Consider the following 72089-nt stretch of genomic DNA (forward strand, 5'->3'; position numbering starts at 1 on the left):
AGAAAAATATACAATGTGAAGGAAAGTCCTTGTCCTCTAATATTCACTAAAATTCCATTTCCATACTTTACATTTTCTTTTGTTAACTGTTCTACAAGTGAGGTATTTTGGGGTGGGGGGTGGGGGGTTGCTGGCTCATTTGTTAATTTATTTTGCTTTCATTCTTTTTCCCCACTAAAAACTTTTGTTTGTTTTTCTATTACAGTTGTCCCACTTTTTTCCCTATTGCTTCCCCACACCCAGCCCAGGCCTTCTCCCACAGTCAGTCCCACCCAGTTGTCCGTGTCCATGGGTCTTTTATACATGTTCTTTTACTAGACTCTTCCCCTTCTTATTCTCTTCTCTCCCTCCCCCCTCCCCCCTTCTCACTGTTAGTTTACTCCTTGTTTACATACCTCTGGTTCAATTTTGCTCATTAGTTTGTGTTGTTCATTAGTCTCCTGTAATAGGTGATAGCATAGGTATTTTTCTTTCGTTGCCTGGTTAATTTCGCTAAGCATAATTCTCTCTAGTTCCATCCATGTTGTTGCAAATGGTAGGAGTTCCTTCTTTCTTTCTGCTGCATAGTATTCCATTGTGTAAATGTAGCAGTTTTTTGATCCACTCATCTACAGATGGGCACTTAGGTTGTTTCCAGCACTTGGCTATTATAAACAGTGCTGCCATGAACATAGGGGTGCATAGGTTCTTTTGAATTGGTGTTTTAGGATTTTTCAGATATAATCCTAGCAATGGAATTGCTGATTCAAAAGGCAGTACCATTTTTAGTTTTTTGAGGAAATTCCATATTGTTTTCTATAGTGGCTGCACCAGTCTGCATACCCACCAGCAGTGCACCAGGGTTCCCTTTTCTCTGCATCCTCACCAGCATTTGTTGTTTGTTGATTTGCTGATGATGGCTATTCTGACTGGTGTGATGTGGTATCTCATTGTGGTTTTTATTTGCATCTCTCTGGTGGCTAGTGATGTTGAGCATTCTTTCATATGTTTATGGACCCTCTGTATGTTCTCTTTGGAGAAGTGTTTATTCAGGTTCTTTGCCCATTTTTTAATTGGGTTGTTTGTCTTCTTGGTGTTGAATAGTATAAGTTCTTTATATATTTTGGAGATCAATCCCTTGTCTGAGGTATCATTGGGAAATATATTTTCCCATATGGTTGGTTCCCTTTTCATCTTGCTGATGTTTTCTTTAGCTGAGCAGAAACTCTTTAGTCGGATGTAGTCCCATTTGTTTATTCTTTCCTTTATTTCCCTTGCCTTAGGAGATACATCGGTGAAAATGTTGCTATGTGGGATATCTGAAATTTTCCTGCCTATGTTTTCCTCTAGGACTTTACGGTGCCATGGCTTACATTTAAGTCTTTGATCCATTTTGAGTTTATTCTGGTGTATGGTTTAATGGTGGTCTAGTTTTATTTTTTTGCATGTGCCTGTCCAGTTTTCCCAACACCATTTTTTGAAGAGGCTCTTTTCACTTTATTTTAGGTTCCTTCCCCCTTTGTCAAATATTAGTTGACCATATAGACCCGGGTTTATTTCTGGGCTCTCTATTCTGTTCCATTGATCTATATGCCAGTACCAGATTGTTCTGATTACCATGGCCTTGTAGTATAGTTTGATATCAGGTATTGTGATTCCTCCTACTGAGTTCTTCTTCTTCAAGATTGCTGTGGATATTCAGGTACTTTTTTAGTTTCATATAAATTTTTGAAGTATTTGTTCTAGGTCTGTGAAACATGTCATTGGTATTTTAATAGGGATTGCATTGAATCTATAAATTGCTTTGGGTAGTATGGAGATTTTAATGATGTTGATTCTTCCCATCTATGAACATGGTATATGCTTCCATTTATTTGTATCTTCCTTAATTTCTTTCTTCAGTGTTGTGTAGTTTTCTGAGTACAGGTCTTTTACCTCCTTCATTAAGTTTATTCCTAAGTACTTTATTTTTCTTGTTGCTATAGTAAATGGGATTTTTTCTAGTTTCTATCTCTAATATTTTATTGTTGGTGTACAGAAATGTCTTCGATTTCTGAATATTGACTTTGTACAATGCTATTTTGCCAAATTCACTTATTAGGTCAAGTAGCTTCTTCATGGAGTCTATAGCATTTTTAATGTATACTATCATGTCATCTGCAAATAATGACAGTTTTACTTCCTCTTTTGCAATTTGGATGCCTTTTATTTCTCTTTCTTCTCTGATTGTTATGGCTAGAACTTCCAACACTATGTTGAATAGGAGTGGAGAGAGTGGACATCCTTGTCTTGTTCCTGACCTCAGGGGGAATGTTCTAAGCTTTTATCCCATTGAGAATGATGTTGGCTTCAGGTTTCTCGTATATGGCCTTTATCATGTTGAGGTGTGCTCCCTGTATTCCCATTTTGCTGAGAGTTTTCATCATAAATGGGTGTTGTACTATATCAAATGCTTTTTCTGCATCTATTGATATGATCATGTGGTTTTTGTCTTTCATTTTGCTTATGTGGTGTATTACATTTATTGATTTGCAAAAATTAAACCATCCTTGCATCCTTGGGATGAATCCCACTTGATCCTGGTGTATGGTCTTTCTAATGTGTTGCTGGATCCGGTTTGCCAATATTTTGTTGAGGATTTTAGCATCAATGTTCATTAGTGATATTGGCCTATAGTATTCTTTCTTTGTTGTGTCTTGATCTGGCTTTGGAATTAGGGTTATACTGACTTCATAGTAAGAGTTTGGGAGTCCTCCCTCTTCTTGGATTTTTTGGAATAGTCTGAGAATGATAGGAGTTAGTTCTTTCCTAAGTTTTGTAAAATTCACCTGTGAAGCTATCCAGTCCAGGGCTTTTGTGTGCCGGAAGTTTTTTTTATTACTGCTTCAATTTCACTAGTTGTTATTGGTCTGTTCAGGCTTTCTGCTTCTTCTTGATTCAGTTTTGGAAGATTATATGTTTCCAGAAATTAGTCCATTTCATCTAAGTTGTCAAATTTCTTGTGACACAGTTGTTTGTAATAATTTCTTACAAATCCTTCTTTATTTCTGTGGTATCAGTTGTGATTTCTCCTCTTTCCTTTCTGATTTTATTTATTTGGGTTCTTTTTTTTTTTTCTTTCTTGATGAGCCTGATTAAAGGCTTGTCAATTTTATCTTCTCAAAGAACCAGCTCCTACTTTTGTTGATCTTTTGAATTGCTTGTTTAGTCTCTATGTCATTTAATTCTGCTCTGATCTTGATGATTTCCTTCCTGCTGCTAAGTTGGGGCTTTGTTTGTTGTTGTTGTTCTAGTTCTTGTAGCTGTAGGGTTAGACTTTTTATTAGAGATTATACTATCCTTTTTAGGTAGGCCTGTATTGCTCTGAACTTTCCTCTCAGTACTGCTTTCGTTGTATCCTATAGGTTTTTGGTTGTTGAATGTTCATTATCATTTGCTTCCAGATACTTTTTGATTTCTTCCTTGATGTTATTGTTAACCCATTCATTATTTAAAAGCATGTTATTCATTCTCCATGAGTTTGAATGTTTTTGAGTTTTTTCCTTGAGTTTGGTTTCCAGTGTTAAGCCATTGTGATCTGAGAAGATGCTTGATATAATTTCAATTTTCTTGAATTTGTTGAGGCTTGTTTGTGTCCTATCATGTGGTCTATCTTTGAAAATGTTCTATGTGCACTTGAAAAGAATGTACATTTTGCTTCTTAAGGGTGAAAAGTTTTATATATATCAGTTAAATCAATTTGATCTAGAGTGTTGTTCAATGCCTGTATATCCTTGATGTTTCTTCGCTTCAAAGATCTGTCCATTGTTGACATTGGGGTGTTAAAGTCCCCTACTATGAGTGTGTTGCTGTCTATATCCTACCTGAAGTCTTTCAAAATTTTTCTTACATATTTGGGTGCTCCTAGGTTGGATGCATATATGTTTACAAGGGTTATATCTTCTTGATGGATTTTTCCCTTAAGTATTATGAAATGTCCTTCTTTGTCTCTTTTTATGGCCTATGCTGGTTTTTATGACCCTGGCTGGTTTGGCTCAGTGGATTGAGCATCGACCTGTGAGCTAAGTGTCGCTGGTTCGATCTTCCAGTCAGGGCACATCAGAGAAGGAAAACTCTGACTCCAAAAAACCTCTGCTGCCTTGCGGCATACCTCTTCAGGGGAAAGGCTGAGGGAGTAAACCCCGACAGAAAATCCGGAGCCGGAGTCCCTAAGGCGGTTTGACGTTGTAGTCAACACCGGCAACTCCTGCGGCGCACCTGAAGCCAAGCTGTATTGATTCCGTCTTTCCCTTGGATCCTTCAGCTGCGAAGAGAGGGGGGGGTCTGCTGCATGGGCAACAGCAGACCCTCCATATCACCCTGCCCAGGCTCTGTAGCTTCATCGCAAGATGTCGATTCAACACGGGAGGAGACAGATACCATGTCACTCCCGAGTCGGACTGCACAGCCATTCTCGGCGGTGCAGATAGACTCTTAAGAAGCTACGCCATCGTCTCTCGAGGCTCTGTAGCTTCAGCTTCACTGGAGAGTGCAGATAGACTCTTAAGAAGCTACACCATCGTCTCTCAAGACGGACGGCTGCCGATTATGGCCTTTGCTGTGAAATATGTTTTGTCCGATATAAATATTGCTACCCCAGCTTTTTTTTTATGTCCATTTTCTTGAAACACTTTTTTTCATCTCTTCACTTTCAGTCTGTGTAGATCTTTTGTTCTAAGGTGGGTCTCTTGTAGACAGCATATATGTGGGTCATGCATTCTAATCCATTCAGCTACTCTATGTCTTTTGATTGGTGCATTTAATCCACTTACATTTAAGATTTTTATCGATAGGTACTTATTCATTGTCATTTCCCCCCTTTGTACTCATGTTCCTCTCTGTCTCTCTCTGTTTCTTCATCTTCTTAAAGCAGCCACTTTAGCATCTCTTGCAATGCTGGTTTGGTGGAGATGTATTCTTTTAGCCTTCTTTTGTCTTGGAAACTCCTTATTTCACCTTCCATTTTGAATGAGAGCCTTGCTGGGTAGAGTATTCTTGGTTGTAGGCCTTTGTTTTTCATTGCTTGGAATATTTTTTGCCATTCCCTTCTGGCTTGTAGTGTTTCTGCTGAGAAATCTGATGTTAGCCTTATTGGAGCTCCCTTGTATGTTATTAGTTGTTTCTCTCTTGCTGCTTTTAGGATTCTCTCTTTGTGTTTGAATGTTGCCATGTTAATTATAAAGTGTCTTGAAGTGGGCTTGTTGGGGTTCATCCTCATTGAGACCCTCTGTGCTTCCTGGACTTGTGTGACTCTTTCTCTCATCAAGTTAGGGAAGTTTTCTGTCATTAGTTTTTCAAACAGGTTTTCTATCTCTTGCTCTTCTTCTCCTTCTGGAATTCCTATGATACGGATATTATTATGTTTCATGTTGTCCTGCAGCTGTCTTAAAGCCTCTTTATTCTTGTTCAGTCTTTTTTCATTTCGTTGCACTGTCTGGGACTGCAGCGAGGGTGTCTTCATTCACACCAGATCCGATGGCAAGCTCTACAACCTGGCCCGTCTACGAGCCAAGACCAAAGTCAAAGAGGTGCTCATCCGTGAGATGCTCTTCGCCGACGACGCAGCCTTGACATCACACTCCGAAGAGGGACTCCAGCAGCTAGTCACTTGCCTTTCCCACGCATGCAAGGAGTTCGGACTAGCCATCAGCCTGACGAAGACGAACGTTATGGCTCAAGGCACGGGGACTCCCCCATGCATCACCATCGACGGATACACCCTGGAGGTTGTCAACGACTTCACTTACCTCGGGTCCACCATCTCGAGTTCTCTGTCAGTTGACTTGGAGGTCAACCGGAGAATCGCCAGGGCAGCCACAGTTATGGCCAAACTGAACCGGCAAGCGTGGAACAATTCCAGCCTCACTGAGAAAACCAGACTGCGCATCTACCAAGCCTGCGTACTCACCACTCTCCTCTATGGCAGCGAGACATGGACCACCTACGCAAGGCACAAAAGGAAACTCAACAGCTTCCACATGAGGTGCCTGCAACGCGTCCCACATGTCGCCTGGCAGGATAAGGTCCCCAACACCGAGGTGCTGAAGCGAGCCAACATGAGCAGTTTGTATGCAGTTCTTAGTGAGAGACGCCTCAGGTGGCTCGGCCATGTCAAAAGAATGGATGCAGGCCGTATTCCCAAAGACCTCCTCTACGGCGAGCTAGCAGAAGGCCAGAGGATGACAGGGCGCCCAAAACTGCGGTTCAAAGACATCTGCAAAAAGGACATGACACAATGCTCCATCAATCTCAACACATGGGAAGTTCAAGCAGACGACCGCCTAGCCTGGAGGCTCGCGGTCAGGCAAGGTACGTCACGCGCAGAGGCTGCACGCAATGAGGAGGTGGTCCAGAAAAGATCGAGGCGGAAGCAGCGTCAACAGCAGCAACAACGGCCATCTGCCTTCACCTGTAACAAGTGTGGCAGGGATTGTCACTCCCGAGTCGGACTGCACAGCCATTCTCGGCGGTGCAGATAGACTCTCAAGAAGCTACGCCATCGTCTCTCGAGACGGACGGCTGCCGACGACGACAACTGTCTGGGAATTTTTTTCTACATTGTCCTCCAACTCACTGATCTGATCTTCTGCTTCCTCTAGCCTGTTTTTAATTCCTTCTACTGTCTTCTTCAATTCAGAAATTGTATTTTTCATTTCCTCCTGGCTCTTATTGATAGCTTCTATGTCCTTTCTCATGCTGGTGTAATTCCCAGTAAGTTCCCTGTAGTTTCCCTGGAGTTCTTTGTAGTTTTCTTTGAGCTCGCTGATCTCATTGAGCTTCCCTATAATCCATTTTTTGAATCCCATGTCTAATAGTTTGCTTCTCTCTATTTCATTTAGCACTCTTTCTGGGGGTTCTTCCTTTCCTTTTGATGAGGGATTGTTTCTCTGTCTCCCCATTTTTGTGACTCTTTTTGTTTGTTGCTGTTTCTTAGATTGATCTGCACTTCCTGGCTCTGTCCCTGGTGGTGTCAGATCGTGTACCAGTCTGGGCCTAGGCAGCCTGTTGGAGACTACCAGAGATATACTGCCTTTGTCTGTCTCCTTTAGTTTTTAATCTATTCAATCTGTGATCAGCCATCAGGTTTAAGGACCAAGGGTGGGGTAAATTAATTCCTGTAGGCAGGGCTTTTGCTTCCCCTCAAGCTGATGCCACCTGGAGGGGAATGGTCTGCCTGCAGTATGGGAATGAGTCAGCCTTTGGACTTGTTCAGCTGTTCCCTCAGTTCTCCCCTCAAAACCACCGCCCCAAATTCTCCCCAAGCATCTCCAGTCCTCTCTGCCCTCTCTCTGTTTGAGCCCAGGTTAAGTGGGTGCCAAAATATTTTTGTACGTAATCTGCTTAAGAGCTCTTTTTCTCCAGCTGTTTCTCTCAGGTCAGCAAGAAAATCTGTGGCTTCTCACTTTTCACAGCTGGATACTATTTTACTTTCTGCTCTGTTCCTGTAGGCTGGGAAGCCCAGCTGGGGATTTAGACCCTGCCCTTCTCAGGGGGAGCTCCCAGCTGCTGAGCTGTTTCTCAGTCCCTTCAGCTGCCACAAGTGGAAGCCCAGCCAGCCTATTCACATCTCTGCACTTCCTACTGGTCATGTTGTGATGAAGCGGCCTATTCTTTCTCTCCGTGGTTATAAGACTTCTCTCCAGCTAGTGTTCAGTTGGTTTATACCAGATGATTTCTCAACCATTAAGTTGTAAGTCCAGACCAGTCCTGGGAGGAGGTTAGTGTAGCTTCCACTTACTCTTCCACCATTTTGGATCCCCTCTGTCCTCTCTCTTTTTAAAAGCAATGAAAATCTGTCCAGGCAGAGCCTTAAATTTCCCTTGTGATTCTGTTCTCTTTACTTGTCCTCTGCTCAGAAGGAGAGGATACAGTGCAGGATTAAGAGGCCCTACTCAGACTCACTCCCTCTGAGCTCCAGCACCAGGATAGCAGCTTGAAAGACACCAAGCCAGCAAGTTGAGACTCCATCAACCTGGATAACACTGTTTTCGTGTCCTGTTTTTAAATCTAAATTATTTGAATTGAAATATACATTATATGTATTATATGCACATGTAATATCTATATCTATATAGATATAATAGGTATATAAATATCTAATTCCTCTTAAAATTGTTTCTAGATAATAATATTTTCATTTACATAACTCTTTACTGTAAGTAAAGTGGTTAAGTAGTGACTCTGGGACTTGCCCTCATATAGATTTTACTGCCACTTCTCAGTACAGTATTCCCTCACTTATTGTGGGTATTACATTCCAGACCCCTCTGTGAAGTAGGAAACTTACATTTATTCTACAGCCTTATACCTAGGTAACGTTAACAACATACATATACAGTACCGCAAAATCCCGTGATATAGCGAAAAATCTGCCCTAAATACTTAAATATAATATTTTTTAAAATCCCGCGGTACAGTGAGGACGCAATAAGTGAAATGCGATACAGCAAGGGACTACTATATTGCTCCTCAAAGGTGAGGCTATTAGTCCCATTTACAAATGAGCAGACTAAGGCTCAGAGAGATTAACAAATTGCCTAACATCACAAGACTAATCAGAGTCAGAACTAGCATCCAAGTTCATCCATGCTTTTTCCAATACAATGCATGCATGAAGGTAATTAATTAGCAATATTGATAAGAGCTGATAAACACAGAAACTCACTAACTGATGACAGACAAAGGAATGAAATGATGTATCAACTCAGTAGGATAGTATGCTGTCATTAAAATTATGACTTTAGACTTCTAGCCAAGATGGAGGCCTAGACTGACATGCTTCATTTCCCTCCACAACTAAGAAGGACTACATCTACCGCAAAACCAAAAATAACCAGAAGTTCCAGAAAATAAAGCTACCTGGAAGTCCAACATATAAAGTTATAAACAAGTGGTGTTTAGCAGGCCAGGGTGGAGAGGTCAAACTGTGCTGGTGACAGCAGTGGGACGGTGGTAAGCACAGAACCTGTATTTAAAATGAAGCAAGAAACACCTGGGGAGCACCCCCAGCTGCAAACCAGACCTTTCAGCTCATGATTCCAACACCAGGGAAGGCAGACCCCCATTGCCTTGGACTGTGAAGGCCGGAGTGGGTGGGGACAGAGGAAAAAGCTCCCTGTCTGTCAGCAGAGAGTAAATGGCAAGAATCCATCTTGGGCCCCCGCCCCCACACAAAATGCCACAGTGTGGTGAGAAGGGTTGCCCGGTAGTGACAAGTGCACGGGGCTCCGCCCCCTATCGTGTAGGAGGTGTGACAGCCCCACCCAGGAAGCAAAGGTAAACACAAAACTGTCAGGATGGCAGAGATCATGATAGATATCCCAGTGACGCAGCTGACCACACAGCAAATATCTAATCTAACAAAGCAGCAGATAGGAACTCTTTCTGAGGCACAGTTCAGAGCTTTGGTTATATGAATGCTTACAGACCTAACAGCAGATCTTAAACAAGACGGGAAGGAATGAAGGCTAGTCCTGCTGAAATCAACAAGAACATATATGAAACTAGTGGTGAGGGAAAGAAAACCAGGGATCAAATCAACAAATGGGAACATAGGGAAGGAACAGTCAACCAGTGCAGAAAGAGAAAACAAAAAGTGAGGAAAATGAGGAGAGGCTCAGAAACATATGGGACAGTTATAAGTGGGCCAACATCCGAATCATAGGGTTGTCAAAAGGTGAAGAACTAGAAATAGAAAAATTATGTGAAAAAATAATGAAGCAGAACTTCCCTAACTTGGGGAAGGAAATAGACTTACAGGTCCAGGAAGCACAGATTTAAAAAAAAAAAAAAAACTGGACCTAGGGAGACCACCACCAAGACACAGTATAATCAAAATGTCAAAAATTAAGGATAAAGAGAATCTTAAAAGTAGCAAGAGAGAAGAAGACAATTACATACAAAGGGGTCCCGATAAGACTCTCAGCTGATTTCTCAAAAGAAACTGTGCAGGCAAGAAGGGACTGACAAGAAATATTCGAAGTAATTAAAAGCAAGAACTTACAACCACAATTACTCTATCCAGCGAAGCTGTCACTCAGAATAGAAAGGCAGAGAAAGTGCTTCCAGGACAAAGTAAAACTGAAGGAGTTCATCAGATCCAAACTTTGTTATATGAAATGTTAAAGGGACTTGTTTAGGAGAAAGAGGATCAAAACTATGAACATTAAAATGAAAACTGTATCACAACAACCAATGACAGAAGCTAGGGAATCGAAACAAAGGCAAACTAAGTAGTCAACGAGATGGAAAAAAGAATTATAGGTATGGGGAACTTTATGGGGGGAAGTCAGCAGGGAGGAGGAAGGGGTAAAAGGAGAGGGATGGTACAGGAATTAAGAAGCATAGTAGGAGGGAGTGGAGTAGATAGGAAGATGTTGAGGAGAACTATATGCACAACCAATGGGCATGGACTAAGTGGGGGGACAACTGGAGGGAGGGGTGTCACTGGGTGGAGGGAAACAAAGGGAAAAAAATTGGGACAACTTTAACAGCATGATCAATAAAGCATATTAAATAAATAAATAAATAAAATAAAATTTGACTTTAGACAGTAATATTGAAGGTGAGAGCTACAGTGCATTGAATGCTCACTTTGTGACAGGAAGAGCAACAGTCCCTTTAGGTGAACCATCTGATTTTGAGTTCACAACTCCATGAGTCAGGTGTCATCAATGTCTGCATATTGCACAGGAAAACTGAAGATAAAATAAATTAAGTCACTTGCTCAAGAGAATTCAGCCAAAAAGAACAAGCTTATCCTGCTCTAAACTGGATTCCCTCAACCTCAGCACTATTATTAACATTTTGGGCTGAATTCTGTGTTGTAAGGGAATGTCCTGTGATTTGTAAGATATTTAGCAGCATCTCTGACTTTTATCACCAGTTGTGAAAATGAAAAATGTCTCCAACTTGTCAAATGTCTCCTGAGGGGCAAAATCATTCCAGGTTGAGAGCCATACTCTAAGGCATAGACCTAACCACTATGCTATATACCTCCTTCCAACACCACCAGCCTTCCTACAGAAATGTGGTTTCCTACAGAAACATTTTTTTTTCATACATAGTCATAGACAGAATTCCCCAAGAAACACGTTCTGAGTCCCTGAGACTTGACTGCAGAAGGTTTAGGTGGGAAGAGGGGGAGAAAGGGCAGTATTCCTGAGAGCCTTACCTGAAGAGGAAGCAAGAAAAGCAGACCTGGGCAGAGGGACAGTTGAACTGCTCGTTCATTATTGAGACAGGCCTCTGTCCATTTTACAGGGAGCTCTGGAGCTGGCATGGCCCTTTACAGTTGTCCTGATTGAGACAACAGGGCCTGGTACTTTCCACTTCCCAGAGACCAGTCACTGGATGTTGGTTACCACTAAGGGGGTGCGTCCTAAAGCAATGTGGTTCTCCCCGAGACAAGACTGAGGACAATTCTGAGAAAAGGACTCACTGAGAGCACGACAGCCACCAACACTAGAATACCTGGGGACCGAGTGCCTTATCTCTCACTATTAAACATATATATATTTATATATAAAGTTATAATGAAACAATCAAAATATTATTTCATTGTAACTCAAAATACATAAGAATATGAACCAAGACTGGAAAGTAATAAGCAAATGAAAATAGTAATATGATAAATAATATTTTTTCTCTTTTTTCAAAGTTGAATGCAAGGATGTTGCTATCAGACTGCTCTTACCATTTAAAAGTGCTGAGATCTAAGAATAAGTCATAGCTTTAAAACACCATATATTATATATTCATGTGGCTATGTTTCCCAAGCCAGTTTATGTGTCCTAAAATACACGGAGCTTCTAAGCACTCTTATATGTACTAACTTATTAAATCTTCTCAATAACCCTAAGGTAAATACCTTTATTAACTACATTTTATAGAGAAGAAAATTGAATTTGCATAAGGTTATGTCACTCAATATCTACATGACTAGTAAATGATGGATCTGGAACTTGAACCCAGGTACTATGGTGCTCAAATCCTGGCTGTTACCAACCATGCTTTATCATTTGCTACATAACTTCATTTCACCAGTACCCCTGAAGTCCCCTCACAATGGCAGTAATTTGTCTTCTCAGATTTTATTTCTTCTTAAAAAAAAAAATATATATATATATATATGTATATATATATATATATACATATATATATAACTTAAAACAGTAGAGTAATAAAGCTGTCAATATTAAGACTATGCTAAGGGATAAAAAATTGCCTTCAATTTTTCTATTTTAAATCTTTTGAGATTTAAATGTTTTTAAAATGCCAATAGAGATTGTAAGAGTAAATTATGCTATTTTCCTTTAAAGAATCAAGTCTCTCTTCTGCTTTCAACATAAAACAGGAAGCTTTATAAATATCTATTTGAAGAATGATTCTCTTAAGAGTCAAGGCTTTACCCTCTACAGAGATCTAGAAGGACTAGACTGTTGCTGGGACTCAAGAGGGAATTGCCTTCAAGCCAATTACTAAAAAGCATTTCTCATCCTCTGGGGCCTTATGGAAATTTCAACTCACGTTCATTTGCGTTCTGAAAGGTAATTATTTCACCAAACATCTGAGTGAATTTTTATATGCCATAATCAAGATGTTTTTAAAAATAAATTTCCAACCTCAAAAAATGGTCTTTTTTTTTCCTAGAATAGTTGTGGGCTTTACAACAGACAAGCCCTTGAGAACCTTTCTCCCACAGGAAAGCATGGTATCCATGCTCAGTGAACAAGGCCTTCAAAAAGGTCCACAGATCGGTAATCTCGATTGACACTTTATTGAAAATGGAATGCATTTTTAAAATATGAAAAATAAATCACATCTATCCAAATCATTGAAGAGGCATATTTACACAAATTATGACCACACTTAAGTCCACCAATGTGATAGTAAAGCATTTGGTACATGGTAATACTTGTTTTTCAGAAGTTGGCATTTGAATATTCTGAAGCTAAGCATAAAGCTGCCAGTGGAACATAATAATCATTTTATCTTTCTTCTCAAAGTAAATACGGTGATCTGGAAGGACCACCTATTATTAAAATCTGCTTCCTCGCTCTGCAGCTGATCACAAGAAGGTCAGCTTCGGAGCAGGTCTCTCTAGCTCTTATGCATATGCTTCTAATGACCCAGAATCGTTCTGCTTCCTTCACTGGACAAAAATGCCCTTTCGAAGAAAAACCTGTTGGATCCTATACTCCATTTGGCAGATGTCCTGCCAAAAAAGTTGCAGATCACTTTGTCACCCAATGTTATATAAATCTAGATTGGCTGTACAACATGTAGATTTAAAAAATCACCCTTGAAATTATGTCCAAATTTTAGAAAGTAGTTCTTAAAAACCCACCCAACAATTACACAATTAATATATCTTAGACTGCTTTTGGTAAATTGGTTTATTTCTCTTGAATCACTGATGGATTTAGTAACAAGCTCTATAATTTTCAAATTGAAATTTTATTCTGCTAAGGTCATTTTATTGGTAGAACAAAAATAAATTTTGTTTGACCTTTAGCGAAAAAAAAGAGAGAGAAGAATGAATGCTAACAGGCCCATCCTCATCCTACAAAGCCCTATGTTTTGTGGGATTGTTCTAGTCTCACTCAAATCTTAGACCCTTCTTCAAAATCTGCCATTGAACATGACATTGTAAAACACTTGGAGACAAACAAAAAAGAAAACGAGTGATGTGTCTGAATTCCCACACTGGCAATAAACTTGTAGTGTCAGATTTAAAGTGAGCAATCTTTAAGATAAATAGGTAAAAGAGGGAAGAAAAAAATTAGGAGAAAAAAAAAAAGGCCTTGGAATTTCAGCCAGACTTCCTAACTGTATTTACTCACATATGAGGGTAACTCTTTTAAGCAACAAGTTGGGTTTTTCTACCTCCAGGTGAAAAACTGTCAAGTGAAATTATAAAGTTGGTTTGATTTCTCTATGAGATAATTCCAGCTTCTTCTATGAGGACAATGTTTCTTTTGAAAGGGCCCTTTATAGCCATTTACTCTATGACCTCAGCACTCCCTGTAGGGCCTACGCAGACCCCTGATTTCCGCTAAGAAAGTACTGTATGCCTAAGGAGCTTCGTCATGCTGTGATGCCTGTCCCAGTAATAGCTGTGTTGAGGGAATGACAGGAACATAAAAGAAGCACAGTGTGAGGCCAGAGACACCACCTCCTAGGTGCTGGGAAGTGACACATTTTTTCCTTCCCTTTCATTCATTTGTCCCAACAAATAGTTATTGAGCTTGATGCCAACTTAAGTTCAAGGACAAAAGTTCAGTTTCCAGATGTGACAATACTTTCAATTTTCCAACTTTTTGCATTTTATGCTTATTAAAGGGTGGGTCTCCTGTTGGACTTGCCCTTTTCTTCTTCTTTTACTTGGGCTGAAATACTTTTACCTTTTTTCATGATGGTGATATGTTAGGTCTTGTAATACCTTAGGTGGTCTATAACCTTTTTTTTTTTTTTTTACAGGTAGAATAGAACCACTGCCACATTAAATGATTTGCATTTGTATTTTGTTTTGAACTTTGCTGAGCATACTTGTTTCTTTGTTCTGGAAGAATTCTTTAACCGTAATAATTTCAAAGTGTCAAAACACAGAAACCATCCTCTCCTTTCTGATTTCTGAGGTTTCACAGTTAATGCTAAAAGACCTTCAGACTAGAGAGCCACTAACAGGGTCAACTCAACATAAATATCACAGCAGACCAAGGCTGTGGAAAGACAGAACAAGGAACCATGATTCTGGTGGCCCCACTAAGAACCACAGACGTTGTGGAAAACATTTCACCAGCCAGTACTTAGCCTGTATATAAGCTAACAATCTACAAGCATCTTAATTTTTAAAGTACTTGGTATAAATTCTACCTGTGTTATAGCACATGAATTTGAAAGAAAATTCCTTCTATCTGGAGAAAAAAGCTGTGGTTTAATAGGGGTTACATAATCTACGTATATTAAACCTATAGCATAATGGGCATTATTTAAAAAAGTATAGCAGTGGTTCCAAAGCTGAACCAAACTTGCCTTAACTCTTTAGATCTGACTCTGTATGTTGCCAATCACATTTACATGTGCATATACTAAATGATTTTTAAATCTTTGCAGCATATGTTCACAACCACAACTTAAACAACCACTGGGAGTGGGAGTCCACTCAAGTTCTGCTTGCCATTTGCTCAAGTTTTCGTTTTCCCCTGCAACTTTTTGGATTAGAATTAGGACCTCAAAATTTTATCATTTAAATATTGCACTAAAAGGTAATTTGGCCACAATACTCCTTTCTAGATGGAGGGAAAATAAAAATATCTCTAGCCCAAAGTCTGTTTTCATTTCTTGACTACAATAACTTAGCATTGGCCTAATACTGACTAGTCCAGTTTGGATGCTAGGAAAGTACTGATCAAAATTTTGTGGAAAAGACCATGGAAAACAGAGACCCATGAATAAATTCATGCAGATAGGAAGTGATTTTCAGCCCCTGGAGGGTTTTGTATCATCTACGGCTTAAAGTAGCATCAGCCCTTGTGGATTTTGACCATCCTTTTGATTTAACACAGAAGAGGGTTTGTTTTACCTTTAAAAGCACATTCTCCCACCCCCAACCCCTCGTGAACAAGTAGCTGCTAAAACAAGACTGGGGTTGTTTTCCTACTGAAAACCCAGTGTTTATCCAGTCCTTTCTTTTTCAATTTCTGAGTTTAGTTAACATAACAACAAAACATATAACCCTCCAATTTCTCACAGAGCAACAAAAAGCAAAACAACTGGTTTCTCTGATCAACATTATTTTCAGTGAGAAAACAAAAAGTTATGACTCTTAGTCCTTTGGAAGTTACAAACTGTATTTTTATACTCTATGATTCTAGAGTATGCATCTAGAATAAAGTAAGAAAATGTGGTTCAAGTAAAGTGTACAAAGTCCTTGGATAAGGATAATCTCTACTGTGGACAGAACACAAAAATGTTGTCTCAAACAAGTTGAATGATTCCCTTTTCCCTCACTATGTTTTTGAAATGAAACACTTAATGCAGAAACCAAAGAAATCTTATTAAACCCTTCACAGATGACATAAGTGAGGTTTTTTTTCTACAGTAGACCCAGCCCTACCACACATTCAAGATCACTCTGCCATCAGTTGGGTTATGTCTTAAATATTTGAATTAGACATCATTACTACTGATTTCCTTTTAGAAAAACAATTAATTTTCATAATTACACAATTCTGAACATTTAGCTTCTTTAAACTTCTATTCTACAAAACATATATGTCTAAGGAAAAAAAAACCTCAAAAAAAAGTTATATCACAGAGTTTAATTTCAACCACCTGGTATGACAATGGAAGTGTCAGACATTCTAAAAATGCCCTACAAACAATGAATTAATGAATTCTTAGTGTTTTCCCTTACACTGCCCTTCTTTCCTTTCCAACATTAGAATTGACTAGGGAATAGGTTTTTGAAAATAAAGTTCCTTTTTGGAAAATGACCTACATTCAGAAATGTCTTAGAACAAGTATTTAAAAAAACTAATAAATAATCATAAATCAAAATACATTAAAATAAAATCACAGTACATCATCGCTCCTAGAAGGTCCACCATAGTGGAATATCCTTTCAAAGGTTCATAAATAAAGAAGCCTTCCGGATCTGAAATCGTTTCCTGAATTGTGATGAAGAAGAGTATGCAGAAAACTAAAAGGATCCCCAAGTTATCAGTCGGGTGATGTCCAAACTACTCGATCTGGTGCGGGGCAGAGAGATTTGTTTCCGATTCAAGTGAAGACAATACAAAGGTCTCGTCCCACTTCCTCAAGTCCTCAAAACCTGGAAAGAAAGGGCACGAAATGAAGTAGGTGGCTCAGATTCCTCCAAGACCCAGGTCTCTTCGGGCCAGTCAGGCGGACAACGCGTGCTCGTTAAGACACCGGGGTCGCTTCCTCAAGTCCCGGACAGGGACAGAGTCATTGGTGTCGCTGGGGTGCACGCCACTGAGCGCGTGCGGGCCAGGGTGGGCGGGGTGGATGTGAGCGAGGCCTCCCCGCCCGGCCCGCGCCCCCCACCCTCCCCCGCTGTGCCCAGCCTCTCCTGGCTCCAGCTTGTTTCTCCTCCTTTCACCTATCCAGAAACTTGTTCTAACTTCTCATTTTTTCACCCTAGAGTCAAACCGGTGAACACGCTTCCTACTCCTAACAGCCCCGAGCCCCAATCCTCGTATAGCCCTCGGTAGCCGGCGTGGCCGGGACCCTACCTTGTCACCTTGTCCTGCCCGGGTGCTGCCCTCTTCAGGCAGAGTTGGAGGTGCTGCGGAGAAGTCGGTGGCCGTGCGGCTGCGAGAGCGGTTGTTGGTGAGGATGCGGTAGTTGATGCGGATGCAGGTGCGGGTGCAGGTGCGGGTGCGGGTGTGAGTGCGGATACGGGTGGAGCGGCTGGGGCTTGGGTTGGGGCTGCGCCTGGGACTGGGACTGGGGCTGGGGCTGGGGCTGGGGCTGGGGCTGAAGCTGTGGCTGCGGGGGCTGCTGTTGGACCAGGTGCTGCTGCTTCTGCCTTGTGGACTTGACCGCCAGGATGGCCTGACGGTTCTTGTACTGCACCATCTGCAGCGTGATCTCGGCGTTCCAGCCCTGGTCCTGCGGGCACCGAAAGTCGATCTCCTTGCCCTCGGCCATCACCACAGTGAAGTACATATACTTGCCCTTGCGCTCTACGCAGTCCACGGTCTTCATGTTGGAAAAGTGCAATTCCTTGAGCTTGACCGGCGGCTCGAGGCTGGCCACGGCCGGGCCTCCGGGTTGGGACTGCTCGGCTGGCCCCTGCCCAGGCTGTTGCTGTGGCTGGTGGTGCTGGTGCTGAAGCTGCTTGGGAGGAATGAGCAAGAGCCCCTCCTCAGTGAGAATGCAGCACTTTTTCTTCCAGAGCTGCAGCAAACCATCGCTTCGCTTCTCCAACACACCCTCTTTCAGCGCTTTGCAGCCGCTGCTCTCCAACATCTTCCCGGCATAGAGGGGGACGCCACTCGGCTCGGCCTCTCCACTTCCAGGCGCCCGGGCTGGGGGCAGCAGCAGCAGACGCGCTCCGTCCTCGCTCCAGCGGTTTCCGCGGCCCGCCGCCCGGAGCGCGCAGAGGAGGCTAACACGCAGGAAGCAGAGCGGCTGCGGCTCGGGGTCCGGGCAGAGGGGCAGCCGCGTCCTGATGCGCCACAAGGTCCCGGAGCTGCGAGCCGCCGGGTCTTTGCCGTCCTCTTGCGAGCGCTCACTGAAGGGCACTGGCCGGGCCCCCCCGCGACGCTTTTGAATGGGCCATCTCCCCCACCCCCGAGTGACACCCAGCGGAAAAGGCGGCTCTTGGCACCCGCACCGCGGGGAAAAGCCCAACTCTGAAAGGCGCTCCGCTGCCGGCGCACGCCTCATTAACTTGGGGCCTCTCCGAAGCCGGCTGCGTCCACGCCCCCGCGTCCCTTGCTCCGCCTCTCACCGCCCACTTGCTTCCGTGCTCCTACCCGGGGATGACTGCGGAGACCTGAGCCCTGGAAACTCTTCTCCTCCGCCAGGGCTGTAGCCTAGGTTGCCCTAGCTGCCCAGCGACCAATGCCGACGCCCAGAGGGCGCTGAGAGGCTATTCCCACCGCCCTGCCGCCTCCCGGCCGGCTGGCACTCGGCTAACAGCCTCAGAAAATGAAGATGGGGCCGCGAGGTGGGTACAGCTACCAGACGGTGCCCGGAACGCCAGCCTTCCTCTCACCCTCGGGAACCATCCCTAGGGATCCGCGCTGCGCTCCGGAATCCTGTAGAGCTAGTGCCCTGGCCTGGGCAAGCAAGGAGACTGGGGCTGAGACTGTCGAGCCGTGGAGTCCCGCGGAAGCGTGCCCTCCACCGATGCTCTGTAAACATCTCAGTGCACAGAGGCCGAGAGGACACGGTGTCTTTACACTCACATTCGCTCACGGTCCTAAACTGGGTCTTATTGGAACAGAGAGGGCGATTGTTAAAGCAATAGCGATGCCGTCTGTCCCGTTTGGAAGGGGTAGAGGAAGGTGAGCCACTTCAGATGGCATCTCGCCTTCCTTCTCTGGACCCGGAGCGGAGGCACTAGCCTATCTTCACATAGGCTCTCCAGCTTCCTTCTTGAGCCGTCTGTAGAGTCTGCAACATCTCACAACAGCAACTCCACTCTATAAATTCGAGGAGTGTCTTGTGCTGAGAGAATCCACAGTCAAGGCAGTTTACTTAGCCCTTCAAAGGGCGGAATGGGCTCCGTGGGTCCCTCTCTAAAAATGCCTACTGGGCCAGATCTCTGTTTTGTAATCGTATTTATCTGTGACCTGGGGAAGGTAACGCTGTACTTGACCTAGCTGTCTCCTACTCCCACATTCAAACAATTTCTATAGAAATTCTGAGAAACAAAGCAGAATAAAGAACATAACCTGAAACCAAACCTCCTAGTGGGGAAATGCATCCGTTAAGTAAACAGAGGACTCCAACTATGTACTGGCTTTGAGGATATGAAGAAGAATCACACGAAGAAGAAATAAACCAGGGGTGGACAAGTCAGAACTGGACAAGGTAAGAAGAAAGGCTGCTTGCTGCCTGTGCCAAGGAGGAAGAATCCCTTCCTAGCTTAGCTCATCTGCTAGTTTCTTACCGCTAGAACAAAGAACTCAAGAGTGAGAGATAAGCTTGGAGAGATGAGCAAGAGTCAAATCCTTTGTGATAAGAAATTTGAACTGAATCCCAAGGTAATTGAGAATAAAGGATAATTTTAAAACAGGAGGATCCTGAATCTTAATCTAAGAAACAATGTCTTAGCAAATGGGACAATTCCAGTACAATCCTGAGTCCCACTGAATTGCAGTTGGTGGATTCTCAAAACCTTCACATTGTTAATGGATTAGCAGTCTTTTAAAGAAAAAGGCAATTATTAAAGTTACATAAGGATTTTTAGTAAGATTATGTGAAAAAAAGATAAACAATTCTGTATACTGATAACAAACACTACACCTCACATCTCAGTTCTTCCCTTGCCTTTGTAGGACAAGTGAGCATTCCAGAGAATTTCTGCATGACCAGCTGTTCATCTTTTTAACAGAATGCCATTCAACTCATTTGGAAAGGATACTTCCTTTAAGTGTGTAATTCAGAGTTCCCGAGGGCAGGTGTATTTGGGAAAGTCATTTCATATGGAAAAATGATACAATGCAAACTTGATTGCATAGAAAATAAGATGTAATCTGGAAGACCAAGCCATTTTCTTAGGAGAAACTCAATATATTTGGTGTTATCTAACCTACAGTTTATCAAGATGCAACAAATGCATTCTATATAAATTACTTCAGAATGTCTGGACAAGCACAATTTTCAAAAGCACTTATTTTTAAGTAGAGACTTTAAAACTCACAATTTCCAGTTGTGTATTTCATGCCTTAGTGACTCTGTGACCAGCTCAGACATACCATGTGTTCTCTCTGATCACAGTGCATTGATTATTGGAAATCTCAGGTTATAGGAATCTTATAAATCGATGACAGCTTTGATCATAACTTATTTCAACAGTCGCCATCGACTCTCAAAAATGGTCATATTGGAAATGAAATAAATTCACAAAAAAATGAATTATAGGAAATAACTATTTCCAAAGAAACACTACAAGTTCAGTTGCAGATATAATGAAAACTCTATGAAACTCACTTAAAAGTTACTAAAATTTAGAAAGCCAGCTAACAAAATAATTGCTTTGGCAAACAAATTTGAAATGGCTAATTCAATTTATATATTACATCTGGCTGCACCAAGTTGCCTATCTGTACCAGATGTGGCATTTGACACAATTGTTCATTTTCTCTTCTTGGATACAATTCTTCACTTAACTTCAAGGACAGTCATTACTCTTTGTTTTCCTTCTTCTTCCCTGTTCTCTGTCTCAGTCTCCTCTACATGGTCCTCTTCTTTTTCCCAGTCTTTTAGAGTACCTGAGAGTTCAGTCGTTTGTTTTCTATCTGTACTCACTCCCTTATTGATTTCATCTAGTCTCATCATTTTCAATAACACCTGTAGCCAAAGACTCCCAAATTAATATCCAACTGCTTGTTGCCAAAGAACAAAACAAAGACTACCAAAGTTAAAAATAATAATAATAATACTAACACTCCAGGCAAGAAATCACATACTAGTGAGGACATTCACTGAGTAGTTCATTAGAGAAAAAGTCTGAGGTGATTTCAGGTTGTAGAAAGCAGGGTTCATAGAGTGTTTGCTAATTTAAAAAAAAAAAATTGAAAAATAGTGCTCCAGATTAGATGGGAGTCCATAGGTTTATATACAATGGGTTAAATTTTTTCTGGATGGAATTGGTTCGGTAAGAGTATAGAGACACTTAAAGTTCGTGGGGGTTTTTTTTTGTTTGTTTGTTTTTTAACAGATTTAGCTGGTTAGAATGGTTGTGTTGAAAGCAGCCTTCAATCTTGTTTGCTATATTCCAGGCCAGTATTACTATAAATTAAAATTTTCCTTTTATCCTTCTGTACAGTACTATTTGGATGTCTAATAGATAACACAGATATACATGCTCCCAAGCTTATCTCCTCACTCTGATCTCTACTTGTAGACCCCTTCTCGGGTGATGGCAATACCATCCTTACTGCCCTTAAAACAAGCCAGGAATTCCTTACCCAGAGCCCTGAGCTTTAGATGAGTTGAAATGATGTGACTACCTGGAGCTCACTCACTCAGGATTCCAAATACCCTGCCTAAATGGCTTCGATTGTTCCAGAGTATGCACATTATGTCACTAGTGCGTGCACTGGTATGGAAGGAGGGGGAATTTTGAACGTGCAGACTAGGATGTCCACACAATATGCAGGAGGCCTGCTGCCATACACTTCAGAGCCAGGGATGGGAAGAGAAGGTAGGTTCGGGACATGAACTGCGGATCAGCTCCGCTTGCAAATAATCTTCTGGCACTGGAATTTAAGAATCTAAAATTCAAACCTGGCCCTCCAGGTACTTATGAAGGTATATTTGCCAAGATAGGGCTATTGAATGTATTTTCATTTAACAAACTTTTAAATATTTAACCACTGGTGTATCTCCATTGTGTTCTTGCCCCAGAGTTGCAATTGTTTAGAAGCATGCTTGCCTTACAGTTCTTTCACTCATTTCTCTTGATACTCAACCCACAAATTGCCAGAAAATCCCATCAGTTAAATCTGAAAAAACTACATCTATATTTCACCTATTTTCTTCTTTACCACCCTGATCCAAATCACTATTCTCTCTCTCCTGAATTACTGCAATGAGCTCCTAACTTGTCTCTGTCGTCTTATAATCTATTTTTAACCTAGCAGTCAGGGTCATCCTAATCACTTTCTTTGAGTCTTTGCTCAAATGTCTCAATGAAGCCTAACCCAACCACTCTAAGAATTTCAACCACCAATTCCCCTTCACTTCCTCCATAGCATGTATTACCTCTGAACTACTGCGTTATTATGCCTTTTATTTCTGTTCCCCTTACTATAGAACGTAATCTCTTCAAAAGGGCAAAGGTCATTGTTTTGATGTATCCCAATCACCTAGTACAATTCTTGCTAAATAGTAGGGACTCAAGTATGTAGAATATTTAAATACAAGCAGAAGCCCTGAAATAAAATCAATGCCCTTAAATGTTTTTGAGGTTTTCCATAATGCATCCTACTTTAAATTTTTTTCAAACTATAAGACTTCATGAGAAAACTTCCAAAACTTGCCATACCCATGTTTGGTATAATTTTTAAATGGATTAGATAATTATTACACATGGTAAGCCTCTCTCTGATTTTAAATGCTACTTATTCTATAGTTGCTATCTAAAATGTCTTACAAACCTTTCCTTTTCATAGCCACATGCAATTAATATTGTAATAATTTCTGCTTTACTTTTTAAAAATGTTATTATGCTATTACTGTTGTCCCAATTTTTCTCCCTTTGCCCCCCTCCACCCAGCACTCCCCACTCCCTCAGGCAATCCCCACACCACTGTTCACATCTATGGGTCATGTGTGTAAGTTCTTTGGCTACTCCATTTCCTATACTGTTCTTTACATCCCCATGGCTGTATCATCCTGTTGGTTTCTAGTAAGAGTAACCAAAGGATGACAAACAGTAATGGAACTGAATTGGTAGCAATTTCTCTTAATTAGCAGTTAAATGGCCAAACAGTTGCTTAAAAATCCATTAATACTGGCTTAAAGATATTTAATAGAACTTGAAGTCTTTAAGAAGTGCTTACTTCCATTTATAACTTGATTACAAGATCAAAAAAAATTTATAACTTCCCAATTTGCAATACACAGTAAAAATTCATGAGATAGTTCAAGACTTTCAAAAAAGTTAAAAGCCCAATCTACAAAAATATCAATTACCATTGGTGTATAAATGTCCACATTTACTACTACTCATTTTTTCATTTGTAAATGAAATCCATCATAAAGATTCTAATTTCCCAAATGCCAAGCTGAAAAAATTAAATATTGACTCTCTTTAAATGAATACTAAACTACCCAGACTTAGGTTTATTGGCTTACCCGCCTTCCTTTTTGCCTTAAAAGTTGATGAACTGATGCCTCCTAGTGACCAATTTGTATAATACAGCTTAAAGCAAGTCGGAAAAGTAGTTTAATGCTCGTGTTTTTAAAACTATTACAATCTGTTTGTAAATCAAGCACTGTCGATTAGCTGTCTCTATCTTTCTAGTCTGCCAATAGCCTAATTCGGGTTCTCATTATTCTCACCTATGCCCTTGTAACAGCCCAACCACTTGAATCCACACTACCCTATGTGTTGTGTTGCTACCAGTTCCATTATGAGAACATTCCAAGTCCTTACTCTAGCATGGAAGCACTGGCTCTCTCCCACAGAATAAGTCCTACTTGCCTTTTACAATTTACTCTCCTTCCACTCAACCCTAAGTGAGCCTGTCACTACTTGTGCTCTTTGCTTTCCCAAATTCTCTGTAACCTTTTGTTCTTCAAAGGCCAGTTCAAATGCCACCTGTTAAGATTCCATTTGCCTGAGTTAATTCCTTCCTATTCATATTTCACTACTTCCAATCTGATTAGTGGGTAACACCTTGGATAAGTGTTCCCATTGTTGTGCCTACTCACATAGTGGATCATGATGGAGATTGCCAATTAAATGCTGATTGACAGCACTTCAAGTGAAGGAGACTAAATGTTAGTTTTGGCTGGAAATATATTGCTGTTATTTAAAACAGGGCAGGCAGGCAGGCAGAACAGACATTTTATTGAAGATGATCAACAGGTAACAGCTCAGGGACATTGGGTGATGCATTACTTGTTAGGGTAATATTAGCTGTGAAGTGACAAAAATGAACGGATGGAAATGGAACAGGCTCTCTTCGTCCTAAGTTCAGCACAGAGATGATACTACCTTTGAGCCTTTGAGCAAGGAGAAAGGTAGTCCAATGAAGGAGACTAAAAACCAATAGTACATCACAAAACTACGATTACTCAAAAATATTGATACCGACTTTTGAGTCTTCAGGGATGGCAGTAGAGCGGCACTAGATATTCCAGTGACAGTGGAAGCACTGAACTTAAGATTTAAGTTTGCTCTGGGCAGTGCCCTAGCTGAAGAGCACGCGAGCCTCTGCCCTCCATTTAGAGCACTCAAAGCACCTAATATTCTTTCCTAAGTCCTCTTCTACTCAAACTAGGTAAATGCTCCTAATGTTTGCAACTCAAGTATATGACTGATAGCCACTTGGGCAAACATCTCCATTTAAGGGACTAGATTTCAAGGGCCACTCCTTCCTTTGCAGCGCTCTATTACTACAGATGGTATTGTCTGAGAAAAGACTATTCAATTTGGTCATTATTTGTAAAAAAAAAAAAAAAAAAAAAAAAAAGTCAGTAAATAAGCAAAGCCCTTTTCTGGACGCTACAGGAAGAAAAGTAGAAGCAATGAGTACAGGTAATTCTTCCCAAAAGTTCAAGGACAAGAAAACAGATGGTATTATAAACTTGCTTGGGTGCTGTAAACAAGTTTACTGTAGAAGAGGAACCCAGGCTTGTAGGCGAAGGATTGAAGGGTGACGATTGTGTCACAGGTGATAGTACAATTGACGGAGGACTGAAAGAGTGAGAGATGCAAGTGTTCTGTGGGATAGCCAGGCCCAGAAAGAAACAGGGACATTTTATTGAAGATAGAACCCAGAAAATCTTTTTATGCCAAGCTTCCACACTGCCACTAAACCAATCAGAAAAAGCAAATCCCCATGTTAAAGGGAACAACAAAATCAGTGTTAACTATTAGCATCCCATAATAGGTGAGAAACTGAAATATATTTTTTCTAATGAGATTCCATTTACACCATTGCTTAGGTCACTGTCCCAACTTCATTTGTGTAACGTTCTAGTAAATGTCATGTAAGACTAAAGTGAAAGCCTCGGGTGAAGACTAGGAGTCCACTCAGAACATAACCCTTGGGCTGTATTTCTCAATTCTCTAAGGCCCATTTACTTATTTCTGAAATGCAGTTATTCATCTCATGTGTTTGAGGATTTCCTTGATCAAACAATCCTTTTATAAACACGAAGCTCTTCTGTATATGTGAACAATGTGGCTTTCATTCCAACCTCCCTTCTCCGATTCTTAAAGAGCTTTGGCTCGAGGTCCAGGTCTTCATTTACAGCCTTTCAGGTGCTGTTAGCACCAATCACAGGGTCGTCTTTAAAGGTAGCTGGATGCTAGGAGTCTCTTACCACTTTCCACCCAACCTGCTGCCTAGAACCTGGACATGATACAGCATTACAGACAACAGAACAACTTGAAGGATGGAAGCCTTATGCCAAGGACAGCAAAACAAAGGATGGATGTATTTTTTTCTGATAATAGATAACTGGTCTACAATATTTGATATGCTGAAATCTCTATCGTAAAGTACATATTTAATCACTACCTGTGCACAGGAAGCAGGTGCAGGGGTCTCTCAGAGCAGATAGGAGTCCAGGTAGAGGCCACATATCACTACCAACACAAATCAACTTGTGGACTTATTCATCTTCTACCCTTACAGAGGAAATAATTACCTTCCTTAAACAAGTATGAAGATTAAATAAAGGGTTATTTCTACTGTCTTAAATGATTAAATATACATGTCGGTGTTTCAAAAATCAACTTACGTTATAAAAGCAAACATCCTGCCTAGTTATATGTACAGTGTAGCAGTAAAGTTTGTCTCTGAGCCCCTCACCCTACCATAGAAATCTGTACTTAAATGGTCATACTTTGTGAGGTTCCTCTACTATTCAAACTTGACATTTTTATGACTCACATTTGTACAAATTCAAGTAAGATTCCAATATGATAGTGACTTCTCCTCCATAAATAGGCATACAATAAATTTAACCTTTCTTGAGATTTCTGGTCATTTTGGAAAACTATTGCAGCTTTTGCTGTTATCAACACTACTGTAGCCAACAGTACTCCCCTCGCCCCCCCCAAAAATTTGTGGCCAATAGGTTTCAGTTTACTTTTCCAAAATCTTATTCCTCCAGCAAGATGTGGTCTCCTCCCATGAAATCTCAGTGGGTTGTGGCTGACTAACCAGTGGAGTACAGAAGTGATGACTTTTCAGGATAGGTCACAAAAAAAGGATATACCTTCACCCAACTCTTGGAAACCAGCTGTCCTGTGAGGTAATGTCTAGGTAGGTTTCTCACATCCCAGGTGAAGTTTCATCTAGCATCAACTACCTGTTTATGAAGAGCCTTCAGGTGAGTACGTTTGCTCTCCTTGCTGATGATAAGCAGAAATGAAGGATCCAAGCAGTCAGTAAAATCAGTATCACCAATGCTTTGTTTTGGTAGTGCTTTTGTTATGCAGTACTAGGTAACTTCAACAACTATTAGTAAACTGTTCACATTCTAACAGTCCCATTGAGTTTATGAACAATATTCAGTCCAGCTGTTTTATCGATTTCCTCAATATAAGCAACTCAGTATGTAGGATCTTGGAGTTATCTTGGTTGACTTATGAGATTGAATTAATGAGAATCAATTATTTAACTTGTTGCATGGCCCCACAGTTATTATGGCTAGTACACTGGAAGGAGTCCAGATAAATCCTAAGTAATCTACACATACAAAAATTTGCTATCCACCTACCAGAACTGAAGAACCAAAAAAGTAATTCAATGAAAAGGTGACTATTTTGAACTAAGATCTGTTGCAGGGAGAGAAGAGGCAGCCAAACAGAGCTGAAACAGTGCAACTGTAGGTTAGATGGGCTGAGTTGTTGCTGTCCAAGTTGCTCGTAAGGTTCCAGGTCCACTCACTCACCAACGCCAACTGAACAGGTTAAGAACAGATCCAGCCTCTAGTTTTGAAACACATACTATATGTATTGACTGGCCTGATCTAAGCCTAAAATCACATCTGATCTCAACGCAGACACCTCTCCTTGTCCACCCCGAAATGGTCCATCCACAACATCCAGGGCTCCAGGCAGGTATTAGGGATGTACAGGGTAGGCTGACAAATTATGACTTCATTTAGTTTTATCCTAAATCATTTTGGATTCAGCAATGGCAAAATAAATCAGCATATGAAAAACATGTATTTTTTTAAAAGTAATGAGATTCTTAAACTGACTTTAAGGGCATCAAATTATTTTCTTCAATTTTTTAATTTTTTACAATATCAAACACCTTCAAAATGTTTGTTATGCAATTTTAATCTCAGTGCTATTTTGTACATCAAGTACGGCATCTCTTAGCCAGGCACAATTTTACCTTTAAAACAACAAAATACCCTGGCCTTCCCCCAACTAATTCCAAAATTAACCGCCAACATCAATTTAAAAGATGATCCCAACCACAAATTCTAGATTTATGTTAGAAAGCACACTTACTAAATGCGCACTACGCATATATCATGTTCTCAGTACTCTCGAAGTACTAGTACATTCTCAGCGCAACCAAATCTTTCACAGCTTATCACATTGACCCTGAATAAACAAAGTAGTAGATGGGCTCTAAAGGCTATTTAATCATTCCACCGCCCAAGGTATGAACTATTTTATTCCCACATTCATTAAATATGAAGTCACTCAATCCAAGAACTTGCCTTTTTATCTAAGTTAGAGGTTAATAACTGCATTTTTAAACCTGTTTACAAGAATCACCACTATATAGCTAAAAATTAATCTCGTTAATTCCATTTAATTTTCAGCTATTAGAGACTTAAGTGCTGTAAGTAGCAAATTATCTAAATTATGCATACTTGCAAAAAAACAAAACCCAGTTTACAATCACCAATACACAATGTTTAGGGTTTTTTTAAAAACTTATAAAGAATGTGTGCTTCCTCTAAGCTATCCATTTATTCTGTATTTAAAACAATGTGGTTAAAAGAAATGGTCATTGGGAATAATCACTTCTTCACTATTACATTTTGTATAATTATCAATCTTTCAAGGCCCTATTTAATATACATTGAGCCATAATATGTAATTAAACTGGGGGTTGTCTGTGGGGTTTCTGCCAAGCCAATTTGGAGGCAGCAAAGACTTAATTTAAGCAGTTTACAAACCACTGGATCAGAGCGTCCTGGTTCACTATGAGACACTTAAGGACAATGGATGCTATGACCAAGGGAAATCTTGACAAGATGTGTTCTATGATGGTTAAGGTGAGACATGCCCATCTGCACCATATTTTGCATTCAGTAACCCCACTAACATTATCAGGGGCACCCTGTTTCCATTTAGCATGATCCCAATATAACTAATTTGGGAACTACTATTGATTATTTGCATAAGGGTTTGCATACTACAACAGGTGGCAAAATTACTCAAAACCTATGATGTAGAGGCCCCAAAACCGAACAGTGTCCCTTGATCTTCCTTATTGTGTAATTCTTTGACTATACTCTGAATTTTAAACTGGATCAAAATTGTGAAAAGTAAATAAATGAAAATAAAATAACATCTGGCTTGAGTTCAACAGTCAAAAATAACCCAGAAAATGAACTCAAATTCTAAGCCAAGCCCTGAAACCGAACATCCAAAGAATATCTGAATAATGTTTCTGCATGGTACATGGTTTTTACAAACATAATTCTAAGTTTTGTATTTTTACTGGGAATGGCCTAAACTCAGATAAACCCATAAATTCAGTCTTACAAGCAGCAGTAATATAAAGTTAATTCAATTACTTTAGAGGAGACTTACATACCAATCAATGTCATTAACCTATCCACAAAATGATGAAAATATTTCTATTCAAGCTAATGTCTCCTTTTCAATGTACTTGTTATTACATGAGCTAAAAAAGGAAATAGAATTAGAAGTTCATTTTTCTTAAGTACTTACTACTCTAAGCCAATTCCATAAAATTAAATACTTTAGATAAAAGAATTCTGAGAAATTCCATAAATTTAACTTTCATAAAACTATAAACTGAAATTTTAAGTCTCAAAAATGTCTATAGTTAATTCAGTAAAATCTATATAACTGTGTAAATTCCTTCCCTTCTAGTCTTTCAATAATAACAGGTTTTGGGAGGTTGCTCATAATCTGAAATTATGCCAATTTACAGGCCACCATGGCCTAAACACAGAATAGCCAACCTAAAGATCTCTCTCTACTCTCTTACAAAAAAAGCAGTCATTATTATTAAAAAAAAAAAAAACAAAAACAAAAAACCACCCAAAACATCACCAGTACATTTTATAAAATTAAATGTAAATTTTATTAAGGATTTCCAATTACATAGTTCAAATTTCTTGAATGGAGTAGAACCATTTTGGAACTGGAGAGATGGCAGAGATGAATACCGATATCCCTTGAAATCCCAACTTTATTAAGAGAACAATTCCCCTGCAAACCACATCACCTTTATATAACAAGACGAAATAGTATTACTCCCCCCACTTTGGCAATAGCTATTTCCTAAAGGAATTAAAATTAAAATACTGGTTTTGCTACTGTTAAGTTCATTAAAAATGGGACCCTATCTTTAGATCAACATTTTTTTTTTCAGCTGTGTTCAAATGAGGTATGGGTATAAAAAAAAAAATTAGCACAGACTGTCTAATCAAGTCAACCAATCATTTTGAAAATGAAGAAAAACATAAGGTGTTTTCATGGCATTTTCTCCTATAAACTATTGCAATTGGTTAAGGATTTCCAGTAGTTAATTAAAATCTCAGGAGTAAAACTGATAATACTATACAAATAACAAAATGTATTCACATTCCAAAATGGAAGCTCTATTACTTCTAAAAATGAATGTAATGTTATTTTATTATGAGCAGAAACTCTAAACTGTTCTCCAATTACAATCTAATTAGTCCATCCTCACTGTCAAAACTTTTAAGTTCACCACCAAAAATTAACAGTAATTAGCCTGAGGTATTTTAAATGTGGCCCTACAATCTCAAGTTTAATGGCATTCCCCGCCCCACCAGTCTTATTTCTATTTTAGTACCATGATCTCTACAATATGGTCATAATTAAAATACCTAAAAACAATCCTTGGGCCTTAGTTGGCTATCCATCCACTTCTATTAAAATAGGAGCCACACAAAGAGCATTGCCTGACCAGATCCCAGAATAAAGCATTTAACTTTTGTTTCCTGGTTTATTTATGAAACTGTAGTAGAATATAAGGCTGAATATCATATTTGTGGTGCAAATAGGTCCAAATTTTTAAGCTTGTAATTAGGTTGAGAAACATTTCGTATAATTTAACTTAATATACCTAACACGTGAGGTAGTTAAGTAAACAGTACTACCCATTTTAATACATAGGAAGCAGAAGCATGGGTAAATAATATGCTCATACTTTAAATAATAAGAATTGGAATTAATCAGAGGTTTGGGGCCCTGTCTTGTAAAACTTTTTTTAAAAAAGAAAAATTACATCATTTGTCTGTTTCTTACACTTTCTTACATGCAGTACACCTCCTCCGAAGTTGGCACCCTTTTCTTCAATATCATGGTAAACTAAGTACAATATTTAATTCAAGCTAGGGCTCTACTTCTGCCTAAATTAGTACAAAATTAAGACATTATCTGTGAGAACTAAAATTATATTTGACATTTTTATTTTAGGCTGCAAAAACAAAAACAAGCAAGCAAACAAACAAACAACAAAAAACTTGAAATGAACTTGTCAAATGGTGAAAATTCATCCTTTCCAGGGAAGCAGAAGGTAGACCCTACCACAAAGAAAAGATGCTTAGTTAATATTTTAAAAGTACAGTTAATATAATAAAGCTTAACTTCTGAAAATACTAGGTTTTATTTATCTCCCTGTGGTAACGAATAACCATACTATTGAGTTAGGGTTCTTTACAGTTAACTAGATCACCTAAAATATAAAATCCATTAATAATTTAAGTTAATGTGTGTGGTGTTACTGGAAATTCTTAACCACAGACTTATCTTGACAAGTTTTTTTTTAAATGATAAATTGTTTTAGTATAGGCACTGCATTTCTATAACAAAGTAATGAAAGGCAAAGCCAGTGCAAGCAAACTTAAACCCATTTAACTACCACCTCAAAAAATACTTTGGTCCTTCAAGGAAAAATTTAGTAAAAAAAGAAAAAAATCTGTTTAACAGTTGTTTATTTCCATAGCTGTAACCTAATAATTACATGATAAAAATAATCCAGAAGAACCAAACTATGTAGCAATGAATGAAAATGTGTGAGAAAATTTCTGCATTTAACATATCTGGAAGAAAAACTAAAGTTAAAGCGCTAAGTAGAACAAAGTTGTCTTTAAAATATCAATTCCTTTCCTTTAAAAAAAAGTACTGAGTCTACCAAGAAAATACAAAAACATAAGGCTGTAAGTAAAGAATAGTTGTGTTTAGGCTATTACAGTGCAGGTTATCCTCAAGGCCACACACATACTGCTTCACTGCTGCTTGCACTCTGCTGGGTTTTGATCCTTCTGTTAAAGGAAAACAACAAGTCAATCTATCTTATTCTACCTGCTTCAGTTAATTTTTCATTAGTAATTATCTTAATTATCACATCATCTCACAGTGCTGTCAAACTTTTGCCAAATTAAAGGGTATAGCAATGATGGCAAATTCACTTATTAAAACATTAATTAGCAAGTAATGAAAATGCTAAAATAATATCCAAATTTTTAACTGTAGGACAAACTCCATAAAATGAGACACACTGAGCCATAATCGCACAAAGTTAAATAACTAAGCAATTTGTGTTAGTCACAGTACCCATTATTTTTGTCTTCTCATAGGTCAGTTACTCAAAACTACTAATTCCTTTGATAACCCAGCTATTAGGAGTAATTCATACCTGTTAAAATATTTAATTTGATTTTTAACTATCCCCTCTTACCTGCTCACTAGGTTAATGTATCTTCTGGATATTTTATAGCACTTAGCAAATGAATGAATGTATTAAAGAGAAACCAGTTTCAAATGAATCCTGATCAAATGTACGATGTATTTTGTGGGAAAATAAAGGCCTTTACTAACCCTGATATGACAAATTCCAGGAATAAGACTGGGACTCAAGAGGTGAAGAGAGGTGGCTGAAAAAATCTAACCAAGCACTCCTGCATTCAGATGATTTAGAAGTTGACCTTTGTTTATAAGCTTTCCTTTGGAGAGAAAACAACCTAAAACCACAAGCTGTAATTTAAAATGCTCCTAAAAAACTGTAAAAAAAAAAAGTACAATAACATGCCATTAAAATAGAATCCTAGGGCTTACTTATCCTGAAACTGAAAAATACATGGTCAGCCCCAAAATAAGTTTCTTAGGAGAGGTGCATTGAAATCATGTGTACTGTTGAAATGCCAGTGGTATTAAATATATATATACATGCACACAGTCCATGAGCTAGACTTTAATGCATCAACTCTTATTTAACTTACATTAAATTCAATAAAAAGGAGCACTAATTTTGCTCACCTTTGAGTCATAGTCTGGATCATTTTCCTCATCTTCTTCTTCCCCTTCCTATATTAAAGTTCAAAATGCATCCATGAAGTAGGTACAGAGTAGCAAGAAATGGCTCATATCGTAGGGAGACTTTAATATAAATTATTCTATAGGTCAACAGAATTTCATGATTACAGAGTTTAAGTGACAATGCAATTAAATTTGAAAGCTTCTATTATGAAAAATTTCCCAACACAACTTGAGAATCCAGACAGCTTTTATTGAAAAGATTTACTGCAGCCAACGTTGGAAAAGTTTACTGCAGCTTTTGACTTCTTCAAAGAGCTGATAACCCTGCAGCAGAACAGAATTATTTGAAATAAAAAAAAATGTTCTCAGTTTTGCAATTTATTTATTGAAACCTTATACATACATTGTTTGGCTGTAGATTCTAAAATCATAATTTTTCCAAAAATGTTTTTATCCCATATCACAGAATAATGATAATAGCAAAGGAATACATAAGTCACTCAATTTGCTTCTCAGTGTATTTGAAACAGAATTATTTGCTCATTTGGTAAACATTACCTCATCCGCTTCTTCACCTTCTTCATCATACTAAAAAAAGGAAAAAAAGGACCAAGTTTGATGAAACAAACTTTTGAGAATAGCATTGTTTACATCCATCATTATATATATGTACTAATAATTAAAAAGAGGAAAAATACTTTCCCTAAAGTGACTGATTATAAATTAAAACAAGAGCAATAGCTGTTTGAATCATTCAGCTCAGTGTCATATAAATCTGATAATTTGAAAAATTAAAGCAACGTACAACTGTGGACGAAGTATGATCAGACAACTATTAGTGTAAATACTACTTGCTTGCACTTATGTGTGAAACACACTGCAGAGTCCTTTTGTATTGCCATTTAGCAATAAAGACACCCAAACCTCTGAGGGCAGTCTAATTTTACTTTAATCATTACTTAAAATTCCTTGGGATAAAAATTTTATGCTTCCTAATATTGTTATCTTAGGTACTAAAAAAGTCCTCAGTATGTTTTATTTGGTCAAAAACAAGAGCACATTAAAATAGATCTAAAACACTAAGACAGTAAATTTTCACTAATTCAGTGGGTCTTCCTATTAGCAGAAAAATAAAAACTTAAATAAATGGACCCAAAGAGGGCCTATTTAATACAATTCAGGAAAGTTATCTACAGTAAATCAGTAATTATCCTATCACATTATTCTCTGTTTTCCAAAAATTACTACATCTATTCATTAAACCACTCATCAATTCCGACTATCATACCCTCACCAAATGACTTTATTGCAGGATTCAGATTCACTCACATCATCATCATCATCTTCAATAGCTTCTCCAGTAAAGTACAACACTGATCTTGGGATTATACGCTCACGTAAAAAGTGACCAATTTCAAAGTCTGCAGCAAGGATAGCTTCAGCATCATCATCCTATTTAAGAAAACAGAAAAGCACAAAAATTAATAACTTTGTTATTTAATTTGGCACATGCAAGACTCGGGTTTAAATCATGAACTCTCGACTTCACTTTTAACTTCCCAACATTTTTAAACTAGCTTACATGACAAAATAGCCATTTAAAGATTTTTAATAAAAAGAAATTTAGAAATTAAGTGTATATACTCAAGAGAAATTTTGGGAAATAATAACTAGAGCTGGTTATTGCTTACTTTTTATGGCTTAAAAGTAAAATACAAATAAGCAAGTTGGTTATAAGACTAAAATTTTCCTTTTAAAGTATTACTTACTGAAAACAACAAGTGGAATAACAGAAGGAATTTCAGGTTTTCATAAATACATTCTAGTTTCAGTAAGGAAGAAAACTGTAGTCTTGAAAATCTAAATCCCTCACAGTAATATTTGCCAAGTCTCAAAAAGAAAAAAAAGTTTTTTTTAAACTTTTCAGCATTTCTCAGTAAAAGGACTATGAGCATTTTGAATGGAATTTTTCAGATGCATAAAGGTCTTCCCTAGGTACTGCAGTCTCAGGACAAAATGTGAGTAGCAACTACCTCCCTCCACACTTTTGAAAACCATTCTTAATTTCATAAACAGGTAACAATTCAACAAATAAAACAATTGAGCTTACCAGATCACCACTCTCAGGAACTGTAAAATTGAGAAGAGAAATTCAAATGAATAAAAAGCTAAACAAAACTTAAAACAACCATCAATACTCAAACTTAAAACACTATTTACCTTCAGGAGGGGCAAAAAAATTAAAGAAAGAATCATTGGAAACTGTTTTGGTCACAGTACGAACTGTCCCACGTCCCTTATGTTTCTGCTTCTTTTTAATGGTTTTCAAAGTGACATTCTTCCCTTTTTTCCAATCTATCTGGCACCTTCCAAAGCAAAGGGGGGAAAATAATCTATTACAATTAACATATTACTTTGAATTGCAAGGACAGCTAAGATTTTTTCTAAATAAATAGTATATTAATTTCAGTGTTAAGAGGGAAAAATTGGTCCAAATGCTTTCTGTAGCAGTATAAAGAAAAATGTTTCATTTCTAAACAATTTTTTCAATAAATGTATTTACAATTACCACAAATTCACAATGTAACAAATTAAAACTTGCACTTCCTTTGGAGAAATATCTGTTTAACAGCCTACAGGCCAAGAAATATTCTATGAAAATGGCTAAATTCTCAGAAAACATTTTACTCAAATGTTTGGAGATAAACTATGTATATATCAAGTACACATACTAAGAAATACCAGTATCACAAATCATAAGTAAAACAAAAACATGCAACATTCTGTTAATATAGTAAAATCAAACTCACCCTGTACAGCCCATAATTTCTGGTCCATCAAAAGAAAAGGGATCAGAATCATCTGGTTCTGATCTCATCCTATATGTCTTTGTCAACACTTCATTTGTGAAATATTCATTGGGTTCAAAGTGAAATTCTAAAACAAAGCTCTTTTAAAAAAAGTATAAAAATGAATTAAATTCCTACATCATCAATTTCAATGTTTTAGTGAACAAAGCTTAAACTGACCAAGCCCCACTTCCTCCCTCCATCCTTACAAAGACAGCGTGTAAAATCTTAGACTAGAACCTGAGCTCGACAGAGAAAAAGCCCAACCTTATTACACGTCAACATAAGAATCTATAGCCTATAGTAGCTTTGCCCATACTTTACACAAAACCACTGATGGTTTTTGGGAGAAGCTGTTGGTTGAGTTCTCATAACGGGGAAGTGGGGGCCCTCTAACATCTTGTTTTATGTAATTCCCAGACATGCCTTTTAATAATGGACAAGTATTTTCTTAGTCATGTTTCCTTGGTATTATTTTTTTTATCCTTTCTTAATCCTGGATCAATAATAGACTATATTTTGAAAATAATTAAAAGGTAGGAGAAAGGATAAATGCTGTATCACATTATCAACATCCAAACATTTATTTCCTACCAACAATTAAGTATACCAAGTATCCCTTTGAATTCATTTCTTCTCACCTCCTCAAATGTTACTTTTTAAAAAGTTCCATTTATTTATCTGTAAACACCTGTTACAAAATTGAAAGTATTTCAAAGTTTTTACCATAGGCTGGCCAGCATCAGAGAACTTCACTTTAATATCTTTCAAGTGCTTCAGAATAGGCTCATCATGTTCCTTCAAATTAAAAAATAAAAAATATATATAGATATTTATAAATGAGTAATGTGGCATTTTAGAACTAGTGGTCTGTTACTGCACAAAAAAAACACTTAGATGACTGAAATTTTATAGTGAAGTTTTATGTAGCAATGTCTAGGTCGTTATCGGGACTGAATGGGATAAGGAGTACAAAACCAAGTCTAAAATAGGCATGTTTGCTTTTGTAACTGCTGCCCTTAGCTGTTCTTGTTCCTTTCATTCTTTCTGCTTAAAGCTTTCCTACTTGGCTAAGGTAGAAATTCAATAAGTAGTCATTGTTTTGGGATTTCTTGACATTAACTTCCAACAATCACATCAAACATCAAGTGCTACAATGCAGAGGGTAGTGGCTCAAGAAATGTTTCTGATTAGGAGGGGCAATGTTTCCCAGAGAAAATGACAATTATAAGAGTTAAAGACATTTACAGTATTCTTTTAAAATGCAAATGTTCCTTGAAATACTTGGTTCAGACTGAAATGGTCTGTTGGGTAAGACAACTGGAACTGTTAATGTTAAGTCTTTCAAACTCTACCTCCACACTAAGCTTCTAAGAAGGTACAGAGCCACTAGAAAGCAACAGACAGCAATGAGCAATTATCTAAGTTTTGAAAATGAATCATAATTTATTTGGTTAATCAAAACTTTAATTTTCCCTCTATACCTAACAGTCCTTTCAAAAGAAAGCAATCATTCTACAAATGTCAACAATGATGAGACCAATCATCAGACATTTAAATTTCAAAGGTTTATTCTCTAAGGTAAACTGCTATTTTTAAGAATATTACCTGAACCATATCACTGAGCAAGTCTACATTCTTAAAAACAGTCAACCAAAATTCAGGAATTCCTTTGGGGTCTTGTTTTTCTTCATCCTTTTTCTCATCTTCGATCTTGGCCTTTTCTTTCAACTCCTCCTTGATAAATAACAGCATGTATTAATGAATACTTGGATTAGAACTCTTGATAAAATCTTATATATTCCCTTAATTTGAATGCAGTGGCAGAAGTATAGAAACCAACAAAACAAATCCTCAATCACTAATTACAACTTTCAGCCCAAACAATTCTAGTCTAGTTGCATAAACATTGCTGTTACCAATACCAAACTGCTTTTATAAACACTGCTACTACCATATAGCTCCCAAAGAGAATCACTAGGGCCATGAGCAGTAGAAAAGTTTTAGGGGAAAAAAATTTTTTTTTAATTCATGAAAAATAATGACTTTTAAACAAACAGGAAAACCAAAATAAAAACCTTGTTCAATGCCTCATTCCTCAATGTTTTTTAATCAAAACAGTAACTTCTATTAATCAATCAACATTAAAATAGCAATGCAGAAGAAACAGGGTCATGTAATATAACAGCACTGATTTGTCTCAGCTCTGCCATTATTAGTTGTAGGCAAGTCACTTAGAGGCCACCATTTCTTCACTTGAAAAAAGGGAACAATCCTTTGCATGTCATCATGAAGTTCAAAGAAAAAGGTTTTATTTCCAAAGTATAAAACATACTAAAGTTGGTACCAACCGAAATTTCATCTTCCTCATCTGGTTTCCATTCACATTCTTCTTCCGTAGGTTCATAAATTGCATTAATAATCTCGAACCGCTAAAATGATTTAAAAAATGAAAATAAAAAAAAAGCTTACACAGAAACACTGACATCCAAGCAAAAAACTAGCTGTTTCTCATTAAGAACCCATAGATTTAACTTACACATACTACAACTTGAATTATTATTATGGATAGTTTTCCCAAATATGTACATCTAATAACTATTTTGCTGAGAGGTCTAAAGATTGTTTCTGGAGCTTTATGACCTTTTTGAATTTTAGATAAATAAAATGAAGCAGTAGAAAGCATTACCTTATCGAATAAAGGCTGATAGAGAACAGCATACTTTCTTTCAAGATCATGAACTTCCTCATAGAACTTGGCTTCTATCTGTGCACATTTAACTTGGAGGTTTTTGAGAGCATTCACTCGTCTTTTAACTACCTTAGGCAAGCTGAAAGGTTAGAGAGCACCAGTTACATAGCATCACAGTAAGACACAAGTCACACTTCTATCATAATGAGACTGAAGCATAAAAACTAGTGAATGATAGGTTTCCTATATGAAGCAAAAATAAACTAACTCAAAGTAATTAAACTTTATGAGATATAAATACATGGGCCTCTGGACTATTAAGAGTTCAAAATTAGAAATTTAACCAGGTACAGAAAAGTGACAGGAAAGTGTAAATACTATTATTAACCCAGATCTTTCATTGTACTCATGTTCAGCTTTCTTATCAGTATTGGCATCTCAGCTGTAAAATACAGTCTATCTTATAAAGTTAAAATGCCATGGGATGACAATGCTAATTGTAAGAACAATGATAATCTGAATTTTCTTTGAAAAAGAGTATCTCACTTGTACCAGCAGTTAGTATTGGGGGAAAGAAAAGGAGCATGTGTATACCGGGAAAAAGGACAGTACCCTACACATTTTATATTTTAGTCTCTATTTAATTTAGAATTTGAAATTATATTAAATAAGAACATAGTATTTTATAAAGAGGGGACATGTGTTTTAACAGCTTATTGAGATATAATTCATATATAACTTACTATGGCACATAGATTTTTAAAAGGTTATACACACATAGTCTGTGAGCCCCTCAAAGAATTGCTTACACTTATGAACCACTCCACCTCCCAAAATAGGCTCACACTCAAAATTTACCTTACTTCAGGGAATCTGTGTAACAGATCCAGAACAGAGGTTTGAATTCCCTGCCATAGACAGATTCATCTTACTTAACCACAACTTTAGTTAAGATAATCACAAGTAAAAAACATACCTAAATATATCAACATTTTATTTCTAACAATTAAAAACAAAAAGCCTAATATTGTTCTGGTAATCGGCTGCTGGCCACTACCCCCACTCTGGCTCAGAACCTACAAGCACTGGCTCCTCCACCCATTCTGATCTAGGTACAACGGATTACAACCAGGAAACTGCCTTCTCCCAAAGTAGACAGAAAATCTGCCCAGGATTGTCAGCCAAGTTTGAACCTGAGGTAACTGGAACTCTCCTTAGGCTTATCCCATCCCCTTCTCCTTAAACTCCAGGGGATTGTCACAAACCAGAGCCCGAGCTTCATTCCTCCCTCAATACTCATTACTGGAGTAACTCTTATAGCCCAGTATCCTAAGATCTAAGGCCAAAATAACTAGACGCTCGAGTACAATTTCTATGAAAGAATGAAATACTTATTATCTGAAGCACCATTATCAGACTAAGAATTTCAAAAGAATATAAATATACTTAGAGATGAGGGAATATACCAACAATATGAGACAAGACCAAGAAATCTAAAATAAGGTAGGAATATAATGAAAAATAAAGTAACTAACAGGACCAACAACTAAGGTAAACAAGCTAAAAGTTCAACTGAAGAAAAAGTCCATGAGGCTAAAAAGGTCTCCAGGTAGGAGAGACAGAAAAGCTAGGAGATTCGAATGACAAATTGAATAATAACTGAAAAAAAAGACGAATATCTAAAGAAATGAAAATCTCAGTTAAAGCAATATAAAAATCCTATTCTACTACTCCCAGACATGTTAATGATATTTATGAATATCAAAAGACAAAAGAAAATTCTAAGAGTTCAACGAAGAAAGCTAATAATCTACAAAAGCAAAGGCATCAGACACCAAGCTTCAGAAGGAAACTATATATATAGAAGTAGAAAGTGAATTTTTAAGATAATTGAGAATTTTAAACTTACAATTTTATAGTCAAACTATTATTCAGATATGAAGGCAAAATAAAAATTGTATGAGGTGTATCAGGCTTCAAAAAGTACGCCAAATACTCATTGTAATCATTAAAAATAATTTCCGAATTAAGTTAAAAAATCAAAGAAAGGCTATAGATAAGGTATAGGTGATCGAATACCTTAATAAAGTTTACTGTTGCACTGAAGGGAATAAACAGAGGACCAGAAGTTATTTATAAACAATATATTGGTAAATTTTAAAAATCAATATGGGTAAATTAACTTAGGTATGAGGTTAGAGCCACTTCACCATAATAACAACAAAAAAAGAATGCATTAACTTTGAAACCAGCAGAAGACAACCCAATCTATTCAATGGAAAGCAGAAAAGGAGAAAAACAAAATACAATAAAAATAAGGAAAAGACGGTAGCAATTGAGCCCAAAAGCATTATCAATTTTAAGAAATGTAAAGAGTTGAAATTAGTAATAAAGAAGCAAACATACACATTAGAGTAAGATATAAAGATGAAAACAAAAAAAAAAAAAAAAACATACAGGTAAACAAAACTGAAAAGAAAGCTACCTTAGTATCAGACATAGAATTTATGACACAACCCAGAACTCATGTATTTACAGGAAGAAATAGATAAATTAAGCAGAGCTTTTAAACATATCATTCCCAGACACTGTTAGATCAAGCAGAAAATAATGAGAAGAACCTGAATAACACAATGATTAAGCTTGGGCTATTAATTTCAGCATATAGAGCTTCACACTTAACATTGACAAAAACAGAATATTAAGGTCATGATGATACAAAGTAACCTTTTTTGAAAAAATCAAATTACTAAGCATTTAACTAAAGAGATTGGAAAAATGGAAGAAGGAAATAACAACATTAAAGCCCGAGAAAGAGCAGCAATTAAAAATAACAACAAAATATATATGAAAACGAAAAATAAAAGCTGGTTCTAAAATACAATAAGACTGAGGCAACTTGCAAAACTAATGAGGCTGTAAAATACAGAACACAGAGGAAAAATAATCACAGATTTCTAAAAATATCATGAATTATACACTAATCGATTTTAAACAGTAAAATGCATAATTTTTAGAATATAAACTTCAAAATTGACACAAGAGAACCTGCAGAGGTCAATCAGTAGATGAAAGAAAGAGAATAAAAGAAAATAAAGTCCCGAGGACCTCGGCTTCCCAAATCCCAAAGGTCCAAGTTCATTGTTAGAACAGTTCTACCAACTGTCCAAGAAATAGTTAATTCCTATTTTGTACAAGTCATTCCAGAAAACAGGAAAAAAGTAAAAAGCAGCCATGTTCATTTCATTAGGCAGTCAAAATCTTGACTCTAAAACCAGGGGATACAATGATCACCTCCGAAAGCTTTTTTATTGTACATATATACATGCATGCATGCATACATGTATGTATTCCTATGTTCAATTCACTAATGAATAAGGACCCTGGATAAGATATTAACTACCCAACTCTGATGAAGTAACACATAATGATTAAGCTTATTCCAGGAATGCAAGGTTAGTTTGATATCTAAAATATGTATTTCCAAAAATATATATTTAATATATACTTAACAGATTCAAAGAAAAAGTCAAAAGACAAATCTAAACTGATAGGAAAAAAGGGCATAAAAAATCAGACACTCAATATTTAATGGGCATTTTATATTCATTCCTGGTTAAGAATAGAAAAAAGACAAAGACACCCATTTTAACACTATTGTTTACCATAATACGGAAAAGTCCTGGCAGTGTTATAAAGAAAGAAAAGTAAACATGTAGTATAGTTTAACATGGAACGGTAGAGCTAAAACTGCCATTATTTGCAGATAACATCTTTTGCCCATGGGAGAAAATACAGAACCAATTACTGTAAGTGCAGCAATACTTCTAGATACAAAATCAACTTTCTCTACCATGTTAATATATATGTTTAGTCAATGAAATTGCTACCAAAATTTTAGTTTAATGTCTTTTTTGAAAGAACCCTGATAAACTTACTGTCATCCATGGGGGGTGGTGGTGCGGTGAGGGGTGGTGGAAGAAAGCAACTCACCCTGCCAGATATTAACATATACTATAAAGCTATAGTAATTAAGTGTGACAAGGACAAAAGAGACCAAAAAAATAAAAAAATAAAAAAATAAGTGAAACAGCGGCGTCCAGCTCAAACACAGAAAGTGATATGCTATTTAAGGTGATACCACTAATAAATGGCGAAAACTGAACCATTTTAAGTTACAAAAACTAGCCCACTAACAAAGAAAGAACAAAAAAGAAAGAAAAAAATGGATGCCTATTCACACTTAATACAAAGGTGTACTTTAAAGAGATCAAAGATTAAAGGTAAAAGGTAAAACTAGTCAACAGGAAATAGAGAAGGAATTAGGAAGGACTTAACTTCAAAAGAACAAACCACAGATTAAAACATTTAACAATCATAAGTAATAACTTGTTTAATGGAGGATGCTATGCGGAAAATAAAAATGACACAATAGATTTACAAAGTCTAAAACTGAAAAGGAATCAACACCTAGAATAGATAAGAACTCCTGCAAAACAAAACAGACAGTAAACCCCAGTAGGAAAAAGGGCAAAGAGTACAAATGAGCACCTAAAAGCCTCACAATCGTGAAGAGAAACTCATGAGAAATCAGAAAATATAAATAAAATAGGGCTGCACCTCTTCGATTGGTTAAAAAAAAACAACTATAAAGCTGAATGATGCCAAGTGTTGGAAAAGACACAAATATAAAGCAACCTTCGTGCACTGGATACAGTCACTCTAGAAAGCAAGTGGGAAGAACTTAAGGAGTGCAAACCCTGTAACTACCAATCCCACTGGTAAGTACACATCACAAGGGAATTCTTAATAGTTCCTTAAGAAAACATGCACAAGGATGACATTACAATAAACTTTGTGTTGACTGACCTTAGAGGCAATCTACGTATCCATCAAAGAAAAAACATATAATAAGACATGGTGGACAAATATCATGAGACCTAGGCAACATTCATAGGCTAGAAGCTAATAAGAGATACATAGATAGCAACATGGATAGATCTTAAAATCATAAAGCCATAAAAAAAAAAGAAAAAAGAAAAAACCAACTACAAATAGAATAGTATATTTGGGCTATTAGCAGTGATTTATCTGACCATGAAATAAATTTTAAAAAACTGTTATTTCTTCTAATTCTGTGCATTTCTAACAAACCTCTAAACAAATCTCAGAAATGATTAAGATCACTACACTTCCTTTGCAGATGGAAATAAACTTTAAAAGACCAACTCTAAATTGGTGGTACTTGAGCAAAACCTCCAAATAACCCTATATTCAATATTGACGAACATTAGCTTTCTTTCCACTATTACATACATAAGTCCCAGATGGTCTCAAAAATAGATACACCTGCAATGCTGATTATAGAGAGAAATAAGGACTATGAAAAAGAAGAACTTGTACCTTTCAATGTATCCTGTTGGTGTTTCTACCAGACCATCAAGTCTTTCTTGGAGGGCTGCAAGAATCTGAGGATTTTGCATCATCTGAACAGTCAGCTGACGCGCTTAAAAAAAAAAAGGGCATTGAAAGAAGGATTTTATGAAAACGTATCACGCTATTTTAATAGGACAATCCAACCATGGAGTTTCCCTGACTAGTCAATAATTGCTGGTATGAGCAGAGACAAGCAGCAAGCTAAAAAATAATTCACTCTAGGAAAACACAATGTGCGGGACAAGTTCAGATTTTTAATAATCTCTAATGCCTGCCATTTCTCAAAACCATTTACACAACTATCAACAGTATCTTTTCTCTTCCTATGATCTTGTGTTTCAGCCATCATGCATTTCAGGGAGCTCAAAGCTTCATCCAGATGCCTATCTCTGACCCTTGTTAATCCTTCAAAGTCAGACAACACATCAGAAAACTGCAACATAGTGACAGTTACAAGCCTGGGTAACAGTGATACAAGGGACCTGAATGTTTTTTTGATGTTTTTATGTGACTGGGTGTTTCTCAATAAAGAAAGTTAACAGCTGAGATAGTCAAAGGTTGTAACTAAAGCAAAAAAAAAAAAAAAATTGATTATCAACAATGTTTGAAAACTACACTCAATCCAAAGATAAGTTAGATTTATACCAAAAGATTTGCTATTTTATCTTCACTAATAGACATTCCCCAAAACTGCATTTTCCCAATTACGTTTTTAAAGTTCAATTTACTTCTAATATTAATTTGATTAGATGATGTACAGTTGTGATAACCAACATGCCTTTAGAAGATCAATATTGGCTACTAAGGACAGTCGTTTATCTTTTAAGAAAATGTTGCAAGATAAAAGCCAGAACTGTAAGTTCGGTAGTCTTTTAACCACCTTATTCTGGCTTAAAAATTAAAAAGTTGAGTCACCTGGTACATTAATATTCTTGATCCATATCTACAGGACATAACCTAAAACAGTGTAACTCTCCACCACCACTGACACCCCTATTAATGTTTCTTTTTTGTTGTTTGGTTGGAATGGATTTTAAAAAGACAGGTACACACACAACTACATATTGTCTACATACTGAATATGAAACTTTCAAGTAAGTACACCTAAGCTAGTGGTATTTGTTTAGAAGCACCACCAAAATAACTCCTACCACCACCTTTAACATTTCTAAATTCAGACAAAACTCTTGGTAGCTAAGCTGTTTGCCACGGCTATGCCATGTCACTCTAGCAGTAAAGGTATACACAGTGGCTTCTGAGGGGTTGCTATTCCCATACCTTCCTTCATTACTATCATTTTATCCCCATCTTTCTTCCATCCCTCCCGCTACCACACACACACAATTACTGAACTGATATGGGCCAGTGGATAGAGCAGGCAAGGATCAAAAAGAGAATGGTACTTATTACTACTCTCTAAAAGACATTTGCCAGTATTCACTGGATCCTGAAAAAATTTAAATACCTTTGATTTTTGTTTCTTCACCAGTCTCTTCTTCTTCTACTTCTTCAACATCATCCAAATCTTGATCAAGTTCAGATTGTTCTTTGCTACAATATCATAGTATCACACCAAATTCAAATGTACCAAATTACCAAAAATAAAACATATAGAAAAACTTAAATTCACTTTCTACATTAATATGCCTCTTTCAAAAATATGAAATAGGAAATCCAAAAGGTAATTGTTTTCTAACTTCATATATAAGTAAGTACAAGTACTTAAAAAATTTTTTTAAAGCATGTGGTCAAATACAGTCTATACTTCAAGCTTTAAAAATGTGGTTTAACAGGTTTTGGTTCAGAGGTGTGATATCAGGAAGAATGTGCTTTCTACCCAATATCTAATGCTTTTTCTTAGTAACAGTACCCTAGTTTTAAAATAGGAGATGGCAGTTCACAAAGCTAAAGTATCTAGATTTCCCAAACTACATTTTAGCTAGATGTGGCTATGTGACTGTTTTAGCGGCGAGAGAAAAAGTTTTAGTATAGAACTTTGAGGAAACTTCCTTTATAGGATGGTAAACAGCTGGGAGGCCTTTTAGACCTTGCTTTCTCCCTAGAATATGAATGTGATGGCTAGAGCCCCAGTAGCCACATTGGACCATGATGCAACCTAGAGAATGGAAGTAACAAGCTAAGGAAGGTTGGAAAAACAGAAGGATCCTGAATCCTTGATGACTGTGGAGCAAACATATCAGCCTGCACTCACTAACTTTGTGGACCCTCCTCCTTTTCAGTACTTCACAGGGAGATGGGAAAGAAGAGTAAAAGTTAAGGAGAAGGGCTGAGACTACTTCATGCTTAGAGCAAAGCCAGGACAATGGCACCATTGAAAGAAAAGATAAAAAGTAGTTAAGATAACATTCTCCTCACTTCATCTTAAAAATGTCGTTTCTATACATGAAATTACAACCAGCATTGAAAAGGGAAATAATAGCTAAGTCAATATATAGCTCATCAAATAATTCCTTTGTGATTTTACATTTTAATATTTTGTTTATAGATCTGTTTGCTTTACATGTTTACAAACAGCATATGAAAAATTTTCATATATGGACAAGTACTATTTAATTTTCATATGGGGACAAGTACAGAAAAGGTCAATTGTACTCTGCTAGCAAAATTTATGTTCCTACCAACTAAGAGAAAAAAAAGTCTTCTCATCAAAAACAAAATAATCATTTCTCTGACAGTATAAACTTAAGCATACTTAGAGTTAAGAGTAACTAAACATAACATGGAACAGGCTCTTCCTCCAGTGTCATTTCATTCAACCATTTATTAAATATTTAAGTCTTTTAAGTTTTAAAATGGGGGTCTAAAAAACTATGTCATATAGCCAAATCTAGCCCACTCTTATTTTTGTAACTGAAGTTTTATTGAAATACAGCAATGTTATTAATTCATTTATGTACTGTCTGGTTGCTTTCATACAAAAACAGCAGAGCTGAGTTGTTGCAAAAGACCGTATGGCCTAAAATGCCTACTATATTTAAGATCAGGTCCTTTACAGAATCTCCTCTACCCTTTCCCTTGTGAAGGCTCACAGGCCCCTAAAATTAAATAATTAAAGAGGGAATCAATTTATCCCCCGCCCCCAATTTAAAACAAAATGAAGGTTAAAATGGCAAACTGCACATACTCATCTGACCTCAATCCTTCCAGAATCCCTACTAAAATTATAATAAAGGGGTTTTTAAACAGACACACACCAAAGGACAAGAAGACAAGAGCAACAACTTCACTGAGAACTGAAATCTAATTAGTGGGCAAAGCTGAGAGCCAACTCAAACACAAAATCTTAAAAAGAACACTTAATATGAATAAAATAGGGAGAACAAAGCAAAACCTGATAAGCAGTTAAATCCTTAGCTCCTCTCCCTCACTCTAGCAGAGTATGGCAGTTTCTTCTCTGGAAAGGAATAAATTGAGAAACTGGACTAGAGGATCAGAATTATGAGTATCTAAGATATGACAATATGCACACTAGAATACTGAATGTAGAGACACCTTCCTAGCTGTCTTCTCGTAATTTGGCTCCCAGAACACCCACTCTTCACTGAGGTGTTATCTGGCCACTCAAGAAAAAAAAAAAAAAAAAAAAAATCTGATGCTGGAGATTCTCACAACCTTGACAACCTTACATTAATATCCCCAGTGGACAAGCACCTCCCTCCCAACACCCAGATTTTCCAGTCAACTTTTAAAAAATATCCTTCAACTGTCTGTCCCCACTCCACTCCAATCGTACTGAGCAATCAAATAGGTATTACCTCCCTTTTGAGGAAAGCCTCTCACATTGACACCAAAACAAAGAGAGAAAGGAAAAATTCAAGAGCAAACAAGACAATACAGGGGAAAGAAACATCCAGAGAAAACACACTACAATCAATGAAACAAGAACAATAAGATGCTATAAAAACAGGAATAGATGACAGCAAAGGAGCTCTTGAGAACTAAGAAAGAGAAATCTGGAAACTCAACACAAGAGTTGAAAAATGAAGGTTCTTCAGCTTTGCCTAGAAAGAGCAGAGAGACAAAGATAGAAAATAGTACAGAAGGTAATTAGAAGAACCAGTCCAACGCACATTACAGGAAATCCAGAAAGAGAAAACAGAAATAAGACAATCAAAATAAGAATATTTCCCAGTACTAAAAGATCAAATGGCCACATTGAAAGGGTCTACCAATGAATCAATTTACATGAGGTGAAAAAATAGACCTAACAATGTAAAAATTTCTGAACTCCAAAACCAGAATAGCTTCCAGAAATAAACAGATAAATGTGTATATTTGTTTTAAAAAGTGCCACATACAAATGATCAAGAATTATGACTTGGAATTTCAAGACAGCAACACTGGAAGCCAGGTGACAATGGAGCAATGCCTTCAAAATTCTTAAAAATGATTCCCATATTAGAATTCTACACACAAACTATTAAGCATAAGAGTAGAAATATCATTCTCATTTATGTCATCTCAAAACAATTTACTTCCTTTGTATTCTTCTAAGAAGGTATTAAAGAACCAAAAAAAAGAACACACGGGACTCAAAGGAAACCTCAAACCCAAAAGAAGAGAAACAGAAGAAAACCCCAGAAAGAGAATAAAATAGATCCCCAATTTCTTAGCTAAGGCTAGGAAACCCAGATTGAAGAAATGTGATTGAGGCGATACTACTTTCACCACTAAAATGTCTGCCGCCACTCTTCTCCTGCATGCACGGGCGGATTAGCCATATTCATCTATCTATAGTACTTGATGTGTTATCCTTGTGCTAACGTCTAGTGCCCTTGCATCTCCATGCTCTGCTGCCTTAAAAGCTGTGGATAACCATATCATACCTCCCCCATCCCCAAATATTCTGTCTTAACTGTCCTCTAAGTTAGCAGGCTACTTTGAAATTACAAGCAACAAACAGTACAGCTCATCCCATTTTCCCTGACCATATGTCTACAAGGCACCTGTCCATATTATAACCCCGCCAGATGCCAACTTCACCAACACTATTTCCAGGATGCATAACTTTGCCCACGACTTCCCCAAAATGAGCCCTTGAAAAGCCTTTGCAAAACTAAAGCCAGATAATCTCTCTTTTGCCTTTTATTTTCCTGTCTTGGAGCCTTCAACTAATAGTGGTAATACTGCTTTTTTCTTTGTACATCTACATTTGCAACTGCTATTCAGATTTTCAAAATTAAACATTAAGAATTTGTAGGTGGTGCAACTCTTAAAGAAAAACAAAGAAATGAATTAGACAAAAGCCAAGACAGTGCTTACACCTCTGAAGAGGAAAGGTGGAGGATGAAATTGAGAAGGGGCACACAGGGCTTCTAATAGCTTTAAAAGCTTGTACACTGTTCTATTCTTCTTTAAACTCTATACAGACATTTTATACACTTCTTGTACTTTTTTATCTTGTATATATGATACATTACAACGTAAGTAGTAAAAATCTTTGGAAAATACATATAGGATAAAAATGGACTCTGAAAGTTATTTATGATTCATTATTGTGCTCAGCACTTTTGTAAGAATAAACACTGACAAATGGTTTATTATATTTATGACAGTGACTGTATATACTACATTTTGTCTTGGACACGCAGTATGCAACTTTTATAATAGTAGGCACTAAACATTAGTAATTACCATACATTTTCACAATACATAACTAGTACTGCTGTTAACTACATCACAGTACAAATTTCTGAAAAAGAAACCAACTATCTGCCACTTACTTGTCAATGTCTGCCATGTTGTAAGAACTCCAAATATCTATGGAGAGAAACATCAATGTTAAAAAAAAAGAAAAAAGATATCACTTATTTAAAACCAATAAAAACATTTAAAACCAAAACCCTTTAAACCAACACTATGTTTTAAAAAAAGAATCGGTGTTAAGAGATATCATGGAACATACAGACTTTCATGCTAGTCAAAGTCATTTTTCAGAGGATATTACTTAAGATAAGCAAGTTACTAGTAGAAATTTAGAATCTATCGTGTAAGGACTTTTGTAATACCACTATTGATAAAGAATCTATTGTAGCGCTAGAATCACAGAAAAGGAACACACAGGATCTTTATTCAAATTCCTGCAACAACCATGAATGGTCAATTTTTGTTTAAATTTTTAGGCTACTTAGTAGCTCAAGGAACAAACCCACTCATTTTTAACAGCATTCATTTTTATCAAATTCATGTTTAAAAACCAAAATCTACCACCTACTATATTCATTATGCCCCCCACCAACCCTGGAGATCTTTTTTAAAGTTTAATAATCCCTGTGTAAAATGTCAGCCTTTTAAGTTATTTATTGACAGTTATAAAGCTCTGCATCCCTAACAATGTTAACTAAACCTTCCCTGTCTCTTCAAATGTATGTCCTGTCCTATCACTGATAACCGCCCCCCCCCCCAAGCCTACCCTGGACCTGCCAGTACATTGTCAACAACTCTCGGTTAGCAGACCCAAATACTGTCAGAATCGATCACAGCACATCCTAAGTTCTTCCTTACTGTAAAATTAGTATTAACGTAAAGACTGTTTTTAGAAAACCAAAACGTAAGGTAAAGTGTGTTATATTCAGGCAGAATAATGGCTGAATGCCACCAGTAATGCAGATTAGTAAAGAAAAATTTTTAAGTTAAGCTTAGAACTCCACATTAAAATCAAGTTTTTATCTTTTAAAAATTAAAGTCTTATTCTAACTTACACCACGATATAAGCTTTGATTTCTTATACCAACATGCTTAATATGCTTGTTATTCAAAATGTTAAGAAGAGGTACTGATTTTAGCAGTCAAGTACTAATAATTGGAGTATTATTCCTATGCTGCCAACCCTCAGTGTCCACTTGGTGGCATTACATTCAGAATTCAAACTCCTACAACAAAATTTTGATTCTTTAGTAAACAGGATTCAAGGCAAAACAAAATGGCATTTAGTTTTTCAGAGATGCCGTCTCCAATCTGCCCATTCTGGATAAATTAGATTTCTTGGCTGTACACATTTTTTGTTTTTTACAGTAGACCTAATTTTGAAGTCAGATCATTTGGGTTGATACCAACTTTGTAGCAAGCTCACTTAGGAAAAAGAAAAGCCTAGCCTTATTTAAACATCTACAAAATTAGAACAAAAATGATTTCCTCATTGGACTGATCTTATTAAGAAGCAAATTCATGTAAAAGATTCCTTTAGTTCTGACAAATGTACAGAACGACCAGTAAATACACCATGGTAATATAAGATTAACATTAAGAAAAAGTGGTTAAGCGGTATATGGGAACTCTAAACTATATAACTTCTCTATAAATATAAAATTACAAATAGTTCATTTTTAAAAAGAGAGATTCCCACACTCAGGTTCTGAACCATCATATCTGATGGAGCAGACCCAAAAATCTGCATTCTAAACAAGAAACCTGGCTTCTTAAGTACGTAGTCTTAAGATAATCAGATCATATTGAGAAATACAAGTTTAGCTTAGCACCTACATATTGCCTTGGCCAGTGTGTCTTAGCTGGCTAGAGCGTCATCTGTACACAGGAAGGTTGTGGGTTCAATCCCCAGTAGGGGCACGTAAAGGAGGCAATAAGATAGATGCTTTTCTTTCTATCCACCCTTTCCCTCGCTTCCTCTCTCTAAAATCTGTAAGCATGTCCTTGGGTAAGAATTTTCAAAAAGCTCACAATATTTGTTAAAATCTTAAAAGCAATAAGTAAGGAATTCCTAACCCAAAACTGAAGGCAAAAGAGGAAGCAAAAGGATAAGGATAAGGATAAGGATAAGGAAGTCACTTTTGCCATGAGGCCAACTGCCAACCTCAAACTTGAACTACTTGTAGGGTGAAATCAAAAGCTACGGACCTATTTCAAGGTAAGAAATCTTTATGACAACCCTCTCAGTAACCTCCAAGTTAAGCAGTAACCTCAAAGTGCTAAATTCTCAGGAATAATAAACCAATTCTCCCCCCAAATCACCTGATCTATGTCGCCCTCAAAACCTAAGCTATGAGCTTAAAAGTGGTCTCTCACAAGGGTTCCTAGGCACCAGCATATCCAAATATAAGTGAAAGGCACCTTCATCCTAGACCTCAAATAACTCATAAAAGTAATTTTCAAGAGCAACATGGACAACAGAAACCAGTCTATAAAGATTTAAATATTGTCAAAAAGGCTACAAACTTCTAACTATAAACATAGACAAAAACAACCAACCTAACTACATTTGAAAATACAATGCTTGCAGCCATATCAAGGAACCGTCATCTATTAAAGGTGATATAACTAATTTAGCAAAGAACTAAATAGAGCTTCCAGAAATAAAAATAACAAACCAAACTAAATGAGCGAGTTTAATAGCAGACTAAATAGAGCTGGAGAAAGAATCAAGTGAGCTGGAAGCAAACTTACTTAGAAAAAATCTTCCAAAATATGGCAGAAACTAAAAGGAAGCAAATAAAGTTAAAATGTATTTTAGGATACAATAAAGTCAAACAAAGATTTAACACAACTTCTAGGAATAAAGAAAAAAATGGGCAGAATATTTGAAGAAATTAGGAGCAAAGAATTTTCCAGAACTAATGAATGATAGCCCTACAAATCCCAATCAGGAAAAATAAAAAAAGAAAACCACACTTATCCAAGATATGAGTGAAAAGGCAAGACACTAAAAACACAAGTCGAGTCAAAAGCACACAGTGAAAAGACAATTAACTTCAAAGGCACAGAAGACAGCTCTTTTCTTTTCAGCAATAAACACCAAAAGACAACAGAATATGCTGCTGAGCTTAACATGCTAGAAGTAATGGAGGATTTTAGAATAAACCAAAACATCTTTTAAATACAAAAGATAACATACTTTCAGGCAAAAACATCTCCAGCACTCTCACTAATAAATTCTAAAAGGCCTTTCTTCAAGCAGAAGGCAAATGATTACAAATGGAAGGTCTAAGATACAAGAATATATCTAAATAAATATTTTAAAAGAAGTAGTTATTACCACTGTGTAGTGTATTAAAAAATTTAAACTACCCCAACATGAAGTCACTGGTGAGAGTTAAGAGGTGAGGAAATGGATCCAAGTATTCTAATGTCCTTATGTATGCGTATTATAATTTCGAGGGTAACCACCCCTCAGAAGATTTGAAAGACATTAAGTTCCAAAACAGGAGAAAAACAAAATATATTTATTTTAACAACAACCTAAAGAAAAATTAGGTGAAAAAACAAAGCACAAAAAGTCACATTTAAACCTAAATATCATCGTAATTACATTAAATCAACTAAAGGTCCCTAGTAAAAACTGTTAGTGAAATACAATCCTAACCAAAAGAGAGCTGGTATCACTGTATTAACATCCAGTAAATGACTTTAAGGAAAAGTATTACTAGAGACAAAAAGGTGAAAGGTTCAACTCATTACCTGATATGTGATATATATAGAAGATCTCAATGAAAAGACAAGGTTCATCATGACGAAGGTATGTATACCTTAACCTAAGAACTTGACCACAAAGAAAACCTTTCAGTGGAGAAGAGGGGAACAAGTGATTGAATCAAACCATAAACTAATTATTTTGTAATCTTCTAATGGCTAGATGTCCAGACATGAGCCATCAAGTAACCTATCATTGCAGTAAACCTGATTCTAAGTTCTCCTTACTTTCAATGAGAAGAAAGGAAAGCTAACATTTATAGAGCCTACTCTGTAGTGAACTATTACAGGCTTTCCTCGTATTTGCAGACAAAACATTATGCCACTTGCTAAGCAACACATAAGAGGTTAACTGGAAAAAACTAGGAATTTAAATCTGATTTCTAAAACCCACGCCCAGTCCACCACACCAAAAACCAAGGTGCCTTCCCTAAAAGCCTACTATCCCATAGGTTATATAATATCAAATGCCCTGGCTGGTTTAGCTCAGTGGATTGAGCGTCGGCCTGCGAGCTAAGTGTCGCTGGTTCGATCTTCCAGTCAGGGTACATCAGAGAAGGAAAACTCTGACTCCAAAAACCTCCGCTGCCTTGCGGCATACCTCTTCAGGGGAAAGGCTAAGGGAGTAAACCCCGACAGAAAATCCGGAGCCGGAGTCCCTAAGGCGGTTTGACGTTGTAGTCAACACCGGCAACTCCTGCGGCGCACCTGAAACCAAGCTGTATTGACTCCGTCTTTCCCTTGGACCCTTCAGCTGCGAAGAGAGGGGGGGTCTGCTGCATGGGCAACAGCAGACCCTCCATATCACCCTGCCCAGGCTCTGTAGCTTCAGCTTCACTGGAGAGGACACTCCAGCGTCATCGCAAGATGTCGATTCAACACGGGAGGAGACAGATGCCGTGTCACTCCCGAGTCGGACTGCACAGCCATTCTCGGCGGTGCAGATAGACTCTTAAGAAGCTACACCATCGTCTCTCGAGATGGACGGCTGCCGACGACGACGACGATATAATATCAAAGTAGTTACTATTCCTTTATGGAAAATTACTCATTCATGGTGAAACAGCCAATCATTACAAACTATGTATGTTTTGAGGCAAAAGAGTTAATAAGAGAACCAGTAATATCCCAAGGATAAGATTTCCCTTTACTTCAGACCATGCATCTCATTCCTAACGCACTTCCATAAATCTTTCAAGCATCGCTTTTCTATTAACATTTCAGTGGTCCAGGGGCTCCGTATTTTATTTGGCTCCAGCACAACTTCCTAGTCAGTCCCAAGCAAAATGGACTATTTGAGAACACTAGTTTCTGTTCAGAGGATCTCATTTTCTAAGGCATTATCTGATCCAATGGCAAAGAAAATAATGGGTTGGACTGATACTTGAAAATACACCGAAGTGTTAACAAAATTTAATTCACATGAAAACATGACATGTTAGAAGATAACTTCATAACCATTAAGTGCTGCAGCCTTTCCTTGGAGCACAGTGAAACCTAAGCAAGCGTGTTTTTTCAGTCCAAACTGATGTACAGCATAATGATTTAAGTCAAGGGAACTATCCCTTTAAAACCAAGACAAAATCCTCATCGGAAATCATCATTGCTCATTACGCATCCCTGGATAAATTCTTTAACTACTGTGTACCTCAGTCTCCTCATTAAAATGGTCATACGACCTACCTCCAGAAGGACTAAATCAGTTACAATACATGTAGAATAATTTAAAACACTGCCTGAATAATCACCCAATAAGTACTGTTAATATCTACCCATTGTACTCTTCTGTACCCTCTTTACCTTAGAAAATAATCTAAATTAATAAACTTCAAAATTACAACTCCCTTTCCCAATAAAAATCAAAATATACAAACCTTCTAAACAAGTACGTAGCAGTAAAAGGCAGAGTTGGTAACCAGCCGGAAACAGGCTATCTTCTGTGGCAAGCCCAGTAATGTAATCTAGTGGCCTGCTGTCAATGGACTAAACAATTTACAAGGATGAGTGAAAACAACAACTCACCTTCTAACCCCTACTCTGCCCAACGAGGAAAGAACTTACTCAGATGAAATCAGTTGAAATGGGACTTATTATCACACTGTAATAGGTTCCTTCACATAAAGAATGTTAGAGAAGCCCTGGCTGGGTAGCTCAGTTGGTTAGAGCATTGTCCAGATACCCACGGCCGATCCCCAGTTAGGGCACTTCCAAGCAGCAACCAACGATGCATAAATAAGTGGAACAACAAAAACGGACGTTTCTCTCTCTCTCTCTCAAATCAATAAAAATTAAAAAAATAAAATAAAAAGATTTTTATAAATACTACTCTAACCCCACTTTCTTTTTCTTCACACTATCACCGCCACTCAACATTTTATATCTATACAACCAATTTTCCTTTTTGGTTCATAATGTAAGATATATGTCCAAACAGGCACTAAAATATTTATTGAAAGAATCACCTAAGACCACAAGTAACCACAGATTTTATTTGACCTGAATAAATTACTAGTTTTCTAAATTGATGAGGATTCATTCCTCCTAATTGTTTTTGTTATTAGTATTTCAAATTTACAACAAAGCAAAACAGGAACAAAGTAACATTTTATTTTGACATTGTTATAAAAGAAAACCACAGGCCCCAAATGTCATCACTCGTGCTAAAAGCCCATGATACCAAGCCTAGATTTAATACTTGATCTAATTGCAGTTTCAACCTCTCCCAGAAACAGCCTTAATCAGTCTGGAAATTTTTGCCCGACATCAATGAGGTAATCTGTCACAAGGACCCTTTTCCTCCACCCCACAGAAATAGGCAACTGTATGACAAAAACTTCCCTACTGAAAATAATCTTTTGTTAACAGCAACCTTTGCTTTACCCTTCTTCCTATAAAAACCCTCCATTTGGTACAACCCCTCAGAGGGCTGGATGGGATATTGCCCAAGGCTTAAAAAGGTCAATTAAATCCTCAAATTTACTCAGCTTCATTTTGTTTTTGAACATCTTCATACCTTCAAGTCAAAACAGATTCAGCTTCTTTCAGCCCCCTTTCCGACAAAAAGGACTCTGTATTGAATGTATTTTAGAATGTTTAGTATCAAAGCAGTCATCTGGACACAATATGGTCAAGTTAAATACATAAGATGAGCAACTGCATTTTGGATGTTTTGGTACAGCCAAAATTTACCAAGATTTTCAAACAGGTATGGTTTTTAAAATGTGATTTATAAAACAACACTGACCTACAAAGACAATCTATGAAGTCAAGGTTTTTACAATATTAGATGTCCAAACCAACCTACCTATCAATGTTTAGTTTCATTTACCCTCCAGACTTCCTAAAAAATAAACTGTACCTTTTGGATTTGGCCCATGTGAACATGGACAACTTTGAACGAGCATTTGAGACTGATTTACTACTCTCAAAAGATCACTGTAAATCTCATTTACCTCCCAACAGTTTTAAATCAATCCTATGTACAGCAGGTCCTCAAATATCATGGTTTCATTTAATGTCATTTCGTTTTAAAGTTGATTATGTGACTTAGGAACCTAACTCGTTTATATTGATTAGCCTTCAGTAAACTGGTTTCTGTATACATCACTTCACTTCAGGTCAAAGAATTCACCCACGAGGTTAAGTGAGGACTTGTACCTAAGGTTTTCCCCTTATCCAAAGTTAATGTGTATTACCTTCCTAAGTACAGTAAGTGTAGTGATATTAAAGCTGACCAGAAAATAGGACCTAAATGCTAATTTGAAAAGGTATTTTGATGTTACCTATTTTCAAAACTAGCAAATTTCATTTTACAGCGCAGCTCTCCTGGAACCAAGCAATTACCGTTGAATTTTTAAAGTGCAATCCTTACAAAACTAACTAATCAGACAGTGATAGTCCAAAATAGGGGCTCCCTGAGGACATCCCGTACCCAGTTCATTTGCTGTCCTCTCCAAGCCTAGCCGTCCCAGGCAGGACTCATTCCCCGCCGCCCTTCACTGCCCACTTTTTGAAGTGGGGGCATGGACAAGGCAGATTACGAATCTGGCTTACTAAATTTACGTTAACTCCTCATTCCACCCTTTGGTTCCTCCACCATACCTCCACACGCATCTTAAAAACAAAACAGCTAGTTAAGTATCTTATCTGGGAATCCCAATAAAGGAACTCATTTGTAAGAAAGCAATACAAGTCCTAGGTGAATTAAAGACCCTGCAAGCCAAATTCTTTAGCATTGCCATTTTAAAACCGCTTAGATCAATGCTTCACGAATAAAAAGGCCTGGTCAAAACACCCACCCAAATTCTGACTGTACCTGAGGTACACACAAAAAAATATTTTCTTAAGAACAGCTAAACGCTTTATACACATTAATTCTTTAAAAATTCTAGCAATGGAGGCCCTGCATCATCATCCATCACCTAACACTCATACTTTCCTCCTGTACCAATACAAAGATTAAGCTCAAAGAGAAGCAGGTTAAGAGTGTGACACCCAAGGGCTGGATTTATTGTTCAGTCTTCATTTTCACATCCCACCATCTCCACAACGTTCAGTAACTAACGGCAACTGAAGCCGGGGGTGGGGGTGGGGGTAGGGGGGTCGGGTCTCCAATCTGTCCCAGGTGGCGGCCACGTGCAAAGGGAAGCCGCGGGGGTTTCCCCGCCCAGCACAGTCTCCGCCCCCGGTGGGCGGAGAGCCCGGGAGCCTGGCGGCCTCCCCGCCCCCTCTCCGCCCCAGGGCCTCGTCCTCTCACGTCCCCTCACAGCCCCTCCCACCCATCGGAATTCGCAGCCTCCACCGTTCTTTCCATCCCCCAGCGGGCTCCTTGGGGTATGAATTTTTGAGGAAACGGGGACGTCGAGGTGGCAATAGGTTCTTCACTCTAGCCTGGCCCGCACCCCGCGCCAGAGGCGCAGCCGTCGCCTACTCAGGACCCCCGGCCGAAGCCATGGCCTCGCCCCCCTCCGCGCGGAGAAGCCGGTGGTGATCAGTGTACCTCAGCGCAGCCTGGCACGGTCCCCGGCCCTCCCAGGCCGCACCAACCCCCGCGTCCCCGCAGCCGTTCCACAAAAGAAAAAGAAAAAAAGCGCTGGCCGATCTCGGGAGCCTCTCAGGCTACGTGATCGAAAACTCTGCTGACGGGTCTAGCTCTGGCCCACAAAACGAGCCGGGAGGCCTCGGGCGGCCCGCAGCACCAGCTCTCGGTTCCCTGTTCCTCCCTCCCTCCCTTCTGTGCCCACAGCCCGGCCGACATTACGTTCCCTCTTTTCTTTCAGGCCCCCATCCATTACCGATGGCTAGTACGGGGAGCCAGACGGCCGGAGCTGCGCAGTCAGTGACTCAGGGTGGCGGCAGGAGGAGCAGGAGGCGGCGCCGAGAGCAGATGGCGCTAAAAAAGACCCAAGAGCCCGCCGCTCGCGCTCATATACAATTAGCGTCAGCACGTAGGACCAGCTCCGCCGCCCTCCCCCTTGCCTCGCCGTCTCCTAGCAACGCGAGCGGGAGGCGGGCTCAGGACGCGTTGCATAGCAACAGAACCGTCCTTCTTCCATGACGACCTCCACACCCCCTGCTCCCAGTTTGGGTTTCTCAGTTCCCGCTTCCGCCCCTTGCTACGCCCCGGGCTCCATTTTTCACCCGCTCCTCCGGAAAGGAAATTTCAACCCCTTTCATTCTCAGGAAAGGCCCTAGTCCTGCGCTTCGCCCATATACGCCTCGGCGTGAGGCTGGAAGTAGGGGAAGATAGGAGGCCAGCCGTATGTTTGGTACCGGCTCGCCGCAGCCTGATGGCGAGTGCTCCTTAGTTCTCCGTCTCTGTCCCAGCCTAATTCCTGCAACTCCCCTTCCCGGGTAACCATTTTCTCTCGCCGCCCATTTCATCCCTAGGAACAGCACTTCTTCCCTCCTGACCACCTCCGCGTTGGCTTTGCGGGTTTTGCTTTTCCTATGGGTTGGATCTCCTTGGCTTCCGGGGACGCTTCTCAGCCTTACTCCAACATCCTTTTACTTGCCATGTGGTCCCTCATTTTTGCTTTAGTTTTTTTTTATGGATGAAAATGGCATATTTGTGTATTCTCTGGATGCTTTGTAATGAAGACAGTCTGTTTCGTCTTTCTGAACAAGTAAATCCTATGGAAATCCTTAGGACTGCAAAACAGCATGGGTATTTTTCCATTGATGCTGGATTGACTAATAGTCGCTCTTAAAACAGTGGTTCTTAAAGTGTGATCCTGGTTCCCAGACCCTTTGAAGAAGGAGGTCAAAAGGATTTCTGTAAAAGTACTTACTAAGAAGTTACTTGCTTTTTGCACACTCATCCTCTCACAGTGGAGTTTTCCAGAGGCTACATGGCATGTGATATGGAAACGTTGAAAACAAGCAGATATTAGGATAGAGTCATTTGTTGTTAAAGGAGACATTATAGATTTACAAAAACGTAAAAGAATGCCAATTATTTTTGTTTGTTTTGTAAAGTAGTTACTTTTGTTAACCAATGATAGTTGGTGCTTAGTCAAACCAAAAGGAACGCCTATTTGGGGTTTGGCGAAGAAGGAAACTGCAAACATTCATTGTGATACAGCATGTACAGCAACGCAACATTATTACAGCTCAATTATGAACAGCCCAGGTGAGGTCACCCTGCTGGTATAAAGCCCTGCTCTGTCTGCTCTGCTAGTATCTTCAGAGTTTTGACTCCAGCTGGAGAACCAGTCTTGACTGGTGGAAAGGAAAAGTGTGCAACCCAAGTTGCTCCGGATCAGACTTATGTAGGGAGAAGTCCCTGCCCGGGTCCCTGATTGGGCCCCCTCTTGCAAATGAGGACTCCAAATCCTCATGGCTTGATTGGTCCTAATTAGTCAGAAGGTAGCTGCTTTGATTGGTCATTGAAGATGCTAATGGCATTATAGCTGCATAGCTCTGATTGGATTGGGAAAGTCTCAGTCCTATTGATTGAAACAGGACTCTAGGAACACTTGTAAAGATTGGCTCAGAACCACAGACAGGAAGTGCAGTGAGGGAGGTAGGCACTTTAGCAGGGGTTTTGTGTGAGAGCCACAAGGAGTCCTAAGTATCTTTTTTTCTTTTTTTCAATCCTCAATGGAAGACATGCTTATTGATTATAGAGAGAAGGGGAAGGGAAGGAGAGAAAGAGGGAGAGAAACATCTCTATGAGAGAGAAACATCGATCAGTTACCTCTTGCACACGCCCCCAACCAGGGACTGAACCTGCAACTTTTAGGCTTTTGGGACAACACTCCCATCAACTGAGCCACACCAGCCAGGGCAGTAGTATATTCTTTTTAGGGGTCAACACTTTTCACATAAAATAGTCTTTTATGTTAACATCTCATTGGTTTATTTTTTTTAATAAAATAAGTTATCCTTAAAATTTCTGTTTTAATTTCTAATGTGATAAATATCAGTATCTGTAAGGCACATAAAGTTTCTTTGGGGTCCTCAATTTTTAAGAGTGTAAAGTGGTCTTGAAACCAAAAAGTTTTAGAACCTCTTCTCTAAATGTCGTATTTCTTGAAACTTCTAGCTGCCTAGAGTTATTTATTATAAGCCTCGTGCTTAGCAATGTACTCTAATCAATTTTAGAGGATATAGTTTTTTCCCTTGACACTCCCCAATCTCATTAAAATTAGTTGCTTTTCTGCTCTATACTACAGATGCCTCCCTCTACCCATTCATTCTGGTTCTTCATATGTGATTCTTTTGTTTTCCTCAACCTTCTTTCTTTATTTTTTTATTTTTTGAAATCTTGTCTTTTTTTCAGCCTTCTTTCTTTATATACATCCTACTCAAAGAGTGACTAACAAGGTTTATAATAACATCAGTAATGACTCCTCATGAAGAATCCATAATGCCTACGTGGACGAGTGCTCGATATGTACATACACTTGGCACTAATTTCAATGGAGGCCTCTGGAGTTCTGCATTCTAATTAAAGCTATGCACGATGTGAGGTAATTCACATATTGAAAGTGAACTAGATAGCTTCTTCTCCTTTCAGCAAAACTTTTTGGTGGTAGAATTTCTGAGAGCAAATGAGAAGTTAGCCTTCATTATGGTTTCTATCCCACTCCAGGGGGCCCCCACCGATTTCAGGCCCTGACCTAGGCCTTCAAATTTCTGACACTTCAACTCCCATACCTAGATTTAAGGGTTTATCAATACTAGTTTATATTCATTTTCCTCCTCTTTTCCAGCATCCTCTCCAGCTTCCTCCTCCCTTTTTAAAATATATCCTAGCCAATCTAAAAAATTAAAAAACATTGATAATTACTAATCATGCCTTTTAATATGACTTTTTGAACCACAGTTTGTAGGTCTAAACCTCTGCCATTTAAGTCCAGGAAAAGCCAATCATTTATGCTTTTATTAAATATTTATATTTCAGAAACAACTTGAGACACTGGACATAAAACATTGAACAAGAAAGACAAGATTCTTGATTTTATTGAACTTATGTTCTAGTGAGCTTGGGCAAATGACAGACAAGGAATGAAATAATTGTAGATATTGGTGAGTGAAAGAGCTATGAAGAAAATAAAATGAAGCAATTAGGTAGAAGATGACTGACCTGAAGAAACCGTTGATCTTTGCACATTGACCCCTCTTAGACCCCCAACTCACACAAATTAGTAAACTCATTTAATTACTATAAATGGTCGCCTTGGTCACTGGTCTGGGACCATGCTAACCTTTTGATTAAAAGTTCTTTTTTCTTCATCCCCCTATTATTTACACAGATTTTTACAGCGTTGTACCTAGTGGTTTAGACATGACTTTGGGAGTCAAACAGCCCAAGTTTTGTTCCTACTTTGTTGTGAAATTTTGAACAACCTGTAAGTTGCACAACATGGTACCTGACATATAGTAAACACTCAATAAAAGTTAAATATTATAAACCTCTTACTAATGTTTGTGCATTTGTTTGTGGGGTTTTTTTTTTTTTTTTTTTTTTAAGATTTCATTTATTTCTTTTTAGAGAACAGGAGAGAAACATCAATGTGTGGTGCCTCTTGCGTGCCCCCAACTGGGGACCCGGCCCGCTACCCAGGCATGTGCCCTGACTGGGAATTGAACCCACAAAACTTCGGTTTGCAGGCCAGTGCTCAGTCCACTGAGCCACACCAGCCAGGGTGTTTTTGGGGTTTTTTTGAAGGTTAAGGGAATTTCTCTGAAGTCCTCTAATAATATCTAACACTATTTTTGTGAAATAATTTATAGAAAGCTATCTTGTTACAAATTTTTAAACATGTTTTTCTGAGCTGAAATAATTCACACCAATTACCACAAAAAGACTATATCCCAAATTTCTAAATATTGTATACAGACACTATAGAGATCAACCAGACAAGCAAATGACAGAAATAATATTTTAAATGTGCCTGTGTCTGTATTTCAGCCCCCAAGTAGTAGGAAAATGCATAGGCTTGAAAGTACGACAGGCATAGATTTATTCCAATACTCTGTGCTGTTGAATTGACTGTAGATTCACACGCAGTTGTATAAAATAACACAGCGAGAGCCATGTAAACTTTACCCAATTTACAATGTTAACAAAAATACACAATCTTGTTCAGATTTCCCCAGTTTCACTTGGATCCACATGTGTTTGTGTGTTTAGTTCTATACAATGTCATCACATGGTAAGTTTGTGTATCTGTCACCACAAGCAAGATTCAGAAACATTCTATCACCGCAAGAATCTTTGATGCTGACTTTTTATGATGTTTGGGGGTCTTTTCATAATTTACATGCCAAATATGGTCCCAGATATTACTTTTTTAAAATTGTTTCTCACAAATTGACCACTTAGGTGGAAAATAGGCCATTCCCTAACTGTGAGTTTTCAATTTCTTTCTTTAAAAAAATAAAAAGATTTTATTTATTTTTAGAGAAAAGGGAAGGGAGAGAGAAAGAGATGGAGAGAACATCGATTGGCTGTCTCTCACATGCAACCTAAATGGAGAATCCAACCTGCAGCCTAGGCATATGCCCTGAATGGAAATCAAATTGGTGACCCTTTGCTTTACAGGATGACAACCAACCAACCAACTGAGTCACACTGGTCAGGGCAGTTTTTAATACAGTTTACTTGAACTACTTGCAATAGCCTTGTCTTTAGTTTTCCTAATATCAATTTCTTATTCCTCTCTGATCTATATTGCCAAGTTATGGTTCTAAAATACAAGTGTAATTAAGTCTACTTTTTAATAAAAACTTCAATGGCACTTTTATGTCTACATGATAAAATAAGGTCTACAAAACCCATTGAATCCAAAGCCATCTTATTTTTCTAGCCATATATCCCACTGCCCATTGTCACGAAATCCACTTTTTATGACTTTGAACTACTCACCAGATCCTCAACATGCCAAGTTTGTTTGTTTTTTATGCCCTCTGCTCTTCCCTCTACTTATCCTTCAATACCTAGTTCAAATTTTTATATTCTCTGAGGAGCCTTTCCTAACTCAAAGCCATATCTGGGTGCACACTTTTGTCTGTTTTCAGACAACTCTTTTCTGTCCATCTGTCTGCATGTCTATGTTTTCTTCTCTTCCAACATACAATGTACTAGATCAGTGGTTCTCAACCTTCCTAATGCCACGACCCTTTACTACAGTTCCTCATGTTGTGGTGACCCCCAACCATAAAATTATTTTCGTTGCTACTTCATAACTGTAATTTTGCTACTATTATTAATTGTAATGTAAATATCTGATATGCAGGTTGAGAACCGCTGTACTAGATTATTAATTGCTATAGGGAAGTGTCCTTGTTTTTGTATACCCCTGGTCTAGACAGTGACTAACAGGGCAAGGTGTTCAATAAATATTTGTTTGAGACAGTGAAATTAAAGGAAAAAAGCAAGGAGGAAAGCATGAGGTGGGGGGGAGTGTGGAGGGAGAAAGGGAAATACAAGTCATTGAAAATAAACCAGAGGTCATAATACTTTATTAAATAATCCTCTGTTGAAGACAATACTACATTTATCATGGGGTCTATGTTTCATAGAGAAATGTGGTCATAGAGAAAATCTGGCAATGTAGTCTATGCAAGAGGATTTTAGGATATAGTTTAGATATTGTTTGGACATTTGTTTGGATATTATTTGTCCTCATTCATGAAACAACTTGCTGGTAAAGAGAAATTAAAGAAATACTGAAATCCTTGGGATCATAATGAATAAAGAAAGTAAATTACATGGTATTATCTGGAGACAATTGGAGTCTCCATCCTTGGAAGAATTGAGAGTGGAATGTGGTGAACACATATCACAGTGTTATGCAGCAGAAACTTCTATCACAATATGGCAACATGGATGAATCTGTAAAATGCAGAGCTTGCAAAGTAAAGCTGCAATTAGATATCATTACACAGCCACTAGAATTGCTCAAATTAAATAAAAAGAAAAGCACCTGATGGTACAAAACGCTGGTAAAAATGTCAAACAATAGGAACTCTCATTCATGTTGGTATTAATGCACAATGGTACAGTCATTTTGGGAGAGTTTGGTAGTATTTTATATTCACTTCTGAGTATTTATCCAAGTGAATTAAAAATGTATATTCACACACACATACACACACACACCCCTGGAGGAGAACATTTATAACAGCTGTATTCCAATTGCCAAAAACAAGAAGCAATGAAAAGCCCTGGCTGCTGTAGCTCAGTGGATTGAGCGTTGACCTGCAAGCCAAGTGTCACTGGTTCAATTCCCAGTCAGGGCACATAACTAGGTTGCATGTCAGGTCCCCAGTTGGGGGTGCGAGTGAGAGGCAACCACACAGGAAAAAAAATAAGAAGCAATGAAGATGTCTTTCACAGGTGAATAAACAGTGGCACAATGAAATACTGATCAGAAATTCTTTTTTTAAAAGCCACTGATTCACTTAACAACATAGATGAATCTCAAATGCATTTTTGCTCAGTGAAAAAAGCCAAATTCAAAAGGCTACATATTGTATAATTCCACTTATATGACATATCAAAAAGACAAAATTATAGGAATGAAAACATATTAGTAGTTGCCAGAGTTTCAGGGAGAATGAAGAGTTGACTACAAAGGTCCTGCAGAGGGAGGGCTTTTTAGGTTAATGGAATTATTCTATACTCTGTAGATAGTGGATACCTACACACTTTATCAATTTGTGAAAATCTATTTGCTATATTCAAATTTTAAAAAATCAACCACGATGCTAAGGGATCTGAGGATAGAATGCAGAAACTGTGACAAATTAACTGCATTACAAATATACACTATAACCTAGTTGAAGGGGTAGGTAAAAAAAGGAAATGACTTTGGAAATCTGTGCTTTGATTGGACACTATAAAGCTAAAAGCAAAAAGAGCTATTCATAAACACTGTACTGTTTAGTAAATTTGTTTCTCATAAGGGTAAGTAATAGGAGTTATGAACTAATATACCCATATACTATGAAATCTGTTTTAGTTTGCTAAGGCTGCCAAAAAAAAAAAAAAAAAACAAAACTGAATGGCTTAAGCGATAGAATTTATTGTCTCAGTTCTGGAGACTAGTCGCCTGAAATCAAAGTGTTGGTAGAATTGGTCCCTTCTGAGGTCTGTGAAGGAAGGATTTGCTCTGGCCTTTCTGTTTGGCTTGTAGATATATATCTTCTCTCTGTGTCTTCCTATTATCTTTCCTCTATATATGTGTCTGTGTTCAGATTTCCTATTTTTATAAGAAAACCAGTCATATTGGATTAGGGCCCACCCTAATGACCTCATTTTAATTTGCTTACCCCTTACCTCTGTAAAGACTATCTCCAAATAAGATCATATTATGCAGTACTGGATGGTAGGACTTCAACATATACATTTTGGGAGTGCACAATTCAACCAAAAATACTAGGGTCAAACAAATAAGTAAATAATTGTAGCTATTGGGAGCCAAGTCTCTCATTATTGGAGAAAAAGTCATAAATAAGCAAGGAGAGAAGGCTAAAATGAGCCCTATGGTACTGGATTGGGGCCAGAGATATCAGTATAATTTCATGTTTATAGATAGATGGACTTGTGCATATATAGGTTAGTATGTATTTCCTAGTTCTGTCCATTGAGAAGGCCTAGAAGCAGTGATATTCCAATAGCAATAAGCATGCCCAGCACCCAGATTTTTATTTCTACATACCATTCACAATGTAATGATTAAATACTAACAGATATATATTAAATACATTGTAATAGAGGTAGAATGGAATGACGATGGAGTACAGAAAAATAAAGGGAATCCATTCATTTATCTGTAAGGATCTTATCAGAAAGTGGGGAGGAGTTACAAGATAAGTTTTGTTTTGTTTTTAGAAAAATAGAATGTGACTATGTACCTTTTGCCAATACTAGACATTCAATATATTTCATTTCTCAATGTTCTATCTTTACAGATCGAACTGTGATTCATATTTTGAAAGATTAGCTCTTAAACTGGAAGACACGAAGAGCAATAATTTTAGATTTATCATCAATTGTAGCAGAGTAAATTTTTTTTAATGTTAGTGCTATTACAGTCGTCCCAATTTTTCCTCCTTTGCCCCCCTTCCCACACCATTGTCCATGGTCAATCTCCACACCATTGTCCATGTCCATGGGTGATGTATACCTGTATATCATCTTTGTCTAATCCCTTCACCTTTTTTCAACCCACCCCAACCTCCCGCCTCCCTTCTTACAGCTGTCAGTCTGTTCCTTGTTTCTGTGTCTCTGATTATATTTTGCTTGTTAATTTATTTTGTTCCTTAGATCCAGTTATAAGTGAAGTCATATGGTATTTGTTTTTCATTGACTGACTTATTTCACTTACCATAAAAGCCTACAATTCCATCCACGCTGTTGCAAAAAGTAAGAATTCTTTCTTTTTTACTGCTGTATATATTCCATTGTGTAAATGCACCACAGCTTTTTTTTATCCACTCATCTACTGATGGGCACTTAGGCTGTTTCCAAATCTTGGCTATTGTAAATAACATTGTTATGAAGATAAGGGTGTATATATATTTTTGAATTGGTGCTTCAGGATTCTTTGGGTATATTTCCAGAAGTGGAATTGCTGGGTCAAAAGGTAGTTCCATTTTTAGTTTTATGAAGAAATTCCATACTGTTTCCCAAAGTGGTTGCACCAGTCTGTATTACCATCAACAGTGCACTAGGGTTCTCTTTTCTCCACATCCTTGCCAGAACCTGTTGTTTGTTGACTTATTTTTTTAATATTTTATTTATTTATTTTTAGAGAGAGGGAAAGGGAGGGAGAAAGAGAGGGAGAGAAACATCAATATGTGGTTGCTTCTCGCCTGCCCCCAACCAGGGACCCAGCCCGCAACCCAGGCACGTGCCCTGACTGGGAACCGAATCGGTGACCCAATTCACTGAGCCACACCAGCCAGGGCAGTTGACTTATTAATGATAGTCATTCTGGCAGGTGTGAGGTGATATCCCATTGTGGTTTTTATTTGCATCTCTGTGATTGCTAATAATGTTGAGCAGTTGAGCTTTTTTTTTTTAATATGTCAATGGGCCATCTGTATGTTCTCTTTGAAGAAGTGTCTATTCAAGTCCTTTGCCCATTTTTTTAAATAAATGAATTGTTTATCTTCCTGGTGTTAAGTCATATGAGTTCTTTTTTCCTCACAGCAAAACTCTTTTTTAAAAAGTATATTTTATTATGCTGTTACAGTTGTCCAAATTCCCCCCCACCCCCGTTATCCTCTTCTGCCCAGTACTCCTCTTCCCTCCAGCAATGCCCCCCGTTTTGTTCATGTTCATGGCTCATGCATGTAAGTTTTTTGGCTTTTCACTTTCCTATATTATTCTTAACATCCCCCTGTCTATTTTGTACCAACCAATTATGCTTCTTAGTCCCTGCACCATTGCCCTCCAAATGATCTCCATACCTATGATTCTGTTCCGGTTCTGGTGTTTGCTTAGTTTTTTGTTTGTTTCCTTTTTTTTTAGATTCAGTTGATAGTTGTGTGTTTATTGTCATTTTAATGTTCATAATTTTGACCTTTTTCTTTTTCTTAAATAAGTCCCTTTAACATTTTATGTAGTAATGACTTGGTGATGATGAACTCCTTTAGCTTTACTTTGTCTGGGAAGCACTTTATTTACCCTTCCATTCTAAATGGTAGCTTTGCTGGATAGAATAATCTTGATTGTAGGTCCTTGCTTCTCATCACTTTGAATACTTTTGGCCAGTCCCTTCTTGCCTGCAGAGTTTCTTTGGGAAACCAGCTGATAGTCTTATGGGAACTCCTTTGTATGTAACTCTCTGCTCTTCCCTTGTTGCTTTTAAGATTCTTTCTTTATCTTCAACCTTTGACATTTTAATTATGATGTGTCATGGTGTGGTCCCCTTTGCATCTATCTTGTTTGGAAATCTCTGCACTTCCTGGACTTGTGTGTCTATTTCCTTCACCAAATTAGGGATGTTTTCTTTCATTACTTTTTCAAATAAGTTTTCAATATCTTGCCCTTTCTCTTCTCCTGCTGGCATCCCTATGATTCAGATGTTGGTACATTTAAAGTTTTCCCAGAGGTTCCTAAGCCTCTCCTCATTTTTTTTTTGCATTCTTGTTTCTTCTTTTTGTTCTGGTTGACTGTTTATTTCTTTCTTTTGCTCCAAATCATTGATTTGAAACCCAGATTCCTTCCCTTTGCTGTTAGTTCCCTGTATATTTTTCTTTATTTCACTCTGTATAACTTTCATTTCTTCTTTTACTTTTTTGCCATACTTCATGAGTTCTCTGATCATTCTTATCACCAGTGTTTTGAACTCTGCATCTGACAGGTTGGCTATCTCCATTTCTTTTAATTCTTTTTCTGGTTTTTTTTTTTTTCTTTCTTTCATTTGGAGCATATTTCTTTGCCTCCTCAATTTGGCAGCCTCCCTTTGTTTGTTTCTATGTATCAGGTAGAACTGCTTTTACTCCCTGTCTTAGTAGTGTGGCCTATGTAGTAAAGGCACCTTTAAATTGTGTGGGGTGGAGTGTTTGGTAATTGCCAGGGCAAGGCTACCAGCTTCACCATTTTGTGGCTCTATTTGTGGTAGGGAGTTTGGAGAAGGGACAATGCTGTTGCCTGGCTTCTGAAGACTTGCCTGGCACTCTCCCAGTTTCCAGTCATTTCACTCACTTCGCATATGCAATTGGTGCCCTTCCAGTTGCTGCCCTGGGGTTTGCGTATGTTCTAAGAACATGCGTATGTTCAATGCTCTTGAAGCATTGAAGATCTGAAAGTTTCTTCTGCTGTCCCAACCCCCACTGGTTTTTATAGCCAGAAGTAATGGGGGTTTATCTTCCCAGTGCTGGAACCCTGGACCGTGCAGTCTGGCCTGGGGCTGGGTATCTCTCTTGTTTTTTATCCATCACATGTGAATGTGGGATCATCTGTTCAACCACCACCACTGCTGCTTCTCCATGCCATACCACCTCTCCACCCTCTCTCTGCAACTCTACCCCTCCTACTCACCTGGATGAATGTGGCTTTAAATCCTTGGTTGTTGAACTTTCATATAGTTCGATTTTCTGATGGTTCTGGTTGTTATTTGTTTTTGAGATCTGGTTGTAAGTCTTTCTCTGGTTGCACAAGGAGGAGAAGTGTGTCTACCTATACCTCATTCTTGACCAGAAGTCAACCGTATGAGTTCTTTATACTTGTATATTTTGGTGATTAAACCCTTGTCTGAGGTATCATTGGCAAATGTATTCTTCCACACAGTGGGCTCCCTTTTCATTTTGATGATGGTTTCTTTAGCTATGCATAAGCTTTTCAATTTGATGTAGACTTATTTGTTTATTTTTTCCTTTGTTTCCTTTGCCTTAGGAGATATATTGGCAAAATATTGCTACATGAGATAACTGAAATTTTACTGTCTATATTTTCCTCTATAATTTTTATGGTGTTGTTACTTATATTTAAGTCTTTTATCCATTTTGAGCTTATTCTGGTGTATGGTGTAAGTTGGTGGTCTAGTTTCATTTTTTGCAAGTACTAGTCCAGTTCTCCCAACATCATTTATTGAAGAGACTGTCTTTACTTCATTGCATGCTCTTGCCTCTCTTGTAAAATATTTATTGATTATAAAGTCGTGGGTTTATTTCTTGGCTCTATATTCTGTTCCATTGATCTACATGTCTATTCTTATGCCAGTGTCAGCCTGTTTTGATTACAGTAATTTCATAGTATATTTTGATATTAGGTATTGTGATCCCTCCAACTTTGTTTCTCTTTCTCAAGATTGCTGAGGTTATTCAGGACCATTTTTGATGCCACTTAAAATTTTGGAATATTTGTTCTAAATCTCTGAAATATGCCATTGGTATTTTATTTTTTATTTTTTAAATTATTTATTTATTTGTTTATTTATTTTATTTTATTTTTTAGAGAGAGGGGAAAGGAGAAAGATAGGGAGAGAAACATCACTGTGTGGTTACCTCTCACTCACGCCCCCAACTGGGGACCTGATGTGCAACCTAGTAATGTGCCCTGACTGGGAATCAAACCAGCGACACTTGGCTCGCAGGCCGACGCTCAATCCACTGAGCCACAGCAGTCAGGGTGCCATTGGTATTTTAATAGGAATTATGTCGAATCTGTAGATTGGGGTAGTATGGACATTTTAATAATGTTAATTCTACTTAGCCATGAACATGGTATATTCTTCCACTTATTTGTATCTTCCTCAATTTCTTTCTTTAGTGTTCTATAGTTTTCCTAATACAGGTCTTTTACCCCCTTGGTAAATTTATTCCTAGATACCTCATTTTTTTTGTTATTGAAATAGTAAATAAGACTGCTTTTTTAGTTTCTCTTTCTGATAGTTCATTATTGGTATATAGAAATGTCATCAATTTCTGAGCATTGATTTGTATCCTGCTACTTTGCCAAATTTATTTATTAAGACTTGTAGTTTTGAGGTGGAACTTATGGGGTTTTCAATGTATGATATCATGTTGTCTGTAAATAATGACAGTTTAACTTTCTCCCTTCTGATCTGGATGCCTTTTATTTCTTCTTCTTATCTGATGGCTGTGTCTGGGACTTCCAGTACTATGCTGAATAAGAGTGGTGAAAGTGAACATAGAATATGATGTTGGCTGTATGTTTTTTGTATACGGCCTTTATCATGTTGAGGTATGATCCCTCTAGTCCCACTTTGCTGAGAGTTTTTTATCATCTGCATCTATCAATATGATCATGTGATTTTTATCTCTCATTTTATGTGGTTTATCACATTTATTGTAGTGGAGTAAATTTGAGTTATCAAATGCAACTAGAAATAAAATGTGAAAATAAAATTTTCAAAATCAAGTCAACAGCAACAACAATAATAATCACTAACATTTGTTAAATGTCTTCTATGTGCCAGAAATTGTTCTATAAAGTTTTACAAATATTAGCTGATTTAATTCTAACAACAAGCCTATGAGATACTGTTATTATTCTTCTGTTGTAGATGAGGAGTTGAGGTTCAGAACAATCCAGAACCTATCCTTAGGTCACACAGCCTGTAAGTGACAGGGTCAGGATTTGATTCTAAGCAGCCTGACATCAGAGCCTGAGCCTATAACTACATCTTTTCTAGTTAAATGCATAAGATGGCTCAGCATTCAAGGAATTCACTCCAAGAAAAACAGACATGTAAGTAAGCAGTTA

At 37.8% G+C, this 72089-nt stretch overlaps 2 protein-coding genes across 4 annotated transcripts; both read right to left on the reverse strand.

Moving 5' to 3' along the window:
- Nucleotides 1-13457: 13457 nt before the first annotated feature.
- PHLDA1 (pleckstrin homology like domain family A member 1) lies at nucleotides 13458-18453 on the reverse strand. The gene is made up of 2 exons (XM_090273635.1): nucleotides 17280-18453; nucleotides 13458-16855 (listed from the first exon to the last, which is right to left on the reverse strand). The coding sequence occupies exon 1, from the start codon at nucleotides 18436-18438 to the stop codon at nucleotides 17314-17316; it is 1125 nt and encodes a 374-aa protein (XP_090129761.1). The 5' UTR covers nucleotides 18439-18453; the 3' UTR covers nucleotides 13458-16855; nucleotides 17280-17313.
- An 11408-nt stretch (nucleotides 18454-29861) lies between these two features.
- On the reverse strand, nucleotides 29862-58834 carry NAP1L1 (nucleosome assembly protein 1 like 1). Of its 3 annotated transcripts, XM_090273638.1 has the most exons (16): nucleotides 55273-55358; nucleotides 49699-49735; nucleotides 45420-45505; nucleotides 43922-44024; nucleotides 38516-38657; nucleotides 38178-38258; nucleotides 37435-37563; nucleotides 36553-36624; nucleotides 35788-35927; nucleotides 35198-35343; nucleotides 35088-35107; nucleotides 34307-34429; nucleotides 33536-33565; nucleotides 32978-33025; nucleotides 31912-31983; nucleotides 29862-31242 (listed from the first exon to the last, which is right to left on the reverse strand). In XM_090273638.1, the coding sequence occupies exons 2-15, from the start codon at nucleotides 49713-49715 to the stop codon at nucleotides 31948-31950; spliced, it is 1173 nt and encodes a 390-aa protein (XP_090129764.1). In that variant the 5' UTR covers nucleotides 49716-49735; nucleotides 55273-55358; the 3' UTR covers nucleotides 29862-31242; nucleotides 31912-31947. The 3 variants fall into 3 exon arrangements, with proteins under 3 accessions (XP_090129764.1, XP_090129763.1, XP_090129762.1); XM_090273637.1 differs by lacking the exons at nucleotides 29862-31242; nucleotides 31912-31983; nucleotides 32978-33025; nucleotides 55273-55358 and adding an exon at nucleotides 58693-58834 and having other exon boundaries at nucleotides 33207-33565; nucleotides 37435-37560; XM_090273636.1 differs by lacking the exons at nucleotides 29862-31242; nucleotides 31912-31983; nucleotides 32978-33025; nucleotides 55273-55358 and adding an exon at nucleotides 58693-58831 and having other exon boundaries at nucleotides 33207-33565.
- Between the last annotated feature and the right edge of the window lie 13255 nt (nucleotides 58835-72089).

The sequence above is a fragment of the Furipterus horrens genome, unplaced genomic scaffold (assembly GCF_987537825.1).
Source record: "Furipterus horrens unplaced genomic scaffold, mFurHor1.1.pri manual_scaffold_4, whole genome shotgun sequence".
NCBI classification, from domain to species: Eukaryota; Metazoa; Chordata; class Mammalia; order Chiroptera; family Furipteridae; genus Furipterus; species Furipterus horrens.

What these genes read in the sequence shown, in the direction of transcription:
- PHLDA1 (XM_090273635.1), bottom strand. Translation starts at nt 18,438, where the DNA reads ATGAGGCGTGCGCCGGCAGCGGAGCGCCTTTCAGAGTTGGGCTTTTCC.
- NAP1L1 (XM_090273638.1), bottom strand. An exon ending in CCAACAGGATACATTGAAAG is followed by an intron (nt 38,658 to 43,921) that starts GTACAAGTTCTT and finishes CTAACCTTTCAG; the next exon opens with CTTGCCTAAGGTAGTTAAAA. An exon ending in GAAATTATGGGCTGTACAGG is followed by an intron (nt 35,344 to 35,787) that starts GTGAGTTTGATT and finishes TTGCTTTGGAAG; the next exon opens with GTGCCAGATAGATTGGAAAA.